General features: G+C 37.4%; 3 protein-coding genes and 1 long non-coding RNA gene across 4 annotated transcripts; 2 read left to right on the forward strand and 2 right to left on the reverse strand.

Annotated features, from left to right (window-relative positions):
• Positions 1–1582: 1582 nt before the first annotated feature.
• LOC134803941 (uncharacterized) lies at positions 1583–9765 on the forward strand. Its single transcript, XM_063776769.1, has 6 exons — positions 1583–1961; positions 6344–6493; positions 6697–7902; positions 8195–8360; positions 8751–8949; positions 9260–9765. Exons 1-6 carry the CDS (start codon positions 1833–1835, stop codon positions 9375–9377), a joined length of 1968 nt encoding a protein of 655 aa, XP_063632839.1. The 5' UTR covers positions 1583–1832; the 3' UTR covers positions 9378–9765.
• Positions 9766–15458: 5693 nt separating this feature from the next.
• On the forward strand, positions 15459–20927 carry LOC134804331 (uncharacterized). Its single transcript, XR_010146107.1, has 2 exons — positions 15459–16515; positions 16628–20927. It is a non-coding gene; the product is annotated as an uncharacterized LOC134804331 (long non-coding RNA).
• A 1969-nt stretch (positions 20928–22896) lies between these two features.
• Positions 22897–28413, reverse strand: LOC134803928 (uncharacterized). Its single transcript, XM_063776748.1, has 2 exons — positions 28153–28413; positions 22897–25864 (listed from the first exon to the last, which is right to left on the reverse strand). The coding sequence occupies exon 2, from the start codon at positions 25775–25777 to the stop codon at positions 22976–22978; it is 2802 nt and encodes a 933-aa protein (XP_063632818.1). The 5' UTR covers positions 25778–25864; positions 28153–28413; the 3' UTR covers positions 22897–22975.
• Positions 28414–56046: 27633 nt separating this feature from the next.
• On the reverse strand, positions 56047–59528 carry LOC134805121 (uncharacterized). The gene is made up of 3 exons (XM_063778420.1): positions 58133–59528; positions 56321–57700; positions 56047–56103 (listed from the first exon to the last, which is right to left on the reverse strand). The coding sequence occupies exons 1-3, from the start codon at positions 59444–59446 to the stop codon at positions 56047–56049; spliced, it is 2751 nt and encodes a 916-aa protein (XP_063634490.1). The 5' UTR covers positions 59447–59528.
• Between the last annotated feature and the right edge of the window lie 12561 nt (positions 59529–72089).

Consider the following 72089-nt stretch of genomic DNA (forward strand, 5'->3'; position numbering starts at 1 on the left):
CTATCCAACGACACCCCACACTATAAGGTTGAAACGATAAAAAAATTGTCACACACATTTTGTTTCTTTCGAAGCGATTATTTCCGAAAATATTCACTACATCAAAAAATGTTCTTCTTAAACCCCTATTCATTTTGAAATACCTTTCCAACAACATCCCACACCGTAGGGTTGTCACGAAAATAAAATCCTCACGTACATTTTGTTTCTTTCGAGGCGATTATGTCCTAAAATATTCACTTTATCAAAAAATGTCTTTTTAAAAGATTATTTTAAAACTCATATCAAATGACATCTTACAAAATAGGTATCAAACGCAAAAAAAGAAAAAAAATGTATGTGACAATTTTTTTTCGCTTCAACCCTAGAGTGTGACATGTCGTTGGATAGGTCTTTTAAAATAAATACGGTTTTTTTAAACATTTTTTGATAAAGTGAATATTTTAGGAAATAATCGCCTCGAAAGAAACAAAATGTACGTCAGGATTTTTTTTCCGTGTCAACCCTATGGTGTGGGATGTTGTTAGAAAGGTCTTTCAAAATGAATAGGGGTTTTAGAAGAATATTTTTTGATAAAGTGAATGTTTTCGGAAATAATCGCTTTGAAAAAACAAAATGTGTGTGACAATTTTTTTACCGTTTCAACCTTATAGTGTGGGGTGTCGTTGAGGCCGTCGTATAGGCCTTTCAAAATAAATAGGGGTCTTTAAACAACATTTCTTGATAAAGTGAATTATTTCGGAAATAATCGTTTAGAAAGAACAAAAAAGGTTTTTCCTTCTAGCTTTTGAACCATCTGTCCATAAAATATGGAAAAAATCATGAAAATAGTGCTTAAAAACTCAATCAAATAATATTAAAACAAACTTGATCAGTTAAGCAGTTTATGAGTTATTGCTAAAAGTCTTCCCTTCTTATTTTAATTAAAAGCCTGGCAACCCTTATTTGTGACCGGATTTTCGCAGGCAACCCTATACCATTGTATTTGCAATAAAATTACCATCATTTTGATGTATAATTCAGGCGTCAGACAGATGAGTGCAATTATCGATATATAATCACCTCTTTAAACACGGCAACCACATAATAGTGACCGGAAAAAAATAGGCAACCTAGTTGATGTATGTTGTACAAGTTGTATACTTTCCATATAAACTTATTTCGTTCGTCAGACAAATCGGTGAAATTTGCTGAAAAAAAATTTTCTTCAAAAATTTATTAAAAATAGGCTTGACCATATTTCTTTAGGCAACCCTATTTATTTATGTTCTGGAACATATTTTCATAGTTTCATCCTTCAGACAGATTGGTCGGCCATATATGTGGGATCTCCTACTATCAACTTTCTATATATATTTTGTCAAGCCATTTCTGTCATTAGAAAAAAAGCGCCAAATTTAACAAAAAATAGCGTGAAGAGTAATGGTCCCATACAAAATTTGAATTTCGCACCTTTTTCTACTGACAAAGTTGTTTGACCGGCTATATATTTCTTTTTCACTGAAAGTTACTCCGGGCTCGACAATGTAGAATATTCATAGATAAAAAAACTGGAAGCCGAATTCAAGATTATTAAAAAAAAAATGTTGTCTTGTCTTTGGTATGAGCAATGAACATTGAACAAGTAGAGAAATTAATAAAATTAAAGTAATGAAATGAAACGAGCACAGACTGATAACTGAATTTGGCAATGAGTAAGAAACGGGGAGGAAGGCATCTTCTTTCATTTTGTGTTGTTTAATTTACTATAAGTACAGTTTGATGTCTTTTATTTAATGTATAACACGGCCGATATATGTCCGCGAGAGGTGTAGAAGAGTAATGTTTGGGTGATGGAGTCACCGCCTTCGTTTTCAACACATTCCGAGGTGCCTCCTTTAAGTGAAGATAGTGGTCTACTCATCACCAGCGGATCATTCTCGAGCGATTCCGCTAGCGGCTGGCATCACGTTACATCCGAGGTCAGTTGTTTCGAAACTTGGCACTTCGCTTCCCGTATCTTCTTCCTCTCTTCATCCTCGCGTTATCCTGGCATTTTGCCACGGCTCATGGGAGCCTGAGGTCCGCTTGACAACTAATCCCATTATTGCATGTAGGCACTAGTTTTTACGAAAGCGACTGCCATCTGACCTTCCAACCCAGGGGGGAAACTAGGCCTCTTTGGGATTAGTCCGGTTTCCTCACGACGTTTTCCTTCACCCAAAAGCAACTGGTAAATATCTTCTGTCACTTCACTTCCCGTTTATCACTTGCTAAATATTTAAATTATAGTAATGTTGCATGGTAAACTAGTCTCTTCTCCCAGTTTTACTCTATGAGCATTGATAAAATGTAATTTTCATGTAAATTCATAACATCTTAAGTCTGTACTTCTGTAGTATTTCATAATTAAAATATTGTAATTAGACACATTATCTTGTGCTATGTATTTTGATGTCAACAAAGCATGGCATGTATTTGTATGTCTTGAGGAAAATTAGTTTAATTTTTACTTGACTAATAAGCAGTAGGTACCTGTGGTCTTTCTTTTATCTTTTATATTCCTACTCTTACAAACAACATGCTGTAATGTTAAAATTGTATTCAAAGGAAGTAAATAAATTGAAATATGTATGTCCAGTCAGCATCAGAAGTTGTTATTGGGCAAGGTGTTCAAAATTACCTTGACACACTCTTATTCTCTTAACAATAAACTTGCGTCAAGATCATTTTGAACACCTGGCCCGCTTAGAAACTTCTGCTGCTAACTGTACATAGTTAATGAATTCATATTTTTTTCTCATTTCTTGTCAGCGAATGTATATGTATAATGAATGGCATTGCTGGTACTATATAACCTGTCATATTCATTCTCCCGCTGCTGCTTCTTATCCCTTTAATGTTATATTTTTGTTATTGTAATATTCACTTGTTGATTTTTCTCTGTGTTGTGAATTATCTTACTGAAGAAATTCTCCTATTTATATTGGTTTCATTACAACAAAATTTACTGGAATTTATTGGGTGTTGATGAAATTATTCAGTCACAACCATGATTGCATTATTCCTTCATGTGACAAAATCAGTGGGCATGTCTATTTTAAATATAGTTAATAGACAGTAAGTTTGAATCCCTACAAATGAAAAATGATGGATACCACCTGAACAGAATTCTGGTGTTCTCTAAATGCTTGTTATTTAGATTTATTTTGTTAATCTATTTAAATTTGCCCTATGTCTGTCTAAAATTTTCCTGTTTACCTTGTAAAGTGTGAATAATTGCACCCATAGTCGGGACTTGTGTTGTGAAAATGTATGTCTTTGCTAATAACCTGAGTATGTGTTCCAACATCACCATACTATTATCAGTCAATATGTTAGGACTATATATATAAACTATTTTTTTGTACTGGGATTTTTTGCCTTTTTTTGCCCCGAGATAGAGCTTATTCTTAAACTATATCAGCTAAAAATGTGTTAATCCGTGGAGCGCCCTAGTATCACACGTGTGATACTAACTCCATATTACTGTGATACTGGGGTGCTCCATAGGTTAAGCTTGTATCCACTGTATCCTTTGTATGTGTGCCCTAAATCTTATGCAAGTTCCTTCCCTGTCCCCCCTTCTAGGCTCTGTCAAATGTTCATGTTATGAATTTGTTGATGGCCTTTTTAAGTTAAAAAGTAACAAAAATATCATATTTTTGGCATTAGCTACATCTTCTGTTTGCATGTAAAATAATACTGTTTACATGTCTGCATGAACATTTGTGCAGGTCATTATGCAACTGCTGCGAGTCAAACCATCCTCTAGTAGAGAGTGTAGCAACTTTATAAATATTTGTAATAATAAATATCCACTCCTATGATAATGGAGACATGTAATATTAGCAGGGCCGTCTTAAACTATGCCGGGGCCCTTGGCCACATAAGAATTTGGGGCCCTTTTGTAAAGTAAAGAAAGCTAATTAAGCTAACATTTTCCTACTATGATCTATTTATTATTGGTAATCAAATATACTGTTACCGTCTGTCCTTCAGGGCCTCCTGAGTATGGGGGACCTGGGCACGGGCCCCGTGTGCCGTTATGGTGAAGACAGTACTGAATAATAATATAATATAAATAGTACCTGGGAGACTGAGCTTTGCACGGGAAACACATAAAAACTTAAACAAGCGCGCTTTCCCAGAGATAAAACCTAGCTAAATTGATTTTTCGCCCCCGATAATCTCCATATAGCAAAGTTCATCGAAATTGTTAGAGCCACCTCCGAGATCCCTGAAATATACGTATAAATATACAGACAAGAATTGCTTGTTTAAGGTATAAGATTTTGTAACTTTTGCTACTGACAATTGATGCTTATAGTTTCTGATCTGACTTATAGTTTTTCTATATTGGCGTGTTTTTGCTTAGTTAGATATACATGTCATGTACTTATTATAATGGTTCTTGCAATGGCGACTGATTTTTTTTTAAAATGCTTTATACTAAATCGCTACTAATATTATGAATTTATGAATGCGAAATTAACTGTCTGCCTGTCTGTCTGTTACCTCTTCATGCTTAAACTGCTGACCCCATATAGATGAAATTTGATATAGATTAAGGCCTGAGGATGGACATAGGATAGCTTTTATCAATCATCATCATCATGCCATGCAGTTGAAGTTGCAGGCAGACACTAGTTATACATATGAATTTGCAGTATGCAACATATTTTAGGATAATGAAATGTAGAAACGCTTACAGCATATTATCATCATCATATTCATCATCATACATAGCTTGGTTAGCCTGTTTATGTCTTAGTTGGCGGATAATTACCAGCTAAATAGTAATGTATGATTATTACAAGTATGACAACCAACTGGACATTCAATAAAATTTACTTTATACATACTTATACCAAAGAGAATAGATTGTATAGAGGGGTCCTGTCATAGTAAATTTTGTAGTCACAGTAAATTTACTGCCATCTATCGACACACGACTAAAACTCAAAATGAAATCGTATAAAACTATCAAAATGATGTATATATATGGATAAATGATTTTATTATTTTTATATCATTTTGACCCATGTTCATTCGCTGATACCTATGTGTTAAAATTGTTAAATATGAAACGGTGTCGTCAACCCGACCATAGGCCAAGGTGTGTGCGCCATCTATCCGAGAATGACTTTTTCTTGATTTCCGAGGCACGTTTTTTCCTTAGACTTTATTCATCTTATACGGAGTTACATATGTCTTTGCTTATACCTACATATCAGCAGGCAAGCCCAATCATACAATTATGGAAATCAAATTTCTACGAAATCTTCGTCACTACAGCCACAGAATAATTGTGCCTAATATTGATGATTGCTAATCAAGTTGGCCGTCGCTATTACGCTTGCATTAGAATAGTCAATAAGCCACGGATATAAAATACGTAAAAATAAAAAAAGCCGACACTTCATTACTTTGTCAGGGAAATTAGAATTTTTATATACCTATATAAAGGCTTTTTATACCTTGTAGAAGTACAACAAAGTGGTGTAGTCACAGCCACCAACATTTACCCATGCATAAGTGCGTAATATAATAACTTATTATTCCCAGAGCTAAGGATTTTCTTATCTTGTTATTATATGTTATAAAGTTATGAATAACAAGCCAATTGAGATAAAGCAGTTGGTTAGTGTTTTACAAATGTATGTAACTAGTTAACAGCGATAATGCCCTAGTTATAACTAGGTCATGTATAGAAGTATAGAATAACTTAGTGTGAAAAATGCTAACATTTGATGTTTTCGTGTTATGTGTATATGTCTGTGACATTATTCTTTAATGGATAAACCAATTTTGATTTAGGTAGTTTTTTAAAGGAGTAAATTGTTCGAAACATAGTTAGTTAGTGCTTCTGGGCATTTTCCGTAAATCGACAACCATTGTGCCTATTTTGCGTGAAACGAGGTAGCGCTACTCTAACCACCCCAGCTGCTCCATGAAGCCTAGCAATGCTTTTAGGTTGCTGACTGCCTCTGAAACGTGATTTCCTTTGTAGCCCTTTCAATATTTCAACTGTAAGCATCTATTTTTTAGGGTTCCGTACCCAAAGGGTAAAACGGGACCCTATTACTAAGACTCCGCTGTCCGTCCGTCCGTCCGTCCGTCCGTCCGTCCGTCCGTCTGTCACCAGGCTGTATCTCACGAACCGTGATAGTTGGATGTATTTCTGTTGCCGCTATAACAACAAATAATAAAAAGTACGGAACCCTCGGTGGGCGAGTCCGACTCGCACTTGTCCGGTTTTTTTTAAATTACTTTCCTACTATTATACTTGAATAATATCTATATGTATGTTGTTCTTGTGCAGTTACAAGAGAGTGACTTTGATGAGAAATCTCTGTCACTATGCGAGTCGACGGAGACATCGGAGCGAATGTGTGGCGATTTTTTTAACACTGTCAAGAAAGGCCCTGGAAAAGTATTATTAACGACTATTGACCCACCGCCTGAATTTCAGGTACAGAATACGGTTAATTAATAATTCAATTCATACAATTTATGACGAATTGTAAATGCACATTCAAAATGCCAAAGTTCATACAAAATAGCATAATGGTGGACAAAATGGAATAGATCTAATCATCATGAATTTTGATATATGTTGATTATGTTGACGCATTTTGCAGCTAAACTATTGACTAATGTGAATTAAATTTCCAGGATAACCCAGTGCCCCTTAATATTGTGGAAGTCGCAACTTTATTTGTACCTCCAACCGTTGTGTATAACAATGACTCTGTAAAGTCGAAATCATCGGTTCTTGAAATTCCTATGACAACGAGACATTTGTCTCCATTATACGCGAAGAAATTGAAACCGGAATCTTTGTACGAGCGGCGGCAGTGCCTGAACCACCGGTTCGCGAGCCCGCGGCTGCTGCACCTGAGCCCGTGCCGCGGCGCGCGCCCCTCCTCGCGGAACTCCCTCACCTCCCGTCTCTCCAGCAGTCATAACTCCCTCATCACACAGTTCCAGGACGATTCCAGCTTCATCACCCAAGCCATCTCTCACGACACGCTCTCCGCCAACACCTGCGACATCACTGACATGTACAATGTGCCCTTCGACAGCGACATCTATGCTGTCCCCGTCGACATGGTTCGCCCCGGTCAAAGCAATATGAGAAAAGGCAAAAAACCACCCAGGACCAACAAGAAACGCGGCAAAACCGCATCCCAAAATTTGACTACGAATCACGTGCAGACCGACAGAAATCACAAGCCAAAGGAAACGACGAACCGACATAAAGATTCCAAAAATAAAAGGCACAGCTTGCCAAGTTCGTCTTGTAGGAAGAACATATCTGACTCAGAGGCGGACTCGCTCCACCTGACGTTGCGCGAAATGCGTAAATATTTGCACACTCTGTACTCTAGCTCGAGCGACTCCGAGTGCCGGAACACGCTGAACAAGAAGAATAATATAACGAACGTGGAGATACACGTGCGGCCATCGAAAGACGCCAAGACTAATAAGGATAATGAGATATGCAGTGCGTTAGAAACGAATAACAATCATAAAAAGTCTCATAAAAACTCTTTTGGTATGAATATTAAGAATAAGAAGCATAAAGAGGTTCCTAAGGACGATACGGCCGATAAGAGTGTTAAGACGCCGCGTCAGAGTCAAAAGAAGATGTCGCCGGTGCGGATTTTATCGTTGAACTTGAAGCAGAGTTTTTGTAATCTGTTTCGGTGGCGGCGGGCGGGGGGGTTGGAGCGGGAGCGGGGGGAGGAGGTGGTGGTCGAGCCGCCGGCGGCGGTGCGGCGCGCGCTGCCGCCGCTGCCGTCCGCGCCGCACTCCTCACGCCGAGAGGGAGACGACGCCGTCATGGACTTCGCTACCTCCATACAGAGGGTCAAAGACGTAAGTGCCTCATTCTTATTCATTATCATAACGGGCCCTTTTAATCCTTATAGCAATGCTTGTTAGCAAAGCAAGTGTCGGGATATGTCACTGTTCCTTTAAGTAGGTGGTGTTCAAAGTAAAGCCGTGGGGCTGCTAGGTGACATAGTGGCGTATATTTCTACCGGCTTAAACATGTACATGCTCTACAAAACACGTTTCACTGATTTGTGATCGACTACTTTGAGTCAGTCTAATCTGTACCTACTACTTAATGCCAGCGATGTTAATGATTAAACTTTTTACGTTTCAGTATGGCTGGTATTGGGGTCCTATATCGGTGGAGGCGGCCGAGAAGATCCTCTCTAACGAGCCGGACGGGTCGTTCATAGTGCGCGACAGTAGCGACGACCATTACATATTCACATTAACTTTTAAGCTAAATGGAATGAGACATGTAAGGATTGAACATGATCAGGGTAAGTTCTGTTTCACATTTATTACTTAAATGTTTAAGTACGCTTGGCTCGTTGCCTCACTCAGGGTAATAATTAATATTATTTCATACAGAATTATTGTAATAGTATTGCAATCAGCAATGTTTTGCCGCCAGAGTGCAGCACTTATCGAAAACAATAGAGTAACTTATATATACTGTGTCTTGAACAGTTTATTAAAAAGTTATGTGACATTGATGCATCAAGGCATTACAGAGGCATTGCTTGCTGTGAAACCCGAAATTCGAAATTTCATTATCTGCCACTCTTAACGCTCGAATATGCAAGAGTGATAGAGAGGCAGATAAGGAAACTTAGACTTTCGTCCTTCTGCCCTACAATGTGAAAACACTAACTCAATAATGTTTTCAGGTAATTTCTGTTTCGGCGGATGCACAATGTTCAAAGCGCAGACAATAGTGGAGTTCATAGAGAACGCGGTGGAGACGTCGCGCAGCGGACGCTACCTGTTCTTCCTGAACCTGCGGCCCGTGCTCGGGCCCGTGCGCGTGCAGCTGCTGTACCCCGTCTCGCGGTTCAAGCGCGTGCAGAGCCTGCAGCACATGTGCAGGTGTGTGTGTGTGTGTACGATAAATACAGGCCATTACAACATGTTCTTTCAGAGATTTAGACGCTTTAAAATAGTCCAAAATATCCTCACGTCATGGTCCTAAGTCCTAATGTTAGTACTAGTTAACTTAACTGTACATATTTAAATTAATTTTCTACTGGAACAGAGTTGTAGAGTTCGATTCGGAAGCGAAACAAATTGAACCCTATTTTATAACATTATTGTTTCCAATGTCACTGCCAATTTTTCTTGTACGGTGAGCCGCTTGGTACAAGTTATGAGATAATAACGATTTTTAATGTGATTTCAGGTTTGTGATATTAAAATACGTAAGACGGGACCTGATAAGCAGCCTGCCGTTGCCGAGACGTCTCCTGGACTACCTAAACGCCACGCACTACTACTCTGAACTCCTTGCCGAAATATAGGACCTGTTTGTTGGTTAGTTCTATTTGTGTAACGCGCGATAGCCCGTCGACATCGATTGACAACCGACAGAAGGAACCAAATGTGATCATTGACTTGTACTGAGATTTAAGATTTTTTAGCGACTGCCACGATTGTATTTATCGATGTTGGGATGTGGTAGATACGAATGGCGAATGATTTTATTATTTTGGGAAAGTCACATCCGTATATAGCCATGCGATACATATGTAATCATTTTGCATTCCATTAATTCAAAATAATTTATCACGCAATATTTAGATATTCAACGTATTTTCTTTATTGTACCTGATAGTATTGCTATTATTAGTAGACTTGTTGGTTTATACACGATGCAGCGTTCAAACTAAGCCTGATGATGGCGGACCTTAAAGGGGCCCACTGATTAACAGTCCGCCGGACGGTATCGGCCTGTCAGTTGTTCGGAACTGTCAAAATTTTATTCTAACTGACAGGCCGATACCGTCCGGCGGACTGTTAATCAGTGGGCCCCTTAACAGGTACCGATGTAACCCCCTTGATATTCAGCAAAAAATAATAGTTTCGGAGTTATCACCGAAATTAGGCTCGTAAATTGAACACCCTCAGATCTGTTCCGAATTCAATCTGGTCTTCTGACAAAATTACAAAAGTTAGGTTAGCATGGTTTGCAACTAATAATATACAGGGTGGAAAGGCACGACGATCCTTTCCGGAAATGGGAGATAGTTTAGCCTAAGCTCTATATTTTCTCCATAGAAACTATGTTAATATGGGCAACCGTTTCTAAATTATGACCTTTTAAACATCCACGCAAAAAACTACTTTGTTCTAACCCTAACAGGTGACAGGGTCAATGAACTTACTTGTAAACAATCAGTATTCGACAGGAAATTATGCTAATTTGTTGCCATCTAACCATTTTTAGGTCTGCTTACAGCACGGTAAGAATCATTGCAGGATTTTCGCTTTCTTAGTGGTTCCACTTGTTCAATACTTGAATGAAATAGTTATGTTATTCCTTAATATTAATAATACTAACCACAACATTGTTTACAACGACAGTTCAAATGGTGACATTGACAACCACTCAAAAGTACGCAATCGTCTTATAAATATCTCTGGTTTCCTTGACTGATAAAAAGGTTTTAGTTTCTTAACACGTTTCACAAAATTATTTTCGAATAATTGGAAACTATCTAAAATAATTAAAAATAACAAGTAGGTTGTGTAAGTAGCACCAAATGAACTTGCAAAAATTAAATACTAAGAATAAATCAAGAATAAATACTTCTTCAATACCAAACTAACAAACCTTCTTGCGTGGTAGGAAATAGACAAGACGTCTGATGTTTGAAATTAAATTTTCATTGAACTATACTTATTGAATGTCATATTCTTCAAATAAAAATGTTAGATGCTCGTGGCTATTTAAATTTGTGGGGCTGTGTAAAAGATATGGTGTACCAAACCAAACGGAATGTGAAACTGCGGACGAAATGAGACAAAGGCTAATTGGTGCTTTCTGCGGAGGATAAATGACGAAGAGCATACACTATATCGCATGTGCATCGACATACTCGGGTACGGGCTGCGGCGGCGTTGTAATACACGGAGGTACATTTGAACACCGTATGTGAAAAGAAGATAGTATTAAATATTGGAAAAAAGTAATTATCTAAGAAAGTAATAAAATTGTTTGTAATATTTTTGCATGCATTTGATTTATTTGACATTTATGCGTCATTCATACATCATTGCGATACTGTCAACGATCGGAAAAAAGTGTAAAGTCCCGAGCTTTCCCGACGGAGATTCTTAATCTAGCCGTCATGTGCACATGCTATAGGGTTATCACCACAGTTAAAAAGTAGTATTTTTGCAATTTTTATTTTTTACTCAATTAACGATTCTTACCATTACCAATAGTCTCTGTATCACTTAAACGACCTAATACTTCCGGGAAGGATCGTCGTGCCTTTCCACCCTGTATATTTTGATGATTTCTCCGAAATCACTAATTTTCGCTGGACATACAGTCAGTAGCAGAAGTTGCTAAGCGGGCGAGGTGTTCAAAATGATCTAGAAGCGACTTTATTGTGAGAATAAGAGCGTGTTAAGGTAATTTTGAACACCTCGTCCGCTTAGCAACTTCTGCTGCTGACTGTACATGGGGCAAATCGGTAGCTAGGTCCTCTAGCATTGGTCTACGCTGGATTCATACTGAACGCGACACAGTGCATATATTTATCTCTGAAAATACTTTATGTACGTTTTGTTATCGTAGACTTGTGCTATTCTTGTCCGTGTCGTTTCCGTAGTCGACAATATTGCGTCCGTATCGTGCTCGTGCGTTTCATTGTGAACGTGCACTATATGTTAATAAGTATTACTTTAAGACGGATGTTAATGGTTACCGTCTACTGCGCACATCGCGTTTGTTAGATAAAGCTCGGTTTTCCTAGGATAGCGGTGCCGTATATAGCGGCCGTCTCCATACTAAATAATACGGCTAAATATGGATGTTGTAGTATTTGTATGGCGACGGCCGCTATATGACGGCACCGCTATCCTAGGAAACCAGAGCATGAGTAGCTTTCTGTTCACTGGAAGCTACGTGATGCCAACATACGCTTTTACAAGATCTAGCTAAGTACACGACTGAAGTTTCGCATAATAAAGCAATGCGTTTGTCATGGTACAAACTCAGTACATATTATATACAGAGTAGATACTTAAGTCTTTTATATTTTGTGTGGCGATGTACCTATTACGATATACCATAGACGTATGTTATCAGCCAAAATGTCCCGGGCGTTTGGGACGCGTATCATGTTCCAGCAATACTTAATGTTAAGTTTTAAACGACACAGAATGTATATGTATTTATTGTTAATCGTAATGATCTGGAAAATGTGTCAATTGGGAAGTTAGTATAACCGTGTTTAAGTACGGTGGCATGGTTGATAGGTTTTCTAGAGATGTGAAGCTATTTATTTCCCCTCCGGTTAGTAGGGTTACTGCCTTAATCGATAATACAATGTTCTATACTTTCTATAGTAACGTCGCCTGTGAAATCGTATTACTAAGCTAATTTAAATATTAATTATAATGCAATAATAAATATGTTTTATGAGTCAACTTAAATCTTTGTTCTAGTTGTTATATATGTATACAGTTTCGAGTTATGCGCTTTAAACCTTAAAGTGCATAGCCTCATGTTCAAATTTATTAACGGTTGTATATATAAATCATACAATGTAATGTTATTGTATTATTAAATTTTTATTATAAAATGATTTGACTTGTAGATGATGTGTGGTTTGCTCAGCGAGGTGCTCGCCGGACTGACATCGAAGTATCGAGTAATCGTAATATTCGTAATATAACTTGTTGTGAGAGTTAGTTGTGAACGACTAAAAAAAATTATATTTCATGGAGCATTGTTCAAAATTTTCGCGTCCTACATAAAGTGTCATGGCCTATTAAAAGTTTCACTTGTATTGATCGGTTCGGTCCATGATGTCTAATTCCCTAAATGTCTAGTCGAGTTACGTCAATTCCCCGAATGTCTAGTCGTCATACGTCCATTTACTGAAACGACTAGTGTCCACAAGCCTAATTCCCCGAATGTCTAGTCGTCATACGTCAATTACTTTTTAGTCGTTCGCTATTAGTCTACATCGCAAACGGGCTAGAACGCAAAATGACCGCATTATTTTTTCCGTTTTATCTTAACTTTTTAGCGATGTCGACGGAGCCCCGCTTACGCGGGGCTCCTATTCTGTGCTGTTTGGCCTTCGGCCATTTGAAGAAACCTAACGAACTTAACCTAACTATATCAAATGTGGTGATAAAAAAGTGGTCATTTGGCATTGGAACTAGACATTCGGGGAAATAGACACACGTGGAACTAGACGATCAGGAAAATAGACATACGTGGAAATAGACAATCAGGGAAATAGACATTTAGGGAATTAGACATCATGGACCGAACCGGTATTGATTGCATTAATAAAATTGTAGTTTCAAATACTCATTCGCTCAATCTCAATATTCGTTCATTTTATAAACTGGAACTCAATAAGGAATTTTACGCAAAGGGGTGACTTAACTCTGCAGCTTACTGTACATGCGTTTTAATAGTGCTTTGTACGCAAGGCCCGTAAGAAAACAATAACAGCGGAGGGCGTTATACTAAATTTGAGATGCTGAAAGTGACCTGATATTTGGCAAATTTACTGATGGGTCTAATTATTTTTTAAATTTATTTAATTAAATTAACGATAAGATTTAAATAGAAAATTTATTGGATCTTGTTTTCTGTTATTTCATTAGCTTACTAACTAGTTTTCTTTTATAACCTTATGTTTGCTGTTGATTTCATCTATTTTAAAATTATATATCATAAATGAATCTCAAAGTACTTATATTAAACTGTACTAGCTGTTGCCCGCGACTTCGTCCGCGTGGACTTCTTTTCCGCGTTACTTTTCTTGCATTCTAATAATATGCTCTTATACAACGATTCAAATCCCGCACTTAAAAAAATGTTTGACCTTCATACAAACTTTCATCCCCTTTTTCACCACCTTAAGGGATGAATTTAGACAAACGCTGAAATTAGTTATCTTCTCTTTTAATGAAATAAGTTTTTACGAAATTAAATATTCCTAGCTTAAAATAAAACTTGACCCTATACACATTTTCAATCCCCTTTTAACCCTTTTAAGGAATGAATTTTTAAAAACCCTGAAATTACTTTTCTTGTATTCTAATAATATGCCCTTATACAAAGATTCAAGTTCGGCACTCACAAAATATTAGATCTCCATACAAACTTTCAACCCCTTTCTCACCACCTTGGGGGATGAATTTTAATAAATGCTAAATTCGTTTTCATGTTTTATAATTTAATACCTTTTTGCATAGTTTCAAGTTCCTAGCTTAAAATAAAATTTGCATCCCAAGACGAACTTTTATCCCCTTTTTAACTCCCTTAGGGGTTGAATTTCCAAAAACCTTGCAATTACTTTTTTCGTAATCGGCTATTATGCCTTTCTAAGAAGTTTCAAAGCATTTGTAATGGATTCAAACTTTAAACCCCCTTTTAGGGGATACATTTTACAAAACGCTGCAATTACTTTTCTTGCCTTCTAATATATTCCCCAAATACAAAGATTCAAGTCCCGCGCTCGAAAAAATGTTTGAAATCCATACAAACTTTCAACCCCCTTTTCACCACCTTAGGGGATGAATTTTCAAAAAAGCTGGAATTAGTTTTCTTATATTTTAAATTAATACCTTTTTACAAAGTTTCAAGTTCCTAGCTTAAAATAAAATTTGCACCCCATGTCGAAATTTCATCCCCTTTTTAACCCCCTTAGGGGTTGAATTTCCAAAAACCTGGCAATTACTTTTTTTTGTAATCGGCTATTATGCCTTTCTAAGAAGTTTGAAAGCATTTGTAATGGATTCAAACTTTCAACCCCTTTTTAACCCTGTTAGGAGATGAATTTTACAAAACGCTGAAATTACTTTTCCTGCCTTTTAATAATATCCCCAAATACAAAGATTCAAGTCCCGCGTTCGAAAATTATTTGATATCCATACAAACTTTCAACCCCTTTTTCACCACCTTAGGGGATGAATTGTCAAAAACGCTGAAATTAGTTTTCGTGTATTTTAATAATATATCTTTTTACGAAGTTTCAAATTCCTAGCTTAAAATAAAACTTGAACCCCATACAAACTTTCATCCCCTTTTTAACCCCCTTAGGGGTTGAATTTCTCAAAATCGCTTCTTATCTCTTGTACACTTTATAAATGTAATCTGGTGTGGAAATTTCAACTTTCTATCTTTTGTAGTTTCGGCTCTGCGTTGATGAATCAGTCAGTCAGTCAGTCAAAACACTTGCATTTATATATATATATATATATATATATATATATATATATATATATATATATATATATATATATATATATATATATATAGATAGATTAATTCCTTTTAAAATACGCATATTGAAAAATCGGTAAAAAAATAGCGAAAGACTATTTTTAATGTAGTACTTACACATTTTTTAATGATGGCGTATTTTGTAAGTGACAATGACATGAGTGCTGAATGTTAGAAACAACAGTAGCGTGAAATTAAAAATTCCTATCACAGATCTTTTTACATTTCAACTTTAGTATGACGACTTATAAATCCCTTTAGGGCCCATGTCACACACGTTATAGAATTGCAAAGATTTAAAAAAACCTAATAAATGAGACTGTATCATCATGTCTATTTACTATATGAAGGGTTATAATAGGTATAATTGTCAATGCCCAAGAAAGTTTTACTGATCTGTAACTCAACGATAAAACAATTTTGCCCCGCTAAGCTAAAAAGCAGGATTTAAAATGAAAAATTGAATGCAAACATCCTTAAAATCTTGATCTGAAAGTGCAATTTCAAGTTCATTTGTTTTTGAGATACAGCCTTTTAGCTTAGGAGGCCACATGACCAATCACATTCGATTACAATTCCTGATTTGTTAGAGCCACACGCAACATATGCTCGATAATGTATTATTTTAAAGATGATTTTAATTATAATAATATTAATGAAATGTATCTATTTATAATTATTTAAGAGTTTTAAGACATTGAAATGTAATCTGTCACCGCATTAAAATGTATTTAAGTTTTATTTTTTACTAATAAGGGATATTAGTACATATTATTTCTTTCACCAAAGACAATCATTCATACGGCAGTAACATATTTATCATGATCATCTCTACATTTATCTACTTAGGGTCTGATTTCATCGCTCATTCCTCATATTTCTTCCATTGTCTATGGTTTTCGAACCCGAAGACAATAAACTATAGGATAAAAGCTAAAGTAAGCACAGATTAAATACTAGCGTCGAAGCTGGGCCAAAAGGAAAGGTATAGTTGGTCAAGCAAATCTTGTCAGTAAAAAAAGGCGGCAAATTTGAAAAATGTAGCCGCGAAAGGATATCGTCCCATAGAAAATTTGAATTTCGCGCCTTTTTCTACTGACAAGATTTGTTTGACCATCTATATAGGTATATATTATTATGGTATTTTAATGTGTACGGATCGGTAGTCAACGAGTGTTGTCGAACGCGTAGCTTAGGGTGGTATTCCACCTATCCAATATCTTTGTCCAATCTGTATTGCGTCTCACATTTTGCATTAATGAGAGAGTGAGACGCACTGACATTGGACAGGTGTAATACCACCCTAAGTTACCTTTCGCGCTGCTGAAATGCTTCAAAAATAGAGATGAAGTTCGCACAAAATGTACAAGTTATAAGGAACTAATAGGAGATACTTGTGAACCGTCACTTGAGAATGAAAATATGTAATACAGTTGCGTCGCGTCGAATGGTTATCAATAGGGAATATTAGGCAAAGCTCTGCGTATAAGGCACCACTGGCACATACAGTAAACAAACCTCATTGACATCATCAATGACACATCATGCGTCACTAGGTCAATCACATGGCCTACCGTGAAACAGGACAATCGAAAGTTCGTTTTCTGCCTCTATATCACTCTTGCTTATTCGATCGATTTATTTATTTAGTTATTTATTATACAATAAGTTACAACTTTTTTGTTAAGGACAATGCTCCACAAAACTACATTTTGTTTGACTGTGGAGTCTTACTATACTATACTTAATAAAATTTGAATATTATAATAGGTTAACATTGGGAGTTAAAATACTTAGGTAAGTATGTCATGAATACTCTGTAGGGTAACACTATAGAGAGGCAGATAAAGAAATTTCGATATTCGCGTTTCGCGGTAGGCCATCTGTAAACAAACCGCCTTGGTGCATCAGTGTCATAGTGAAAACTTATCAAAAAACTGTTTAAGGCCTAGTATGTATAAGTTACTCTATGGTTTACTAAACAAATTAGTGCTGCACTCTGGCGGCATAACATTGCAGTAATACTCCCAATTGTAAAATAAAGTGTAATGATGTAATAAAACTTTGACTGACTATTGTTACGTAGAGTAAGGTTTACATGCCATTCTATTTTAACGACGCGATCTCGTAAGATTCTTGTAAATAGATTAAATACCAATGAGTTGTATTTAATTAGTCGATTCAAGTCGCTGATCGGTGCTTATATTTTGAAACTGTTCAAGCACCTACTGCTGATTTCAAGGCCGCATGTAAGAAAAGTAATGAATATATCTGAACAAATGTAATATAGTATCTTTTTGTATGTCTTTCCCATCACGGAACAATGGTGTTCCGGACCTTTGGGAGGCGTGCGCGGAGCCGAAACCAACACGTAGAGGCCCTTTTGACACTTTAATGAAATGTAAGGGGTACACCGAGCGGAGGCTGCCCTTGCCAGTGTCATGGGACGCACGCAGAGGCAGCACCCGCCAGGGTGTAAGGACTATTGAGAGTTGATGGAATCTAAAATGAACTAGGTTATTCGGTGAAAGCGATGGACTAAGAACTGAGCTATGGGGTAAAAAACCGGACGCCTGCCTAATAAAACGGTATGCAATTTTATTTCCGGCAGACGGTGACTCGCCCTCACAAGATGGGCCCCCACAAAAAGCGACATCTAGGATGGCTCAAGGGCAACACCGGTGTGAGCGGCTCAGGGGTGTCGAGAGGTGTGCGCCGCTTTCTACCCAGTGGCTGTTAACAGCCACTGTGCCAACTCGCGTCTTATGCATATTTCACTTCCACCCCTGGAGCTTATAGCTCTAACGACTCCACTCTGGCCGGCCGGCTAAGGCAAGCCAGAGGCAGAGAATCCTGTCCCACCCACCCTCCTTGCGGGTAACAGAACTCTCCAGGAGCACTCGGGTACGTGAGGCCGCTAATCCCCAACAGCTCGCCACAAGCTGCCCTGCGTTGACTGATTGCACTGGTAAAACCAGCGGGCGATGGGGTCGTCACATCCCTACGCCTATATCTTAATTATTAACTATGAGATTCAAGCGTTCGCTAATACTCGTTGATAACGAAAATACGCTTGCGGTTTAGCGTATTAGCTTATTTTCACGACCTTCAAAATATTTCATAATACATACGCCAGCAAGAATATTTGACTATAAACAAGATCAATTCGAGTTAAAATAATTGTGAGCAGTGCCCTGTTTATCAAAAGCTTGTAACTTGTAATACAAGTGGAAGTCCCTTTCTAACAAAAGCTGTCAAAAAGGGACTTCCACTTGTATTACAAGTTACAAGCTTTTGATAAACAGGGCACAGGTCGCTCCGATACTTTTGAAGGCGACTGTACTAAAAGTATGAATTGCTAAAGGTTTTTGATCAATCACCATATAATGGCCTATATATTACGTCTCGTTTCATAAAAAATAATACGTAGCTCCGTGAAATTAAATTTAATAGTAAAGCTAATTTGCTAGATGGCTTGTGTTTAAAGGGAGCTATACTATTTAGCGATACTGAAAAAAAAAAAACTAGAACCGATCTAAGCTTATGCGAGGCACAGTTACATTTGTCCAATATTAAGAGAATTCCTTAACAAACGTTGTTTGCGCTACATACCCGAAATAAGGCCCTGAATGAGAGAGAACTGGTAACTTGTATGTGTACGTACCTACATTATGGCAAATCAAAATCTGTCTAGCCCGGAAGTAAATCAAAGGTTACAAAAATTTGTTTCTCGTTATTAATGCTTCTATAGCTCCTATGATGTAAAACAAAGTCCTGGATTCCACATGCCACGGTAATGAAACGCAAGTTATCCCTTAAATCCATAGAGGCAACATACTTGCCATCATACTTAAAACAAAAACGCATCTCTACAATAAGAATTACGGTTCGAAATTGAATAATTAGAAAATGATGTCAAATGGTTTAAGGGTTAAACTTGTAAAATACGGACTTTTGTACAATATCCGATGAAAAGCATCCCCGAGGTTGAATCTAAAAGACACGTGCATCCCTATATTTGCCTATTGTTATCTCTTTCCATCACTAGATTTTGAGAAGAAACAGATTAGATGAAACCCAAAATGCGGTAACGCCGTGATTAAGTATGTCTTCCGCAGATGCTTTCCTACGTGTTCTATAGCGAATCTCTTATGACTGTGGTACAAATGGATGTGTGCTTTGCAATAGGTAACAATAGGGCTACAGTCAAGGAAATTTATGTCGGGCAAAATATTCAATTTGGTCATTATTATGTATAGTTTATTCCATGTGGATCTTTTATTAAAAGAAATTAAAATAAACATGGTGATCAGTCATTCGTGCAAAGTTTTGTACCCTAAGGCAGAATGGCCTAGTCACGTGGTTTCTTTGTTTACTTTTTTTTATGATCCATGTAGAATAGATTATAGCTGAAAACATGCAGACAACTATTTTATATATGATGTACTCTAGAATGAGGGTTTCTTGGAAACATAGGTGCTTTAACAGGTGCCTAAATTTGACGCTTCAGTGCTGCCACCTATACTGAAAATGTTATTTCTATCGATTCACAGCTTCAATAATATGAGTGCGAAAACGATCGTAACTTAGACGACGTTGAATGCTGCCTCCTAGTATCTTATAGAATAGAGATAAACCATTTTTTAAATTGCGTTCCTCTGTCCAGAAAACCTACACCTACTCGTATATCTAAAGTAATCTTAGTCTAAAGACTCTAAAGGGAGGGACGATATCAGAATCAGATATCAGTTGTTCGGAACTGTCACCTTTTGGGTTTTACTGACAGGCTGATATCGTCCAGCGAACTGGTAATCTGTGGGCCCCTTTATACATACTTAAGATCGGTTTTCCTAGGATAGCGGTGCCGTCATATAGCGGCCGTCTCCATACTAAATAATACGGCAAAATACATTAAAGATAGTAAAGTAGTAGTATGTTTGACGACCGGTCTGGCCTAGTGGGTAGTGACCCTGCCTATGAAGCCGATGGTCCCGGGTTCGAATCCTGGTAAGGGCATTTATTTTGTATGATGATACAGATACTTGTTCCTGAGTCATGGTTGTTTTCTATGTATTTAAGTATTTATATATTATATAATTATATATATCGTTGTCTGAGTACCCACAACACAAGCCTTCTTGAGCTTACCGTGGGGCTTAGTCAATTTGTGTAAAAATGTCCTATAATATTTATTTATTTATTATTATTTATTATGTTTGTTTGTATTATTATTACTTTAGATGGCGTACGTGCCGTGGAGGGGCGCCGTTTAAAATAGTTTAACTCTATTCACATTTTTATGATATTGTTGTCTGACAAAAATGACCTTGATTATATGTATGTACTTACCGCTACCGTTAACCAATAGAATAAGAAACGACTGACACGGCTGCGGTCTCTGTTCTGTTTGCTTGCATCTCTATCTTCGCTTGAAGCCTTACAGCGACAGTGGCGCTTAGTATATAAGATACGAGTAATACCGTAACATATCACCAATTAATAAGTATAAAATGTGAATTTATCTGACTTGCACTATAAATACGGAAATGTAATCATAATACTGTGTACTTTATTATATGGATTTACTAATTTTGTTGTTTTAGTGATCCTTTTTTTTAACTGTCACACTAGAAGTTATAGACCTAACCTACCTGTAGGTTGTTAAGAGTCCATCAACGTGCACACTAGCGCCACTGCTAAATCATCATGATTATCTAAATTTAATGATAGGTATTTAAAAAAGGGGGCTGCTACGTACTGTATTTTGTATATAAGTTCCTTTTGAATACATCAAACTGGTTTTTATGTTGCCGGATTTGTCAATCTATGCGTCAAAGTTAAAACGGCCGTTTTTGTTTTGAGTTCATCTACGTGCAAGTGGGGCTTTTTATTTTTATTTATTTTTCATCACATTTTCTCGAAAAAGATCTTATTTTATGCAGGTATCCTCTATGTAGTATGTATGGATGTATGTATGTATGTATTTATGTGTATGGTGTGTATTCGGTAATATTCTAGGTAATAAAAAAATCTTCGTAAAATACGCTAAAGTTAGACCAAGATAAGTCTGCAACGATTTTGATAGCACACGCAGTGCAAGTGTTATTTTAAACGTCAAACTTCTATGATACTATGTTGTATAAATAACACTTGCATTGCGTGTGCTATCAAAATTGTTGCAGATTTATCTTGCCTATCTTGGTCTAACCTCTAACTCTAACCGAATGGTTATTCGGCAGAAAAATGCGACAATTCCAACATGACGTCATATCATTTCGTGGCTTATATTATATAGTTTGTGCGGAAAGAGAAGAGTCGTGGAATGTATGGGACCCAATACATTTCACGACTCTTCTCTTTCCGAACAGACTCTAGTTCTATGTTATCTGATGTTATGTTACGTGTTGTTTTCTTCTGTTATTTTGCCTCGAATAAACGCTCTCTATTCTATTCTACTCTATATCTGCGGGCTCAGCACGGTTCCATTTTTATCGACTATCACTATGCGCGTCCCTTTCGCACTTACATACTTGTTAGAACGTGACAGGCATGGTGACAAGGGATAAAAACGCGACCGTGCTAAGACGCCTGGAGTCTTAAGATAACAAGGAGGCGACTGCCTGAATTAAAAGGATCTTGTAACAATTATAGTCAATTTGATTAAGAGGATACATTAGTGGTTAGTTTTCCGTACAAACGATCTCGACATTTTCCTGTCTGAATTTTGGCCCTAGACACAGAATAAATAATAGTACTAGGTACAGAAGACTCACTCTCTAACAAAACGCGTCTGTTACGATCAGCACAGATATGGTCGCTAGGTGGCGACAGCGCCACGCGCGGCTTATGGCTTTCCCCAAAATTGGTGTAGAACGGATGTACTTTTAGCTACCTGTAGCAAAGCGACGAAATCGCGGAGTGAGCCACGCCTGCCCTAGTTGAGTAATTTTTTATATGAGTTCATTTTTTTTAACCAATAGCTGTGTCTGTATGATTTGCTTTTTTTGATATTTTTGTTTATTTAAGAACTAGGTTACTTCAAAGTACGCTAAAACGGCCATATCTAATCTAATAATATCTTTAAACGAGCAATTCTTATATATGTATATATATATATATATCGATTTCGATGAAATTTGGTATATGGGAGTTTTCGGGGGCGATAAATCGATCTAGCTAGGTCTTATCTCTGGGAAAACGCGCATTTTTGAATTTTTATACATTTTCCGGGCAAAGCTCGGTCTCCCAGATATTAAATATAAATGCGCCGTAAATAGACGCCTAGCATACGTATACATTAATCGGCAACAATAAACGCAAAAATCAAAACGGTCAGTAAAAAGAAACCTCGATTTCTGAGATTTTTACGCAGGATTTTTCGCCTAAGCTGCAGTTGTCCTTATCGCACAAATTTTAGGAGCCGTCCCTGTCAGCGCGACGGAGATATTTACCTAAAATTCTCAGATCGGAGAAAGGGCTCAGCTAATGTATCCTCTTAACATCCATACCTAATTACCAGATTAAGAGGATCGAGGAACTCGAAAATAAACCAGTCGGGATACAAGTTTTTTAAACATTTTACTTGAAAGAAAGCACATTTTAAAATATGACAAAATTACTTCATTGTTTAACAAATATTTAATAAAGCATCCTGTAAAATTCAACACTACATTCGCACTCTGATCCAATGTTAATTCCCTGCCGCCTAGTCATTCGCTCAGAGTCGATATTTTGGAAATATTGCATACCAGCATATCCTGATTGTTGTATGGGTTGCTGGACGTCACCGCTAGCTATAGGTTGATCGCCTGTGGCGGTTGTCTGTTTACCTCCTTTTTTAGATTTGCGTGACTCCTTAGCTGCTGCCGCCGTAGTTTCTCCTTTCTGTTTCTTGCCGGCCTTTGGGCCTGACGTTCCCTTTTCTTGGTACACAGTGGCCCCTGGTGTTTTTTCAGGTGCTGATTTTGGCGACTGAGTTGCCGCATCCGAAGGCGAACTAGTTTTTTCTTCTGCAGCTGGTCGTTTGCAACAAACCTTTAGTACACAATTTTTGAATTTCATAAAGTTGCTAAGCTTTGCTGGGGGTGGAGGTGGATATTTTCGTTCATAGCACTCCTTTGGACTGCATACTTTAGGAGTACAAACACCGGGTTCGCATTCATATGGTTTTAAAGGTCGGGTCTTTTTCCCAGTTGCTTTCGTTTCTGTTTTTACTTCTTCTTTAGTATCTTTCTTTTTCTCAGTGACTTTCTTCCCCTTTTTTTTCTTTCCTTTCGTTTCTTCCTTTTCTTCCTTTTCTTCTTTTCCTTTCTTATCTTTCTTATCTTTCTTTTCTTTCTTTTCTTTCTTTTCTATCTTTTCTTTCTTTTCTTTCTTTTCTATCTTTTCTATCTTTTCTATCTTTTCTTTCTTTTCTTTCTTCTCTTTCTTTTCTTTCTTTTCTTTCTCTTCTTTCATTTCTTTCATTTCTTTCTTTTCTTTCTTTCCTTTCTTATCTTTCTTATCTTTCTTATCTTTCGTTTCTTTCTTTTCTTCCTTTTCTTTCGGTTCTTTCTTTTCTTTTCTTCCTTTTTTTCCAGTTGACGTTTTTGCATCCACTGTAGTTGGTTCGCCTTTATTATCTTTCCCAGTCGTTTTTTTGTCTTTTTTTGGAACTTTTGATTTACCTGACTGGATAGATGCATTAGAACCCATTGGCTTAGTTTCATCTTTGACGGATATGTCAGTGCCAATAACTCCGGGTTTAAGTTCTATATGCTTATCTTTCTTCCAAAATTGTAATTTTTTACAACAGTTTTTCATGGCTTTCACAATGTCAAACTTTTTTGGCGGCGGGAGAGGTTTTTTCTCTACACTTTCTTTATATTTTGAAATGCTCGATGAACCTTTTTCTTTAAGTATTGTTCCTTCTTTTTCTTTTTTTTTGTGTGTTTGTGATGCCTGACTGGAAGAAGCATCGCTGTCACTTTGTTTCTTTTTACTTCCATACTTTTCTTGAAGTCGTTTAAAACATTCACTTGGAGTGCATTTGCCTGGTACACATACGCCGGAATCACATGGCCTATTTTTTAATTTTTTGTCATTTGTTGGAAATGATGTGGTACAAAGACATCGATGCAGCGCCTTCTTACCTGCTTTCTTTTTGCCTTTCTCTGGTTCAGAGCTGGATACCGACGATACAGTACTCGCAGTTTTCCCTTTATCATTAAATTCTATACTAAAACTACAACCTGATTCAATTTTGATCGTTCGTCGTTTGGACGAAGTACTCGAGCTATCATTTCCACCACTAACAGATCCGCTGCCAATTCCTTGCGATTTCTGTTTAAATTGTTGTGAAGTACCCTTTTCTTTCTTTTCCGTAGCCGCTTGCTCCTTAACATTATACACGATTTGTGTTTGCGCATACGGTCCAAAAACGCCTTTCAGATTGGAAAATGGTGATTGTTTGTGTGTATACGATGATGCGAAATTACTCAGGTTTTTATTTCCGGTTATCTGATTTTTTGGTTTCTCACTGTTTTGTTTAACGGATAAATGAAACCAATCATTAAAATTATATTTTTTATATGAATGAATAGATCGCTCTGTATCATTCTGCACCCAAGTGATTCTTGAAGAAAGATTAGTTGTGATTGAATTAGTGTCATTATTTTGTTTTTCTTTTGTTATAGTTTTTTGTAGTAAACTGGATTGAACTAGAAAAGATCTAAAATTGGGTTTTGATTTATTTGTGTTTATTTTATTGTACTCTGAATATTCCATTACAGATGATAATCCCATATTTGATGTGGTTTTCAAATACACATTATTCTTTGGCATTGATATATTTGTTGACATGTTCACTAAATATATTCCAGATGGACATAATTGAGAGACAACACTACGGCTAGATACTAAAACAAAGTACTGGCTTAAGTTTCTTTTTGCTTTTTTAAATGGTAAGTTTGCTGTCGGGTGTAAGTTTCCTTCTGCCGTTTCAAATGAGTTAAAAGTCGGATGTGTTATTATTTGTAAATACATTTTGTCCAATCCTTGTCCGTCCATCTTGTTTTGTGTGCTTTCGGTTTGTAATCTGTTCATGTCTCTTAAGTACATTTGGATGTAAGGATCCGATCCTTTTTGTTTTATTTCGTACCATGGTTGGTTGTTTCCCTGGAGCCGGTCTGTGCGTTTATACCGTAGTAGACCTGGGTAGTTGCAGTCCTTTATCTTCGTGAAATTTTCAGGAGACCATTTTATTTTTCGCATTCCTGCAATGTGTTTAACCGTATTAACCGGAGTTAAAGTTCTTAATTCATTTTCTTCCTCTCTTGTTTCAGGAAACTCGTTGATATTTTTTTCGAAGCATAGTTCCATATTGCATGGACATATCCAACCTCCGTCAAGGTTAGCTTGCCGGCAACATTTTGTTTGTACTACTCCTTTTAGCAGAGACATCACATTTTCTTAATTATGAGAACCTTGATCCACTCGTGCGTCTTCAGACAAAAGAAATGTAACGCCACATCTCATGACAAGGCGCAGCTAGAAGAAAAAAAAATAGTGATAGTGGGTACTTAAAAAATGCAAAAAAAAAATGAAAATGGTTTGACTGTTGCAGTTTCAGAGTAACGCGCGCGTGCCTTGTACAGTCGCCCACACTGTTAACTGTACATCGGTGGACCTTATGCCTTTTGTAATAAGGTCCTCTGATGTATAGTCAGGAGTGTTGCTGTGTTCTACTTAATTAATGTTCTACTATTATTGAGTTCTAGTCAGTATGTACAGTCAGCATGGAATAAATAGTGACGGCCAAAGTGTTTTTATACGTATGATATAGGAGGCAAACGAGAAGACTAATCTCCTGATGGTAAGCGATTACCATCGCCCGCGACACCAGAGAGGCTGTAAGTGCGGTGTCGCTCTTTTCTTGAAGGCGTGCCCCGTGCCACAGATGAGTGGTTGTTTTGAGGCACCATGTATATGATTTTGACTGTACAGAATTGCTGTAATATAATATAGTGAAGGATACAACTCAGTAGTGCTGCTTGGAGCGTAGTATTTTAAAGGTAAAATTACGCCTATGTGGGGTGACCTCGGCTCTTTGAAAATTCTTTATAATGCAGTCAAGAGAATAGTGGACATTCATTTCTCCATATAAACGTAGTGTCCATTTTCCTCCCTGGATATTGAGATACAGGAAAATATATTTTCACCACACCTGCTCGGAAAGGCTTACTTTGCACTTGAAAAACTAATAGCAAAGTTGCATTTTATTCACATGTGAGGCAAAGTAATCAAATGCAAATTTTGAGTTGTTTTCTTATGTTTGCTGGTAGAATTGACTTTTAAATGATGATTTTGGATAAAAATATTTAATAACATTCATTTGGATTTGATTTTGTTTGATATTTTACATTTAATATGTGAAAAATTTTGTATTTCTTTCGGGGGCAAATTTTGTTTAACCCTCGTGCTTTGAAACCCTCGCAACGCTCAAGATTCCATTTTTCGAACCACTCCCTATCCTCCCCAATTTTGGAATCTTTCGCTTGCTCGGGTACCTATCAATATTAGCACGAGCGGTTAAACAACAACTTTGCCCCCTTGTAAAACAAATAACTATTACACAATTATGCCCCTGCCTGATGCGTTTAACTTTTTTAATTGATAGACAAAAAGATTACATACATATTTTTAAAAGCTCCCAACTACATATATTTACCTACATCATGTTGCGTAAAACATGTTTTATAATGTTTATATCCAGAGAGGAGAATAGGGAATACGTTAGGTTACTATTTTCACCAAACTAATATCAACCACCACACAATCTACACATGAAACATACACAATAGGAAGCTACATATAGAAAACTAGTTTCGGCCTGGACATCGTCGGCGTGGGATGATGATGATGATGACTGATAAAAACAATCCTGATATGTCCTTCCTCGGGCCTTAAACTATATATCTACAAACCAAGTATTACCTATCTAAATCTGTTCATAGATTTAAGCGTGAAGTGGTAACAGACAGACAGAGTTCCTTTTTCTTATAATACCTATAAACTCTGTATCTTTAGATATTTAAATAAAAGTAAACAAACAATTTGTACATTTTCGGGTAGTTATAGCATTTATTGGCTAACCGACCAATTACAAAACCGCCTGGATCAGTCACTGAACGACCAGACTTTAACCTAAATTATTTGATCGTGTAATGTTTTCATCTACCCTCAACTGGCATAGGAGCCATTTGAGGGTAGATTTTATTTACCTATATTTAAATACCTAAAGATACAGAGTATACAAGTGAAAGTGTTTAATATTCGTCAATTTAGTTTAGACATTTATTATTACAATGTACTCATGGTGGTCTCTAAAACTATCACCGATTGTAATCCCACACCAAAGCCCCGAGAAGATAGCCCGGCGCAAGAAACTCGGTGGGACAATTTTTTTCAAATATATTATTGTATAGTCCGTCCGTTTATCTAAGATCAAGTACGCCATATATAGTATGTATGGCGAACTTGATTTTAGAAATCGGATAGGCTATACATGAAATCTTGAAATAGTAGGGATGTCAAGAATATACACAATAGCATTATCGAGACCAAAATGAGGGTAGGTAGTTTCTAGCCTCTGCCGTCGCCGGCGCCCGCGCCGTATTCGCGGAGAGCTGCAGCCCGGTCTGCGCCGTCTGCCAACGCGAGCTCTTGATGACACTTTTCGGTACGGAGTAAACATGTCGAGCGATTTACGACTTAAAAAACGTGAGTGACCCGATTTAATATGTCAAGAATAGTCAAGATCAATCTATGAACCTCACCTTGTGGCTCACTGTAAAATGCGGCGTTATACCATGCTCTAGCACTAGAATGGAAAAACAGTACGTTTCATTTTACGTAGACCACGCTTCACGATCCATGACTGCTAACTATGCCGCATATTTGTAAGTATTAACTTTGATTTGACTGTTGATATGTAGTTGGATAAGCTATGTTTTCAGTTATTATTACGTACTGCACCTTACAAACGGATTGGAGAGGCGGAGGAATAATGTTGTGACAGTAATTTTAAAATTATGAATGAAGTTAGTCAACGTCAGTCAACGTGAGTCAACGATAATTATGATGACTCTTGCTAACTTTTTAAGTTTTTATTAATACTTTTCTATCTCGAAGGGTAGGATGACACAGGATGACACCTGTCATCTCCATATAATTTATAACCTAAAAACGCCAATATGGGGTATTACTGCAATGTTCTGCCGCCAGAGTGCAGCACTAAGCTAGCTAGTAAACCATAGAGTAACTTATACAGTTATACATACTGGGCCTTAAACTGTTTTTTGACAAGTTTTCACAGACATAAAAATATGGAATTGATGCATAAAGGCGGTTTCTTAACAAGGGCTTACTGGGAAACGAGAAAATAGAAATTTAGTTATCTGCCTCTTTATCGCTCGAATATGCAAGAGTGATAGAGAGGTTAGATAACGAAATTTTGATTTTCTTGTTTCGCGGTAGACCCCCAGATTGTGATGGATTGTGGTAGTAGCGCCCCCTACGCAGAGTTTCGCGTAATATTCCCTATTCCCGCAAAATTGTATTGAAAGGTGTCATCCTACCCTCCGAGTTTGGAAAATATTATAATTATGCTCACGCATTATTACGCAAAACTCTGCGCAGAGGGCGTCACTAGCACAAACATAGGGCTACATAGGGCCTACCGCGAGACACGAAAAGTTCGATTTCTGCCTCTCTATCACTCTTGCATATTCGATAGATAGAGAAATTTCAATTTTCGCCTTAGAGGATATAACCACTTAATTACTCCGAGATTTTCGCGTTTCAATTTTCGTTCAATTGTCCTATATATTATACTACTCTTTGGCGGTAGGTCACCTGTAAACAAACCGCCTTGATGCATCAATGTCATAGTAAATACTTGTCAAAAAACTGTTTAAGGCATAAGTAGAGTACCTATGTATAAGTTACACTATGGTTTAGTATGTGCACTAGTGCTGCACTCTGGCGGTAGAACATTACAGTAATACTCCTTATTGACTATTTTTATCTATGGCCACAATTGGACTATAAATTGACCTCTATACTTACACTCTTTGCCTTGATCTACCCTCCATATTTGACGTCTTTTTCAATTGACAAGGTATTATATGAAAGCTTTAGGGAATATTACTCAAAACTCTGCGTAGGGGGCGCCACTACCAGTATTCATCACAATCTGAGGTCTACCGCGAAACAAGAAAATTTTGTTATCTAACCTATCACTCTTGCATATTCGAACGATAAAGAGGTTTCGCGTTTCCCGGTAGGCCCTTGTTAACAAACCGCCTTGGTGCATCAATGTCATATTTTATTGTCTGTGAAAACGTGTCAAAAGACAGTTTAATTAAGGCACAGTATGTATAAGTTACTCTATGGTTTACTAATTAGCATAGTGTTGCACTCTGGCGGCAGAACAATGCAGTAATACCCCCTATAAAGGGTTATACATATCATATCTTTTACCAAGTAAGTCAACAGGCCTTGCTGTAGACTTGTAGAGTCTGAACTGTAACCATCTTTCTCTGTCACTCTAATTACGCCTTCATTGGAGTAAAAGAAAAAGATCCCCGCAATTTGCGAATTTAGGTTTTCGCGGTAGAGAAGTGATGAAGTGAAGAGTGAGCGGAAAGAGAAGAGTCATAGAATGTATTGGTTCCCTTTATATATCTCAGGGCTCGGAACCGGTATTTTTAAAAAACCCCGAAATAGCCCAATATTTTGAATTACTTTATGCTCTTTACGTAGGACTGAATCAAGTATTTAGGTAACGAGTTTGTATTATTAGATTGTCCCATTAAAAGTGAAATAATAAACCAAAGAACGAAAAAGAACGAAATAATACCGTTATTTTTGTATAGAGCAAATACCGGTTTCCGACCCCTGATATATCTTATATTCCACGACTCTTCTCTTTCCGCACAGATCGACTCTATAGTTCGTTTTTTTAGCATTAGAAAGAACTTGAAAGAAGGTAAGCGATCTTGATTTGTCTTTTAATTGAAAAACACTTTTTAAATATCAATAACTATTACTTATGAAAGCAGAATAATATAAATGATCGTATTAGATTCATAATTGTTACATATTTGCCGTAACTTATTTTTAAAATGTGTTGTTCAATTAAAAGGCACATCAAGATTGTTTACCTTATTTCTAATGCTAAAAAAAAAAGAACTATAGAGAATGTGCGGAAAGAGAAGAGTCGTGGAATGTATGGGGCTCAATACTTACATATCACGACGATTCTCTTTACGAACAGACTCTACCTGAAAGTTTTAACCATTATTTTGACAAATAGGTAAGTAGGTAGGTATGGTAGTTAGCAAAATACCTCAGAAATCTCTGAATATAAAGCCTGACCAGTAATATATGTCAAGCCTCATAGTCAAGAGGGCGCTGTTTTTCTCATGTATAGGGTGACAGGTCAGAATATTATGAACAAATTAGTTCCAGTATAATTCCGCAACATGGCGCGTGATCATATATTACTGGTCAGGTATTACATCTTTCTTACTTAATTCAGAATCCTAAATCTTAAAGGGCCCTTTACACTCGTGCGCGAACAGATCTAATAAGAGACATTGAAATGTAAAAAAATAGTTATTTACGATACAAGTGCGGAAAAGAGTGTATCGTACAACGTTTTACAGTACATATGGCCCTTTAAACTTTTGACATACGCACGAAAAGTGCTATTTTACGCACTAGTACGGGAAAATAGGCCCATATGTACTGTAAAAGTAATTTTAATGCTCATGCCAAGTTTCATGTCCTTTCAGCATGTTTCAAAACGTAACTATCTACTTTAATTCGATTGCATGACGGCGGCTAACTTCTTTTGATTCTAAAATTCAGGGTTATAATACTACTATAGGTGAACAAAACATTTCAACAGCAACTTTTGGGGAAAATTTCACTTACAGATTTTCAGGCTGTTACGAAAATTTGGAAAACCCAAATCAGAGTAGTAGGACGTGCAAATGCAAATTTATATCAAATGATAACACACTGTCCATCAAGTAACTCGACCGTCAAAGTCCACACTTTGTCACGGCAAAGTAGGTGTCGAGACTGTCGAGTTAGTTGATGGACTCGCGTAAAGGCGCGGCCTGTCAGTTGTTCGGAACTGTCAAAATTATGTTCTAACTGACAGGCCGATACCGTCCGGCGGACTGTTAATCAGTGGACCCCTTAAAGGAGTAAAAAAGTAAAAAACATTTCTCTAATAACGATACACAACTTTATATCAAAACAACTCACATAATACATTTACAATAACATTATAGATAAATATATAGATGACATAATTGATACGTTTGAATGTAAAAATTCCTAGAATCACGTACGGATTGATTCCCTTATATGAAATTAGACAACAGTTTAAGCTTTGACCTAACTGTTCATTACTTATATGTTATATGTATCGCTCTTTAAATAATTAGGTACATATTATACCTTTCAAACCGATACATTTATCAACCGGTTTATTTTTCAATTAAAAAAAAATGCTTTAATTTTTATATTTTAGTTTAGAGTTATCGTGCCGTTATAAGAGGTTTTAAAATTTTACTTTTTTTAATTGTTTAAAATAATAATTTTAATAAGCCTTCATCTAACAAATTTTGAGGCATGTTGCATTGGTATTAATTTTTATATAACAGATTTTGGGGCGTTGTATTGGTATAAATTTTTATCTAGCAAATTTTGGGGCATGTTGCGTGGGTATTAATTATTTTAAGTCAAGTTGTTGCATATTTCATAGAACTTATTGTAGATTTTGAAGATTGAGTTTCATTGTCACTATTATCTGATTTCTTGTAATCGCATTTGAAACAGCAGTCTGACGCAATTTGACAAGGTTTACAATCTTCATCTGACGTACGAGACATTCGAGATGACGGCAGAATAGAACTACTGAGGGTATCAATATCTTGTTCATACCATTTAGGAATTATTTTACCTCTTCCTCGCCGTCTTCTTCGTCGTCTTCTAGGATGATCGCGACTCCTAGCTAATAATAATCGCGCTTGAGAAATAATACTGTTAGTTAATTTTTTATCCCCAGGCCTGGTCTCTTTCAACTGTTCTCTAAGGTTGGACATGAGATATAAATAACGACTATCTCTTCTAAGTTTTCCTCTAAAACAGATGCTTGGTTTATGCAGAAGGTCGTAGAAAAAGTCTTTCGCTTCTCTCTCATCTTTCTTAATGTGGCTTACTTGTCTTACCTGTTTAATGTTATCTAGAATGTAAGTGAACCAAGGGCTATATCGTTGTTTTCGTAAACGACATTCAATTGGATCGCATGCAATTGATACTACGGGCTTTTTAGTTCGTTTTCTTACTTTTCCTATAATCAATCTGAATAAATTCAGTTTCTTCACGGAACCAGAGAAGTCTTCAATACGAGGAAAACTTTCCTCGTAGCTTTTTTCATGTTTAGGCGTAGCATTACGCATATTATAATCAAAACTAAAACTTGATTCCACGCGAAATGGCTGATCAGATTTTTCCGCCGGTTGACATTTACTGTTGCATTTCCCTGGACACACAATCTGTGGGACCTCGATCTTTGGTATATTGAGTGATCCTAATTCTGCTTTTTCTTTTACTATTTGTTTTTCTGGATTTTGATCTCCTTTGATTAACCTCAAGAAGTTCTTTTTTGACACTAATTCTAATAACTCTAAAAAGCATTCCTTTGCTGTTTTATTGTTGTCGCGTTTGATATGTATTGGATCTGAATAATCGACTCGTTTGGTGACTCGACTCGACGTGTTTAGACTATCGTAGTTGTTCCTATCAGGTACACATTCTGCCGATGATGCCGCATCGCATTTCGTTGTTCGTACTTGCTTACTTGATTTTATGCAAGGCTCTTGAGCCACTAGGCTTGTAGGCTTAGGTGGAGATATACTTTTGGAAAAATTGAAATCATAACTAACTTTAGATCCTATATGTAACGGTCGTCGTTCACATGTTTTGTCGTGAAGATTTTTACATTGACATTCATCGTCACAAACATGGGTACTGGTAATGGCATCACTTTTACCAGTTTCGCCGCCCTTTTGTTCGTTCCCTTGTTGTAATGACCGCCAATGTCCAATTAATTTGGAGTAAAATGGATTTTTATTTAGGTTTTCGTCTATTTTATCACCGCATGGTTTTGACTTATCTGGATTTTCAGTATTTCTGTCTTTGGAAATTTCAAAGCTAAAGCTACAATCTGAACCAAAACGAATCGCTTTGCGGTCATTCGCTGCACATTGCATTGGTTGATTAGACACATTATAATTTCCTTCCACTTTGTTTTTATTATTCTTCGGAACACACGATGTTTGTGCTTCTTTATAAAATGTTTCTCTTCCTGCTCTTAAGTGTCGGCTTCTACACTTGCGCGCCTGAGTTGCCGCATTAGTATTATAAAAATTAATATGTGAGTCGGTCTTTAAAGAAGCCCCAAGTTTTGTACCTGTTTGTCGTAGTGGAACCTCATTCCATTTTTGTTTTGCCCCTTTGAAATCACTATGAGGTTTTGGTTCGCCGTAGGCATGACGATCTTTGTACCAACCTAAACTAAACTTGCAGTTTGTACCAATGCCAATTGCTTTATTAGTATCGGGTAGAATTTCTAAACAGGTAGGTAAGTCTTCAATAACTTCCTCATAGTCTTCCTTTTCTATATTTGGTGGTCTAAACTTTGGGGCTCCGGACGTGCCTCTATTTTTATAAAATATTTCTCTTCCTGCTCTTTGTTGGCGTCCTCCATAACTTCGAGACTGAGTCATCACTTCTGCCCCGGTAATATATGGTTTTACTTTATTTTTACAGCCTTTAGGATCTAGGAGACCCTGATAAAGCTTTTTGATAGCACTATCTTCATCACGATCGCCATCTACATTACAAAGTGCACCTCTACTTTTATGACACGGTGAAGCTGTGTGGTTTATATTTTTTGGTTCTATTAATAATTCACAAAACTTTTTGAGAACGCCACCTTCATTATCATCAGACATCTGACAAATTGTACCTCTGTTTTTGCAACATTTTTTTGATACAGGGAATAAATTCGTGGGTTGTAACATCATGTTACAAAATACTGTAAAAATACCTTTTTCCTTATTTATGTCATCTAAGTGATAATTGGTAGACTTTTGAGCCAACTTCCGCGCACATTGGGATGTATGTTTTAAAGATGTATCTTTAGAACATTTCGTGATGTATCTATCATTACAACCAATACGTCGATCTACCGTAACAGGCTTATAACTACCGTAAAATGCATCTCCGCTGGGTTCATAACTTACTTCTTTTCTAGGATTTTCTGCTATTGTCCCTTTGAAATCACTATAATGTTTTGGTTCACCGTAGACATGAAGATCTTTGAACCAACCTAAACTAAATTTGCAGTTTGTACCAATGCCAAATTCTTTATTAGTATCGGGTTGGTTTTTTAAACAGGTAGGTAACTCTTCAATAACTTCCTCATATCCTTTCCTTTCTACATTTGGATGTCTAAAGTTAGGGGCTCCGAACGTGCCTCTATTTTTACAAAATATTTCTCTTCCTGCTCTTTGTTGGCGTCCTCCATAACTTCGAGACTGAGTCATCACTTCTGCCCCGGTAATATATGGTTTTACTTTATTTTTACAGCCTTTAGGATCTAGGAGACCCTGATAAAGCTTTTTGATAGCACTATCTTCATCACGATCGCCATCTACATTACAAAGTGCACCTCTACTTTTATGGCACGGTGAAGCTGTGTGGTTTATATTTTTTGGTTCTATTAATAATTCACAAAACTTTTTGAGAACGCCACCTTCATTATCATCAGACATCTGACAAATTGTACCTCTGTTTTTGCAACATTTTTTTGATAGAGGAAATACATTCGTGGGTTGTAACATCATGTTACAAAATACTGTAAAAACACCTTTTTTCTTATTTATGTCATCTAAGTGACAATTGGTAGATGTTTGAGCCAACCTCCGCGTACTTTGGGATGTATATTTGAAAGATGTATCCTTAGAACATTTCGTGATGTATCCACCATTACAAACAATAACGCTGGGTTCATTATTTACTTCTTCTCTAGGTTTTTCTTGTAGTTCCGAATATTTTTGTTTATTTGGTGTTCCAGATGTCATTATTTCCCTATAAAATGATTGTCTACCTGCTCTCTGATAGCTTCCTTCATAGCACGGAGACTGAGTATGTGCTTCGACATAGGTACCTGAAGTTCTAGGTGCTTTTATTAGTCTGCGAAAAAGGCGTTTAAAAGACTCTTGTTCGTTTTTAATACAATCTGCTCGACAACGAGTTGATGTTTGGGCTATATTTTCCCGAGGGTCATTGAAACTGGAAATAATTCCTTCTGCGGCAAGTGTATACTGGGGTTTAAATTCATTTGAGCGAGGAATGAATTGTTTCAGTTTGTTTGCAACACATTTGCATTTGCACTGAACGGCCCGAGTTTCTGCTTCAACACGTGCACTTTGGGGTGTGGGTTCATATGAATGAGGAATTAATTGTTTCAGTTTATTTGCGATACATTTGCACTCAACTGATTCTGCGAACGCATTAACAAGTTGTTTCAAACGTTTGTTTTCATCCTTCAAACCTGTCAAATTATCGACTCGACTAAAAGACTCTTGTTCGTTTTTAATACAATCTGCTCGACAACGAGTTGATGTTTGGGCTATATTTTCCCGAGGGTCATTGAAACCGGAAATATTTCTTTCTGCGGCAAGTGCATACTGGGGTTTAAATTCATTTGAGCGAGGAATGAATTGTTTCAGTTTGTTTGCAACACATTTGCATTTGCACTGAACGGCCCGTGTTTCTGCTTCAACACGTGCACTTTGGGGTGTGGGTTCATGTGAATGAGGAATTAATTGTTTCAGTTTATTTGCGATACATTTGCACTCAACTGATTCTGCGAACGCATTAACTCGTTGTTTCAAACGTTTGTTTTCATCGTTCAAACCAGTCAAATTATCGACTTGACTAAAAGCTGTGGACTTATTTACGCTTTCTTGGGCAATTTGAGGTTCCTTTTCGCGATGAAAAGGTTTATCGAATACGTAATATAATTGAAAATTTTTACAATATATACATTTTTTACTTTGACATTTATAATATCCGATATTTTTGATGCAAGGCCGCTTGTATCCACGGATAAAATTTTCTTTATCACAGTAAGTGCTTTTTGTCGCAATGCTGGGCTTACATATTTCGTTTTGATTTGAATAAAGAGATGAATCGCTATTCGAAAAGCGTGGAACGATTACAGATTTGGCACTTTTACATTGTCTTTTAGTTTGATTAAACTGGTTCCAACAATTGTTAAACTGCATAGAATTTTCATTGACCAAATGTTTACTTTTTGGTGCACTTAAAGATGCGTAGTAACTATTCCCGGTTAAGGTGGGTCCATCTTCTGATATATGCATGCTACTAATAGGCTCGGACCATCAGGAGGGCTTGTCACATGATGAGATTTACCTGAAACAACTTTTTTGGTCAATAATTTTATTTTTGATATAAGTTTTTGTCGCGGACTGTGCTTTTCTTTCCACAGGCAACTCATCGAGACAATTATAACAAACCCAAAAAAAATATGTGCACCTCCTGTCGTCATCATCAGATCAACTTAGGGGAAGGTCGGGTAAGCAAACACCCCAGGCAAAGCGAATTCGGGCACCCAATACTAAACTATTCGACTTTGTCGCACCACGTGCCTAAGGATGTTCAGGATCCTTCGCTCTATGAGCGGCAAGCGTCACAGGGAGCGGTTGCTGCGAGCGTCGTCGGTGACGAGTCAAAACGTGATTTTAGGGCAAAATATTCGATTTTGAAAGGTAAGTATGTTGTTTGCTATCTTGTCACAGTAATTATCACGAATTTTTATTATATATGCTTCTATTGCTTATTAAAATAGGTATCTTCCTTTTACAACGCATTTCATTTAAAACAATCCAACGGTTATTTTTTTTAAATTCTTAGGTTCATAAACTGACTGATTGGGCAAAGTGGATCGGGCAAAGCGGATAGCGTGTTCACTTTGAATTTATTAGGTATTTTTTTATTATAATATTTTTTTACAGATGGTAAGTATATAAATATCAAACAAAGACCGATCATGGCTCCTGGCTAACAGACGTCATGGAAATGGCTATCATAACGTGGATTTGCTGTGTTAAAATGTCTTCAGAGATGCCATGAAGACTTATGCTTAAAAAATCAGAGAAAATATATCAAAAGTTACTTGTGATAGCTTTTTCTAATTTATATTATTCAAATGTTCTTATGATGCTTAATTTTCACTTAGTTATTAAATTTACTAAGATTTTATGACTGATATTTGCTTTGCCCGGGGGCCTGTTCCACTTTGCCCGGCACCCTGGGCAAAGCGAATAAAATATATTTTTTTACGTTTTGTTAAAAATTACAGTAATTATTAAACATCGGAGGCTAGTGTTATTTTAAATTAAAAGATTATTAAATAAAGACTAATTATATACACTTATTTCATTTCTTCCTTGTACATTTTTTCTGTTATGTTAAGTCAAAGGTAAAGGTGTTCACTATGCCCGGACTTCCCTACATATGTATGCAAATTTTCAGGTTCTTCGGAAACCTAGGAGTGGGTCAAACTTAACATGCAGGATTTGATTACAGACACACACAGACAACGGGACAGCTTGTGAAAATATAATATTCCTACATGTTCTGTTACATTCAATGTTCAAATAAAGGTTTCGTGCCATTTCGCCGAAATTTTATTGACCGAATTGCACTTGCTAATCAACTTTTCGCACATGATTTACGTTGATAACCAAGATAAAGTTATACCAACACAAAATAAAGTTGCTAACTGCTAGGTTGGGAGACCAAAAGAATTATTGTGATGACTTTATCATTCGGCAATATAACATTATGCAAATAATTGGTTGCGAAATGGCAATGATTTAGAAAATATCAAATTAATTAGTACTAGTAGTAAACACTTTATTGCACAAAACAAGTACCTACATAAATCAGCGAGAATACAGTAACATTAAACTAGTTTATTATGGCTTTACTGCTGTTAAATTGAATGTTCTATTGTTAAATAAGTATCAAGGCAATCAAAAAAACTAAATCTATCAAATACAATGCCTTTGTTAAAAACAGCAGTCGAGTCACATTTTTGCTTAGGCTTTTAGAGTAGGTAACTTAACTTGTTGCTATTGGAAACTGAAAAAAGACGTCAAACACGAACGAATAGGTAATTGACCATGGCCTCCAGTGCCCAGTACGGATATGATGGTCGTTCTTGTCTACGTGACAGCGTGATAAAACGGCGTCCGTCACTTTCTATCCCACGGTGTTAAAAAGTGACAGTTATTTTGTCACGTGGATATTTATTATTTGTCCATCTTTATGGATAAAGCCATCCATAAAACGCCGGCTGGGCTGGGATCAAACCAGCGTCTTCGGGCTAGCTCTTAGGTCACTGGAGGCATTGGAACTTTCCTTTCGTATATGACACCTAATTCAGTTTATAATTTAAATCATAGAGTGACTTCTTAATAATTACTGTGCTCTCTAATTGTTGCTACCTCTTCTTCTTCCTCGCGTTACCCCGGCATTTGCCACGGCTCATGGGATGGGGATGGAAAAGGATGACGTAGGCACCAGTTTTTACGAAAGCACCTGCCATCTGACCTTCCACCCCAGAGGGGAAACTAGGCCTTAATGGATTAGTCCGGTTTCCTCACGATGTTTTCCTTCACCGGAAAGAGACTGGTAAATTGGTCTGTTTGGGGTCTGAATTGTTGCTGCCTATTGAGTTTTATACTACCTAGTACTAAACTATTTACCGCGGCGAATCAGCTTTTTTTTTTCTTTTTTTTTTTTAATAGGGGACATTTTACACAGATCAACCTAGCCCCAAACTAAGCAAAGCTTGTACTATGGGTGCTAGGCGACGATATACATACTTATATAGATAAATACATATTTATATACATAGAAAACACCCATGACTCAGGAACAAATATTAGTGTTCATCACACAAATAAATGCCCTTACTGGGATTCGAACCCAGGACCGTCGGCTTCGCAGGCAGGGTCACTATCCACGAGGCCAGACCGGTCGTCTATTTTAGACCGACACTAATCCGTCCAGTGCGAAAGGGAGGAAATTCGTAACGAGTTGGTTGGCCTTATGCCTTTTGGAATAAGGTCCACCGATGTACAGTTAGGATTGTTGCTGTTTGTACAACGTATTATATTAGGTACATACATTATTGGTCCTTTAAACTTTCGACATAGGCACGTAAACTGTTAATTATCGCACTAGTGCGGTAAAGCAGCATCATACGTACCTACTGTAAATTACTTGTATATCAATCTTATACCTTTAAACGAGCAATTTTTGTACATATTTATTTATTTCGGGGATCTCGGAAACGGCTCTAACGATTTAGATGAAATTTGCTATATGGGGGTTTTCGGGGGCGAAAAATCGATCTAACTAGGTCTTATCTCTGGGAAAACGCGCATTATTGAGTTTTTATACATTTTCTGCGCAAAGTTCGGTTTCCCAGATATTGTATGTTATACGTTAAAAAGAGATTTGCTCAATGATAGACCAAAAATTATAATAAATATTCACTTGGGACTATGAATACTGTCCTGGGTAACTCCACGAATGATATTTTTGGTAACACCAGAGACGTGAAAAGAGTCGGTCTAAAAGTTGATTCGTCCACCTGCCTACCTAAGATAAGTATATGGACTTACTTAATAAAAAAGCTTTTGCTCGGAAAACATAAAAACTCAAAAATTCGTGATTTCCCAGAGATAAGACTTAGCTAGATCGATTTTTCGGGCCCGAAAACCTCTATTTAGCAAATTTCTCGAAATCCTTAGAGCCGTTTCCGAGATCCCCGAAATATATAATTATATAAATCAATATACAGGGTGATTCAGGAGACGTGAGCAGGACTAATACTGCGCATTTCGTAAATTATAAGCAACTGTTTCGTATCAGTATTAGTGAGGTTAACGTTAATTTTTTTTTCGTGTTGAAAAAAAAAGTTATTAATTTATTTACGACATGCATGGTCACCCTACAATTAGAATACTAAACTACCGATATTCTGTGTCAAATTAAATGTAATCACTGTCATCACGGTCTGGTTACTTTTGAAAACTCGTATCTCACTCAAGTTTGACAGTTTCTTTCTTCGTAATCAAAATGCTGTCATTACGGTTAAAGAGGTTTTATGTTTATTAATTAGGTCTTGTAGGGTGACTATGATTGTAGATAATTAAATTTGCCCTCACCAAAAAGTTAAAAACAGGAAAAAGTATGGTTGTTTCACCTAAATACGACGGTGATCGATCAATTATCAGTTACTGAGTGTGCAGGATTAGTCCTGCTCACGTCTCATGAATCATCCTGTATATAATAAAAGCAAGTGTACAATGTGCGTGCCGTTAAAACTCAGAAATGAGTCCCGATACGATCAAGGAAGCTATATGGAGTGGTAGCCCTCTATCTCCCGTCCATGAAGAAGTTTTCCGTTTTTACCTGAAGGGTGTGCTTTTGAAGATATAAGGGCTGAAAGTTTCGCCCTCTGAGACCCAGAAGCAGTAGTTTTTGTTTTTGAATTTTGAACCTTAACTTAATAAAGGAAAGTTCCGAATAGTGCGTGAAATATATACCTACCTACAAAAATTTGTACCTGGTGACATGTGTCGGCTCTCGGAGGCTAGATATTTCCAGAACATTCGAGAGTATTCGAGAGAATTCCACAGCATATCAGAACATTCTGGAATGTTGGCGAATATCGAGAACAACCTAGATCATTGTGAACATTCCAGAACACTTTCGAATATTGTGGAATATTCTGAAACATTCGATGCTGTCTCGGAGGCTAGACATTTCTGGAACAGTCCAGACCATTTGAGAGTATTCGAGAGCATTCCACAGCATATCAGAACATTCTGGAATATTGGCGAATATTCGAGAATATTCTAGATCAATGTGAACATTCCAGAACACCTTCACATGTTGTGGTATATTCTGGAACATTCGAAGCTGTCTCGGAGGCTAGACATTTCTAGAACATTCCAGACCATTCGAGAGTATTCGAAAGCATTCCACAGCATTCTGGAATGTTGTCGAATATTCGAGAATATTCTAGATCATTGTGGAATATTCCAGGACACTCTCGAATGTTGTGGAATATTCTGGAACATTGTGGCCCATTCGAAGCCTTTTTTGTATGGGTGGAGCTACAGAACATTCTGGAATGTTGTCGAGTATACGAGAACATTCTAAATCATTGTGGAACATTTCGGACCCCTTTCGAAGCCTTTTTTATAGGGTTGGAGCTACCTATTGGTAGGGGTATATATTTAAAGCAAGACAGTTGTGTAATTCTAATGTTCGAGAACATTCCGGAATATTCAGGAATGTTATCAAATATTCGTAAATATAGCCTACAATCCAGGATCCCAGATCATTGTGGTGTTTTCCAGAACACACTCAAATGTTGTGGAATATTCTAGAACATTGTGGACTATTCGAAGCCTTCATACTCTCAGGAGATTTTCGACGAACACTTCCAGTTGTCCCTATTCCATATGCTTTTCTCACGGTATACGTAGGTTGCTCTCGAGTTGGAAATAAAAAAAATGTACATAGAAGTAGGTATATGTATTGTTGTTAGAAAAAAAATACCTAAATATATTTTAAAGTTAATCCTTTTATTACAACCACCACACAATCTCATGTCAGCTCCCTGAGCGAAGCCGGGTACCTCAGCTAGTAAATATATATACAAGAATTGCTCGTTAAAGGTATAACAAGCATTGCTGACATTTCAAAAATGACAATGCATTGTCAGTCTTACTCATCGAAACTAGACCACATGTTTGAAGTGCCGTATGTGGGAAACATATATCCCTTAGCCTGGTAAAGGGTTAAAGGTATTAGATAAGATAAGATAAAATAAAATAATCTTACCGGGGAATTTTCTTCGGTCATACCACCGGACTGGTGCGAACAAACCCCAACACTGTACAATATCAATATTACTATCAGTCATTGATATCAGCGATAGCTTATAAAATGTTATAAATAGGTACTAGTTTTATTATACCCTAACTTGATTACTTTGAATACAGGGCATTATTACATATATTTTTTTAAATGATTTGTTTCTTTAGGTCTAAACACAAATATTTAGAATGGCTTTAAATTGAAATAAAAATAACACTATTTCCTATTTCAACGTGACTTTTGCGAAATATAGGAAGGTATGCGAGAAGTATGTATAGGATGGTAAAAAGAGTTCCACAGACATACTACAGACCTTGCGATTTTTATCCACTGTCAACCATGGTCTTGGTCTAATAAAACATGGTCTTCTCTTCCCAGAGTGACTCAGGCCTACGTCACAATAACATTGCCACTTTATTTCAACATAACATGTTACATGGGTACATTATACCTATGGTTAATAAGTTAAAATATTTCTTTAAAATATTATAACTTTAATTTATATGTATTTTATCTTAAATTTTACAATAACACGTCAATTTTAATTATTCGTTAGCAATATCTTCCGATTCACGAAAGCAATTTCAGACGTTCGGGTAATTCTGTTTACACTACTGGCAACACAGGATAGCGCTGTCACATTTGACAATTCGAATCTAGATAACTTCATGCCCTGACCGTCATCCTTGTCGAACGCGTGTTAATTGTTATTTCCTCCTCGCTCAGTGTCAGCAGTCGCAGTGTATTTCAAACTTTTCACGTCGTAAGCTTGGTAATTAATGTGTAACTGTGAATTAGTTTTTCAAACGTTTGTCTTGTATACATAAATAAAGTTTAATTTAATACATTAGATTTGTTTTATATTACTATGTTTCTACATGAATAACTTAAAATTAATGCCGTTAAAATAATTTTCACCGTTGGTTAAATTAAAATTCTCCCACATTTTAAAGTTTGAGAACCTGTAAACAGCATGATGACGTAGGCCTGTGTCAGTTAGGACATTCGCGAATCTCGGAAGAGAGTACCAGGCGGAGTATATTATTATACCATGACTGTAAACTATATAATAGACCGACAAGAAATTGTAGAAATTAAAAAGTGGCAACATCGTAGTGTCGACCCTTTCAAATCAATCTAAGAAAACGGGACGACACTACGATGTTGCCACTCCTGAATTTCTACAATTTCTTGTCGGTCTATAACAGTCTAGAGTCTGTGTGGAACTGTGTGGAAAGAGAAGAGTCGTGGGATTTGAGGGCGCGCCAGTGCTATTTTATGGTTTTTGCTATGCTGACAACACTGGTCACGTGATTATAGTACGACACTAAACGTCATGATACTTGAATCCCTTTTGTTCCGGTTTTTTACCACGGCTTACTAAACGGAGCCTGGTGGTGGTGTCGGCTCGTCAACTCAATCCTCTGATTTATCGCAGGCACTAGTTTTCTTTTTTATGTCTCAGATACTAAAAAGTGACAGAGCGATTGACAAAACTGCTAAAACTAGTTAAGAATCTGCCCAATACAGCTGTAATTTTAGTACCAAACAAGATAGAGTCTCATTTATGTACTGCCTAAGCTGTGCAGTCCAACAAATATTTTAATACAAAACCGGGTAGATCGGGTAGAAATTGGGCAATAGAACAGTAATTTTACTATCTGGGATATATATCACCCATTGTAAACTTGACTTGTAATGTATGTGTACATTATTAATAATAAATATGAATATGAATAAAAATAGTGCATAAGTAGGTAAGCCTTATTGGGATATGTCCGGTTCTCTCATCTCACGATATTTTACTTCGCCGAAAAGTCGCTGCTAAAAATGAAATATAATTTCGTAACTAACAGAACCTAGTAAACGAACTTACAAATAAAGAAATATTTTATTAGAAAAAGTTTTATTCTTTGTAATCGAAGTCTGTATTAAAATATTCAATGTCACTTATGTTTGAGCTAGCTTCAGAACAACCAGGGACACTCATAGAACTATCTTCATCTGAACGGGATGTGCTTAAATCCGGCAGGTAGATTACGAATTCTTGCATATCAGGTACTTTTACGCAATCCTGAAAAAAAAAATACATATGATGCATAAAATAGCAAGTATCAAGACTATTTGTCAGTTATTTTAAAGATCATGAATGACCTGCATATTTATGAAAATTAATATATTTTGAATGAATATACTTACCGATTATGTACCGGAAACAAGTTACTTAGGGGGCTTATTAAATAGGTAATTATTTAATATTAAATACAACATCAATACCCGTGAATAGCGGAAACACGTTCCGTGACTTTTTGTAAGTCGATAGTCGGCTTTTAGCCGTTTTCTTCCCGCTGACTGAATTTTCCTTGTGGTTTTATGTACGGTTTTATCGTGTTTTGAAAATATTTTATACATAAAACTTGCGGTTTTTGTTAATAAAAATATACAATGACAGAAGTTTGTTTACTTTTTACAAGACAGGTGTCAAAGGTTTGATTGCCATATAAAATTTAAAATGTTAGTTCCTGTTTCTGCCACGACTCTTCTCTTTCCGCACAGACTCTATAAGTGGAGTCACACCAAGACAAGTCTGCAACGATTTTGTTACTGTACAAGTGTTATTTATAGGTACGTCATAATTTTCATAAGTTTGATGTTTTTTCGCACTCCGTGTGCTATCAAATTCGTTGCAGACTTGTCTTGGTCTAATTCTAGGTGCAACCATTACATAATCAACCTACATTGTTGTAGGCCGTAGGTTGCAGCAAAGAGTAGTATAAAGCCCCCTCCAGACTATGCGCGTGAATCGCGGGCGAAGCCGCGAACGCGAGTGTGGAGTCGACTTCGCTGTCTGCGAAAATCGACTCCACACTCGCGTTCGCGGCTTCGCGCCGCGATTCGCGCACGAGTGTGGAGGAGGCTTAATAAATAGGACAGTTGCAGGCCAAGTAGTTATAGACTATAGACCGACCGCATAACTGAGTCCTCGCCTGCGCGGTACGAGGGCGACGGGGCGGGACGACTAAGGGTGGCGGGGAAGGTGCGGGCGGCAGGCGTACGGCGCCCGCTAGAGCTTGGTCGTTTTGAGTTTTCCGTGAAACGAAACGTAACAGTTTTTTTAAATCACGTAACTGTTTTCAAAAACAGTTTCTAAAATAAATCGCATTGAAGTAATAAAACGTACAATACGCAATTCACATTTCAAAACAACCTAATTTGCATCGTCTCACAAATGTCTATTAGAACTTGACCCCTAACTTCAGTACTTTATAAAGATAAATCGATAGGTCACACATAAAATGGCCCCTCAATTCGTAATGCTAGCGAGTGTTCGATAAGCGTCGTTAATCATTTTTAATGTTGTTCAACTGGCGCTACTTTCGCTACTTGCTTTAATTTTACGTATTAAAAGATTCCTTAATTTAAACCCTAATGCTTAGAAAATAGAGTACTTATTTGTCTAACGAACATTGAAGTTTTTGAAAAGAATGGCCTGGTAAAAAGCGCGCCTAGAGTCTACGTGAACAAAGCTCAATCCGTTTCGTTTCGTTTTTATCTCTATCTCGCTCTTTCGTTAGCCGATGATCTATATCTGTCCCTACTCATCGGAAAACGAATAAAACAGTTTTTAGAGCTGCGTTTCGCTTTGCGATAGTTGCGTCCGTTATGCGCGACTATGTTATCGTAAGTCGCCGCCTCTTTGTAATCGTTTTTATAAATACTGTTTGTCGTTCCTACCACAAACTGTTATTTCGTTACAGCACAACAAACTGTTTTTAAAAACACTTACGGAAAAAAACGCTCAGCTCTAGCGCCCGCACCTTCCCCGCAGCAGCCGTACCGCGCAGGCGAGGACTCAGGTATAGTCTGTTCGGAGAGAGAAGAGTCGTGGAATGTACATATTGGACCCCATACATTTCCCCGACTCTTCACTTTCCGCACAGACTCTACGACGACGGATAAGGATACGTGGCCGGCAACCCCGTTTCTCGCCGAGATTTATATTACTGTAGTACTAGCTTACTTTACTCTTTGAAGAAAAGTCTGCAACGATTTTGATAGCACAATGTTTTTAGATTAGAAATTATTTCATTATCATTAATTCCTGTCTATGAACACATTGCTTGATATTATACTTATAAGACTGTTTGTTGCCTAAATCAATAAAAAAGGAAAGTATAACGTAGGTATACCGGGTGTGGTCTGTAACACGAGCAAATAAATTAAAACATAGATTATACTATTTATTCTCCTCAACCGGTGACACTTTAGTTCAACAACTTTTAAAAATTATGAAGTATTTAGACTCCCTATTTTTCATACAAAATAAATATTAATTTCAATGGACGCCATCGCCACGCCATATCATTGTGATTGACGTTGCTAGTCACCATCTAGAATAGTCACGCCTTAAGACGAAACAGGAGCTGAGTTTTAAATATTTTAGGTAAATATACCCGTCTCGCTAACGGAAGCTCCAAAACTTAACCAATCGTAACCAAATTTGGAAATCTAAATGATTATGAAATAATCTGTGTCGGACCGTTTTGCTTTTTTGGCTAATTGATATCAGTTTTGAATGCCACGCCTCTCATTGCGGCATAGTCAATTAGGCCATTTTGGCCATTTTTGAAGGACTCAGAGCGCCTTACAAAACAAAAATATCAAAAAAAGCAGAACGGTCCGACACAGATATTGACAATATTAATCTGTGTTGAAAAAATCATTGCTCTAGCTTCAAAAACCACGGAGGAAAACGAGGAGTACGTTTGTATGGAGAAATGACCACTCCCGTTGGCTCTTAAACATAACAAAATTTGCAATACATTGCGTCTTAGAATAAACTTTAAAGTGTATTAAAAATCAAACCACAAGTTATTTTTAAAAGTCGCGGAACAAATGTTGGTCAGTATGAGGAGTACAGCCTACAGTTTAATTTTTTGCTCATATTACAGGCCACACCCGGTATAATATAACATTTGCACTGCGTGTGTTATCAAAATCGTTGCATACTTATCTTGGTCTAACACTACGCACCGGGGGTAAGACAAGCGCAGAAAGCTGCCACACCGGCGGAAAGGCAAACCTGGCCAAATGCTTCCCGTAACGCAGCGAATGTGTTACTGGTTAGTCATTATTATTACTAGCGACCCGCCCCGGCTTCGCATGGGTTAACAAATTCTACACCTAAACCTTCCTCAAGAATCACTCTATTGATAGGTGAAAACCGCATGAAAATCCGTTCAGTAGTTATTGAGTTTATCGCGCACAAACACACAAACAGACAGACGCGGCAGGGGACTTTGTCTTATAAGGTGCTAAACCCGCTCCACACTCGTGCCCGAATCTCGGCGCGAAGCCGCGAACGCGAGTGTGGAGCGGGCTTTCGTGATTAAACTTTTGGACGCCAATGACCGATATATCCGCACCGCGGGTCCAACGCCAAAGACGGATCAATCGGTCACAGACCACAGAGCAACATAGACCTACGTGCATATGCATAAAGTTCAATTTCAGTTTTGAGACTTCGGTGACGTGGCGTCCGAGTGACAGCTTTTGTGTTTGACACGGCGTCGAAAAGGTTAAATTAAATACAACAGCAACACTATTAACTGTCCATCGGTCGACCTTATGCCTTTTGTAATAAGGTTTACGAACTGTCAGTTAACTGTGTGGGCGATGGTACAGTCACCGGCAATATTATACGTTACACAACGAAGGCCGCAAAAACATCTGACACGATCTTATTTGTAGAGCCATAAGAGCGTGTCACATATTTTTGGGGCCTTCGTTGTGTAACATATTATTGCAAGTGACTGTACGTACGACTTATCGTAAAATATTTTTTTTCGGAAATTCAAACGTAAACGGGCTAACTGCCGCACCAAAAGTGACTGCAGTCACCGTAGCTATGCAAGCATTATGCCCGCCTGGTGGTAAGCAATCACCGTAGCCTATGGTTTTTGACGTGATAATGAGAATAACAGCGCCCCCATGACAATGATCATATATTACTGGTCAGGCTTTACATGCAAGAGGATGCACTAACCCCCCTATTCATAAAACTTTACGGGCCTGACTTAGTTAAAATATGTTTTATCCCTTTCTTACAAATACATAAGTCAAAATGACAGATAAGGACAAACGATTATTAGCTAATTGAGGTTTGTAGCGCGTTTATGAATACGTACGTTTTTATCTATACTTGACTGTGAGGTCTGTGTGTACTTATTATTATTACTTACTATGTAGTATCTATGTAGATTCAAGCAAAATTACGGTTTACGTCACAGAATAAATAATATAGTACTAGGTAAAGAAGACTCACTCTCTAAGGCCCCATTCGCACGACAGCTTAAAAAGCGTTGCGTTAAAACCCGACGTTGGCGCTTTTTTACCGTTTCCAATATTTGTGTTCATATGAACGCTTAAAAATCACTTGCGAGTCGTACTGCCACGTACGCATCTCAGCAAAGCCATACTTTATTTGCTATTACGACGTATTATTTGAATATAGCTTGAATATTTCAGGAATTTGTAAGCAAAAGTTGACATTTTTAAGGTGAAACTAATAATAATCTTGACGATTGACACCAAAAATTGACACTTGACAGCCAACTGACAGCAGCGCCGGCGCTTTTTTAACGCTTGTGAGAACAGATACACGGAGTTCCGTATGCTCTATTCAATTTGACGCCAACGCTCAACGCCGAAAATCGAACAGTGCTCGATAAAAAAGCGCCGCGCTTAAAAACCGCCTTCGTGTGAATACATACATGGTTATCCATTTGCGTCATTCAAACGCTTTTTTAACGCGCGTTGAAAAAGCTGCCGTGCGAACGGGGCCTAACAAAACACGTCTGTTACGATCAGCACAGTTATGGCCGCTAGGTGGCGACAGCGCCACGCGCGGCTTATGGCTTTCCCCTAAATTGGTGTGGAACGGATGTACTTATAGCTACCTGTAGCACAGATTATATAATATAATTACGAACAGATACTTTTCTCTCAAAGAAAACGCAAATACTTATCTACCGTTTTGATACTTACACGAAAATAGAATGGAGTGACCTTCAGCGCACCGCTCCCCGCACGCGCACCGGCACAACGCTAGGGTTGCCGACGCTTAGAAATGATAAATAAATACCTACTTAAACAGCGGAGTGAAATAAAAGGAAAGCTAACTCTTAAATTATACCTAATATTCCGTTTATGCGTTAGTGTTTGTGAAATACTCAATTTAAAAGGTCATATGTCCCTGCAGTAACCGCAATGTTTGCGCCGTTTTAAAAACCACGCATTAATCCCAACAAGAATTCGTTTTAAAATTTCGTGTAATTTAAAACCAGATAGAGATTAATGTTACACAATAATGAAAAATAGTAGAGAATCCATGAATACAGGTAATTCATTATAAGTTAACCAGATCATAAATTAGTAGGTACTTTCCGGTGTAAAGTTAACTTACTGCCGCTAAAATAAATATTTACCAAAGTAAATTAAAAATTTGCTACCTATTTCAAATACTATCTATTTGAAATAGGTAGCAATATCTAACTATACATTGGTTGTAATAAACATTACATGTTTAATTAAAGAAATTCAATAGGACCTTCTATTTTATGCTCTGGTTTTTACTTAATAATTAAAATTCACCGGACAAGTGCGAGAAGGACTCGCCCACCGAGGGATAATAGTCCATGGGCCAGGCAAGATTTCGGTATAATTTGGGGGTACCAAGTTTCCTTTTCACAGCAGTTAGATAGGCTTATTATGATGTTAAAAAACCATGATTGCCATCTCAAAATGGTAGCTAACAAAAATGGCCGCCAATCCAAGATGGCGGATATTGAGTTTTAAGAAATCAACCATAATTCGAGAAATATACGTCCGATTTCGTTGCTGTTTTTTTTTAACCAAAGCTCTATAAGTGAGCTTAAAATTATGTTTATATATTATATCGATAAAGTCAACCATTAATTAGTAATTAAAGAAATATTGAAAATCTTCTCATTTTTTTGTGATACTTTTTTCTAAATTAAGTTTTTACAAAATATCTCAAACATTACAAAAAAGTTTTAAATGAGGTAATATAGTGTATTAAATTAACTTTAATTTGACGTACAATTTGTATGGGACTGATGACTGAAAACACATGGAAACATAAATTTCGTTTTACTTCCGTTGAAATTCACCGTTGACTAAATCACTGCATACAGAACAAAAAGCTTCGGATAGATGTTGTAGAGTACAAAAATCATGTTTTTAGTATATTTTAATAACTTTAGAAATTGATCATAATAATATTAGAACGATAGAATTATTAGTTTTATTTGTTACAAGTAAAAACTACTTTAAAATCTTGCGTTTTGTATACATAATTAATGTTACTAACAGATCTAACGCGATTAAATTTCATTATTCATTGAAACGTCGGAAAAAAGGTTAAAAATGAAATTTAATCGCGTTTGACCCGTTAGTAACATTAATTAGCTAAAAACTAGTTATTCAGTGAAAATCTTTTCAGCTACAAATCAAGATGATGCAAAGTGAACTAGATATTTGTATAATATGTAGCGAAATAAGACCATTTTGTAAAGTACCCCCCCAATTCCCCCAAAAGATGGACAGTAGGCAGTATTATTCAATTTTAATGCAGCATTAATAAGGAATTTTGAGTCTATTCTTATCTTATTGTTTTCGGGGGCCCTTGCTTGGATACACTTCGATCCATAGGGATCTTTTGCGCAATTACCCCCTAGAAAAGATCCGTCAACTACTCAAGAGCTTTTATCCCTGTGCCGGATGATAGAGCTCATGGTTAGCGTTTTAAAGTCCTTTGGTTCAAGATATCCTGCTCCAAAGTCCTTAATTATTTTTCTGGCCAGGGGGTGACATTCACAAATTAGGTGTTTTACTGTCTCTCTTCGCCACACATACGACAATCGGTGTTGTCAGAGTGTCCCATCTTGGCCAGAATTCCTTTGACCCCGTAATGTCCAGTAAACACCTTGTTATGATTTGGAGTTGTCTTTTGCTAAGTTTCCAAAGCTTTTTGCTCCAACCGGAGTCTACTCCTTGCATAAAGAGCTTTGCGTGCTTTAGACCCGTCAGACTGTCCCATTCTTCCTGATATTTGATCTTAGTATGGTCTTTAATAGCCGTTATGATGGTTCCCTGTGAGAGCCCCACGAATCGTTCCGGACCTATAAGGTTACCTAAAGATCCAGCTCTGGCAAGTTCATCTGCATTTTCATTGCCTATGAATCCCTCGTGCCCTGGGATACATACCAGTTGCACTCTGTTTTGCCTTCCAAGCTGGTTCAGAGCTTGGACGCCATTGTATACCAGTCTAGAGTCCACTAGAGTCTATTACTAAACGACGTGACATAGGTACCGGATAAAAACTCTTTACTTAAGTTATATTTAAGAAAAATTATTTGAAGAATCTGTTACGCTGACGACATCCTCTATTAAGTAAATAAATATAAATATTAGGGGACATCTTACACAGATCAAACCTAGCCCCAAACTAAGCAAAGCTTGTACTATGGGTACTAGGCGTATAAATACATACTTATATACATAGAAAACAACCATGACTCAGGAACAAATATTAGTGTTCATCACACAAATAAATGCCCTTACTGGGATTCGAACCCAGGACCATCAGCTTAGCAGACAGGGTCACTATCCACTAGGCCAGACCGGTCGTCTAAGTAAGAAATAAGTTTCGCAAGTAAATAGAGAATTTTGAGATTTTACTCTTGGGTTTATGATAACATGCTTCTGCAGTTACAATATCATTTCACTATAAAGATAAAGGCTCTCTTGATTGTTCCAAGCTGATAAGATAGTTGCATTTTATTCACATGTGAGGCAAAGTAATCAAATGCAAATTTTGATTTGTTTTCTTATGTTTGCTGGTAGAATTGGCTTTTAAATGATGATTTTGAATATTAACATTTAATAACATTCATTTTGAATCGATTCGCTTTGATTTTGTTTGATATTTTACAGTTAGTATTTTCCTCGTGTTGGTGTAGTGAAAACCTCGCTACGCTCAAGATTCCATTTTTCGAACCACGAGCGTAGGGAGTCTTTTTGTCTGTAATTTTATTAAAGACGTGATATTGGTGAAATGGACTCTATATTGGCAGTGATATTTCACAGTACCTATATACCTAAAAATTCATCCGGTATGTCACGTCGGTTACTAATAGCCTCAAAACTCCTTATTAATGCTGCATTAAATAACAATGCCCACGATTGTCCGTCTTTTAGGGCCTATCTCGCCACATATTATACACATATATAGTTCACTTTATTTGTAGCCGAACACATTTTCACTGAAGACATTTCTATTTATACCGAATACCAGTTTTTACTTGGATCAATTCGACATTTTCAATTTAATCGGTTAATTTAGTTCCACAAAAACGAAAGGCGAACGCATCTCAACGGTATCTCAATAGAACAGTTCTTTAACTGGTAACCGAAACGAAATCCTTTTCGTTCCCGGGTTTATGAACGAAACCGGTTTGAAAAATAAAACGGTTTCCGAGCCCTGCTACTATTATTATAAATTATTAAATTATACTATAAATATCATTTTTGTACTCTACAACTTCTATCTGACGCTTTTTGTTCTGTACGCAGTTCACTGAAGAAATTACTATTTCAATCGAATACTAGTTTTTACCTAATTAATGTCACTAACGGGTCTAACGCGATATAATTTCATTATTTTACCTTTTTTCCGACGTTTCAGCGAATAATTAAATTTAATCCCGTTTGACCCGTTAGTAACATTAATGAATTTAATTAAGTATACAAAACGCGAGAGTTTAAAGTAGTTTTTACTTGTAAAAAATAAAACCATTATTACTATAATTTTACTATTATTATAAATGATTGCTATTATTATTAAACTATACTAAAAACATGTTTTTTGTACTCTACAACTTCTATCTGAAGCTTTTTGTTCTGTACGCAGTTATTTAGTCAACGGTGAATTTCAACAGAAGTAAAATTTAATTCATGTTTCCATGTGTTTTCAGTCATCAGTTCCATACAAATAATACGTCAAATTAAAGCTAATTTAACACACTATTTTGTCTCATTTAAAACTTTTTTGTAATGTACGAGATACTTCGTAAAAACTGAATTAAAAAAAAAAGTATCACAAAAAAAAAAGAAAATTTACAATATTTCTTTAATTACTAATTCACGGTCGACTTTATCGATATAATATGTAAACATAATTTTAAGCTCACATATAGAGCTTTTGTTTAAAAAAAATTGCAATGAAATCGGACGAATACTTCTCGAGTTACGGTTGATTTTTTAAACTCAATATCCGCCATCTTGGATTGGCGGCCATTTTTGTTAGCTACCATTTTGAGATGGCAATCATGGTTTTTTAACATCATAATAAGCCTATCTAACTGCTGTGAAAAGGAAACTTGGTACCCCCAATTTATACCATTTTCAAAAATTTGACCAGCTGGCCCATGGACTATAAAGACTGTACATTATTTTTAAAACATTTGGTCACGTATACTATAAAATTATGAGTATTATTATGACTATATTTTTATTGATTTACCTAATTAAGTCTCTCCGCTTTTCTACATAGTGATTATATTTTTGTTTAGCTATAGTAAATCTATGACGAACTTTATTTTAGAAATCGGATATACTATACAAATGTAGTTTTCAAAATTTTCCGTTGTATTATAAGACGGTATAATAAGTATTATTACTGGCCTAATTTCAATATACTTTTGCAAAATTTCAGCTTAATTGGAAATCGGGAAGTAGGTCAAATTTAAGCTTCTAAGATATGGCTCACATAGTCACATACTAACAGGGCTATACTAATAACAGAGATATATATAACTCCGTACACTATATTCTCTCTGCTGATAAGTCGAAAAATAATCAGATTTATTGGACGTAAAACCTTTATGTTATAAAGTAATAAAGATGATAAAGATGCCAGAATGGCGGGTAGACCTAAATATTATTATTATAGCTAACTTTTAAGAAGAGCTACACAGTGAGATATACTGTTTTGAAGGTACATATACGTAGGTATACGTAGGTAGGTACGGGCTTATATGTAGATATAAGCCCGTACATTTTATCCTTAGTCCGACTCTACCTCTGTGTTTACAACAGACGCTTAATATGGCATTCACTCAAATTAAATAAAAGTATAAAGGGCACAACACATTTTAATTTACACAAAGCAATGCGAAGTTATTGCTACAATGTCAGCAGTAGTAGCCGCAGTTAAGGTAAGTATACAAAAGTTATAAATTAGAGGTAAATAAAACAGGTATTCAAAGTTCAAACAAACGGCACATTATAAGAAACTAACTAGTCCAGAAATTTATCCGAACTTCGGTGGTATTACAATAACAAAACCACACGTACATTTAACAGGTTAGCGACATAGTTGGAGATAGACCAAGCTAAGTTAGCAGCGATTTTGAGAGCTCAGACTGTACAAGTGTTATTTTAAATGTCGTCTGGGCTATCATATACGTTGTCTAACTCTAGCGACTTTAAAATAATCATACTGTAATCTGCAATAACAACAGTTTAAATATTGGAAATAAATCCACATAAGTAAATGTTTCCTATAATTTAGAACACTCATTTTTTACGCTTTTTAAAGAAGTTTAAATTAAATCCGCAACCTGAACCTATAATGACGGCTTGTTCTCTTATCTGGTATGGCTGGCATGGCTGGCATCCATTGAAATTATCTCCGTATCCCATATGAGGCCCTAATTGCATGTAATTATTATATAAAGGCGGCGGCATATTGCGGAAGGTAGATTTTGCTCTGGAAGAACCGAAATTTCCGCAACATTTGCATACAGCAGAACTTAAGGATTTTTCATATCTTGCTAATTGTTTCAGTAGTGGGTACCTGCGGGATTGAGTAGCGGCGTTGCAACATGGTACGGTACACTTCTGACTCGGTTGGGAGGTGGCGATACCTGCGTCTATAAGTTTCATTACTCCTGGGCAGTCGTTACGACAACATTTGTTTGAATTACCAACACGCATTGTCTGGCTCCGTCTTGCAATTGTACACGGGCAGCTGGTTTGTATAGGATTTCCTATTAATTTACAGCAACAGTTTTTCAATAATGACATAAAAGATTTTTTTTTCTTCAGTGTGTTCAGTTCAGGTTTCGTCAGTTGTGATGCCCGTATGGCGTTCAGTTCAGCTTCAGTTAGGGGCTTTTCTTTGTAAAGCTGAATATTAAAACTACAGGTTGATCCAATTCGAACTACATTTTTAATATTTTTATTTTGGCTTGTCATATCGTTAATATCCTTATTCTTGTCAATTGTAGTTTTTGATGTACCCTTATTTTTATTCACAGGGAATGCTTTTAATTGTTTACGTCGTTCTGCATTGTCCAACTTAGCGCTCGTAGACTTAGACCGACCGCTGCTTGAAGTTTTGATTTTACGGCGCTTTGGTTTTGAGGAAGTAGTTGCGTCCGCAACTTCATACTCAAAATCTGAAGATTTTGATGAATCACCTTGATCGCTAGATTGTTCACCACCTTGAATCACCTCAAAATCTGAAGATTTTGATGAATCACCTTGATCGCTAGATTGTTCACCACCTTGAATCACCTTGTTTCGTGTTTTTGTTTTTATGTCTCCTTGGTCCTGCGATATTGCCGATTTTCGTTTTTGTGTAGTTTCTTTTTTTGACTTTTGAGGCTTTTTTTCAGTTTTCGGCAAATATTCTGTAATTGCATCACCTTGTTCATTTTGCTTTAGATCATATATTGTTTTGGGCAATGATTTTTTAGTTTGCAAAGTTTTTCCTTTCGTTACCTTCCTTTTTACAGTGGCTGGTGGTGGTGAGGACTTTTTTGTCTTTTGTTTAGTTACATCCCATTGGTGTTTGTCCAGTTTCCTGGCCTTGTCCGGTTTCCTGGTCTTATCCGGTTTCCTGGTCTTATCCGGTTTCCTGGTCTTATCCGGTTTCCTGGTCTTATCCGGTTTCCTGGTCTTATCCGGTTTTCTAGTCTTATCCGGTTTCCTGGTCTTCTCCGGTTTTCTGGTCTTATCCGGTTTCTGGGTCATATCCGGTTTCCTGGCCTTATCCGGTTTCCTGGTCTTATCCGGTTTCCTGGTCTTATCCGGTTTCCTGGTCTTATCCGGTTTCCTGGTCTTGTCCTGTGCTGTTTTTTTCTTTTTTGTCTTGACCTTTTTTCTCGTATCAACCGCACTGACCGACTGACCTTCATCAGTTTCAGTACTTGACAGTTGTTCCGGGTACTGTCTACTTTGAATTTGTTCTGCATGTGGTTCGAAATGAGGCATGTCCTTTCCGGGTGCAGGGGGCAAGTTTTTATAAAAGTCAATTTTAAAACTACACTTGGACCCAATACGAACCGCTTGGCGATTTAACTTAGGCATTGGTGACTTTGTCATACTTGATGCACCTCTGTCTGTATAGAAAGTTGCATTACCAGCACTAAGCTGTGGTCTTTTGCTCTTACGCTTTTTTGTGAAGAATTGGCTGCCTCGCGATGTAGCGTATGAATTATCAGTATAAGAGCCCTCCGTACCGGGGACAATGTTTGTAGCTCTTATTCGTTGATAGCATTCCATGGAGTCACATTTTCCAGGAATACAGACCCCGGGGTGACATTGCAACATGTTTGATGTTCGGCGTTTTCTTTCGGTGGCTGCCTTGAACTGGTTTGTAGCTCTTATTCGTTGATAGCATTCCATGGAGTCACATTTTCCAGGAATACAGACCCCGGGGTGACATTGCAACATGTTTGATGTTCGGCGTTTTCTTTCGGTGGCTGCCTTGAACTGTACAGGTATATCACCCTGGTTATATCGTTCACTGTACTGCTGACCCCTGATTTGTTTTTGATTTGAACCTGTGTATAAATTATTCGGTAACTTTACCACCGGTTCGTAACTTTGTCCATTCATTCCAGGGCTCATATGAGGAATGGCTTTGTAAAATTCAATGTTAAAGCTGCAATTTGAACCAATGCGTACTGCTTGCTTATTTGGAAAATGTAGCATTTGCTTATGCCTTGGAATACTCGACGTACCGTTTTCTTTAAAGAAATTTTCTTTTCCTGCTCTCAGCTTTCGTCCTTTTAATTTGCTTGACTGAGTGGCAACTGGGTTGCTGCCAATTGAACTGCCAGCATATGATGTGTCAGTAACGATGCTCGTAGGAGTAGACTTAGGTCGTTTATAGTAATCACGTGGATCACATTTACCAGGGACACAAGGTGGAGATGGTGAATAAGTATCACCCTGGTGGTAACTGATTGGTAATAAATTGCGAGGCGGATCACGCGTCATTAAATCGTTTAGGGGCATGCTTCTGTAAAATTCAATGTTGAAACTGCATTTGGATGCAATGCGAACTGCTTGCCGTTGAGGTTTATACCGGTTTTTAGGTATAAGCTTACTAGACACGCCTATATGTCTGCGGTACGTTGAGTTTTTAGGGTGTGACTGTCGGTTTTTATTTTTGGGCAACTTACTGGATGCTTGGCTGCTCTGTGACATAACATTTGAACTTCCAGTAAGCGAGTTACCAGATAATCTGGTTTTAGCTTTTAATTTAAAAAAGCAGTCATTTGCATTACATTTCCCAGGAATACATACGCCAGGTTCACACTGCAATCTTGGCTGGTGTATTTTTCCACTGTTACTCTGATTATATTCATTCATCCCTAAGGTGTTGTGCGGCATACTCCTGTAAAACGCAACGTTAAAACTGCACTTTGATCCAATCCGAACTGCTTGCCGATTGGTTGGCTGCAGTGATTTCTTAAGACTTTGCATGTTTGACATTCCCTTGTCTTTGTATAATAAAGTATTTTTCTCAGCTTTAAGTGCTCGTTTCTTTTTTCGTGTGTCAGAGGATGCTTGGCTACTTTGCGATATACTACCTGTTAGAGAACTATCTACACCAGAAGATTTTTGTTTAGCTTTCAATATTTGGAAACAGTCATTTACATTACATTTACTAGGAATACATGCACCAGGCTCACATTGAAATCTTGGCTTGCGTCTTTTTCTATTATCATATTGGTTAGGCCTATTCATCATGTATCCATTTTGGGGCAAGCTTCTGTAAAACTGAATGTTAAAACTACACTTCGATCCAATCCGAACTGCTTGCCGATTGGTTGGCTGCAGTGATTTCTTAAGACTTTGCATGCTTGACAATCCCTTGTCTTTGTATAATAAAGTATTTTTCTCAGCTTTAAGTGCTCGTTTCTTTTTTCGTGTGTCAGTGGATACTTGGCTACTTTGCGATATACTACCTGTTAGAGAACTATCTACACCAGAAGATTTTTGTTTAGCTTTCAATATTTGGAAACAGTCATTTGCATTACATTTACTAGGAATACATGCACCAGGCTCACATTGAAATCTTGGCTCGCGTCTTTTTCTATTATCATATTGGTTAGGCCTATTCATCATGTATCTATTTTGGGGCAAGCTTCTGTAAAACTGAACGTTAAAACTACACTTCGATCCAATTCGAACTGCTTGCCGATTTAGTATGTGAAGTGGCATCTTCGACTTTGGCATTGATGAACCCTTATTTTTATAGAAAGATGCGTTCTCCATTTGTAATTTCTTTTTCTTAGTTGAAGCTTGGCTTCCCTGAGATGTTCCTTTTGAACTACCAGTAGAGGCTTGACTGTGTATATACTTTAATTGTTTAAAACATGTGTTTGCGTTACATTCACCAGGAACACAGACACTGGGTTCACATTGATAGTTTTTGATGGAACTGCGTTTTTTTTTAGAGCCTGCCTTTTCCCTACCAGAAGTATCACTCTGATCATTCGTCACAAAATTGTTTTGGGGCATGCTTCGGTAAAACTCAATGTTGAAACTACACTTTGAACCAATACGAACTGCTTGCCGATTAGGTATGTTTAATTGAATTTTAGATCTAGGCATACTTAGTGTGCCCTCCTCTTTATAAAACTTTTCTCTTCCTGTTCTTAGGTGACGTCCTTTAAGTTTTCTAGACTGAGTGCCGACATGTGCAGCTTTAAGCCGTTGATAGCAATCTCTCGACTTACAATTTCTAGGATCACAGATACCGGGAGGACATACAAATGTTGATAACGCCTTATGCTTTCGCCTTGCTCTATTATGTTTTTTGTTACGACTATCTCTATTTGACGCTCCATCGATAGAACGCGCACCTAGAGGAGATTCTTTATAAAAGTTTATATTAAAACTAGTTTTTGATTCTATACGAATTTTCTGGCGATGAGGCTGTCCCCGAGATGATAACGATTTATGATCATTGACACGTTTGGTTCCTCTTCCAACTCCAATATGTTTTCCATTTGATCCAATACGAACTGCTTGCCGATTAGGTATGTTTAATTGAATTTTAGATCTAGGCATACTTAGTTTGCTCTCCTCTTTATAAAACTTTTCTCTTCCTGTTCTTAGGTGACGTCCTTTAATTTTTCTAGACTGAGTGCCGACATGTGCGGCTTTAAGCCGTTGATAGCAATCTCTCGACTTACAATTTCTAGGATCACAGATACCGGGAGGACATACAAATGTTGTTAACGCCTTATGCTTTCGCCTTGCTCTATTATGTTTTTTGTTACGACTACCTCTATTTGACGCTCCATCGATAGGACGCGCACCTAGAGGAGATTGTTTATAAAAGTTTATATTAAAACCAGTTTTTGATTCTATACGAATTTTCTGGCGATGAGGCTGTCCCCGAGATGATAACGATTTATTATCATTGACACGTTTGGTTCCTCTTCTAACTCCAATATGTTTTCCATTTGATCTCTTTCTTAAAGTCCTTCTGTCACGAGATTTATATTTTCTCGCTTGAGATGAAACATGACTGCCGTAAGGTACAGATCTTTTTAATCGTTTATAGCATTTGTTTGGATTACATTTACTTGTTGTGCAGACACCAGGTGGACATTGATATTGGGGTAATTTGTGACCCGCTCCCTTTTTTTCTGCTTTAAGCGCTTTTAAGCGCGTGTGACCCTCTCCCTTTATAATGCCGTCTTTTTGACACAGATTAGGGTTTTTAGCACATTGAGCAGATAAGTCTTGAGTCGGGCTTCTTCCGAAGTCAATATTAACGTCCCAAGTTGACCCAATGCTAACTCCTTGACGACATTGTGAGGATAGGTCCAATACTTGGTTTATATAACTAATTTCAGCGAAATATGTGTGGTACGTTTTGTTAAAACTCTGTCTGTATGATTTACTTGTAAAATGTTCATGATGCCTTTTAAGTGTAACTCGTCGTAATGTTTTGATACCATTCATTTTAATGTCTAAGTTTAAACGACGGATTAAAACGTCATCGGATCTGCATGCACTATAGTTATTAATGTTATTTCTTACGCAAGGTTCGACATCGACAATTGGCATACCAATTCGTATTTGCGATTGGTGTCGAGATTCTTGTGAGTGACTAAAAGGTACAGTAGAAGAATCGGATGTTAAAATTATTGTTGAACTGTCGTTGAACTCATAAGAAGTTTCCGATTGTTCATCACTTTCTTCTATAATCTCAGATGAAATGCATCGATAAGGAAACATATAATTGAAAATAACTGGCTGTTGTTCGTAAGACATATGGTTACATTTTTTCAATTTGTTCGATGTTTCAGATTTGATAATAAAACTGGTAATATATGACTTTAAGAAGAGCTTTAACTTTAAAAACATGCTAATGGCTGTGTTTTTCCCCGATATTTGGCATCGTTTTCTACGATGAATTCTAATGAAATTCCTTATCGGTAAACGCAAATTGGAATCATTGCTTGTTTTATTTTTTGTGTTATTAGCTTCAGTGTTTTTCTTGCATATGGAAAGTTTTCCCCTTAAAGAAACTGGAATCAAACTCAATATAGTTTGCTTGTTCATTTTTCTTTGTGTGCTTTTTAAGAAACTTATTTTAGATGCCGTATTTTTGAGATTTGATGTAAAACATTTGACTGTCTGTAAACGTATATTTAGTATAGGTTTTTCATGTTGCAATTCGGTTATAAGGCCTAGTGCGACCTTCGATATGTTTTTGCTATGTTCTGATGGACTGGGATATATGTCTTCACGTTGTCGGTGAACTGCATTCCCTGTAGATATTTGGGACGCGTCGCAGCCACCTACGTCTCGTATGTTGTGATAAGTGTTATATTCAGCACTATCACAAATAAATGAGTCACCAAGTTCCATGATTCCATGTACATTCCTATCAGCTACCTTGACGATACTTGTATTTTTTTGTTCATGTGCTTCTGATTCTTCGGACATTCTTCACCTAAAAATGAGGATTTTCTATGTAGACTCTGATGATAATATATTAATTTCGCTTTTTACAAGCTTTTATTTAGTTTCACCTGACCGTTGTCTGTCTGTCTGTCTGTAATCAAATCTTGCAAGTTAAATTTGATCCACTTCCCGGTTTCCGATTAAGCTGAAATTTTGCATGCATGTATAAATCGGATGACAATGCATAAGCAAATATTAAATGTATAATATCAAACAAAATCAAACCAAATCAAAGTCAAATGAATGTTATTAAATAGTTATCATCCAAAATCAACATTTAAAAGTCAATTCTGCCAGAAAACATAAGAAAACAACTCAAAATTTTCATTTGATTACTTTGCCTCACATGTGAATTACTGATAGCAAAGTACAACTTTGCTATCAGTTTTTGAAGTGCAAAGTATGCCTTTCCGAGCTGGTGTGGTGAAAAATTAGGTAAGGGGTCGGGAAACTTTCGAAGAGGATCAACCAAGATATAAGAATATGTTCCGATATAGGTCGTCATGTCACTATTGCATGGTCACGGACATAAATTGTCGAGTCACTAAGGCTAATTTGTCATGTAAACTGTTAATCGCTCAATAATTAAAGTCTGTGACTGTCTCTCTCGTGGTAATACAATTAATTGAATAAGTACTTACTAGAAAGTTATTCAAAGACAGACAAAAATCATATTAGTCGTGCGTCCGGTCAGCATGTGAATCCGCATACCAAAGTTCACCTGTAAAAAAATAGTCAGGGTAAGACCACATAGCCTCGTGCCGCCCAAGAAAAAATAACGCAAGATCAGCTAAACGCCCAGTGTGCAATATATGAGCCATAATATTTTGAAGTCGTAACACTCGTAACTGCCCACGCACCTCAAACATTTTTTTTTGCAAAAAGCTCGAGCAGATTTTTTTTTCTGGGTATATGTGAATAAAAATGAATACAGTAAATTGAATTCCAGCTTCGTATCTTTTGTTCATTTAAATGCACATTGGGTTTTTGATTAATGTTATAAGTAATATTATATATTTTTTTAAATCAACTTTAAGGCACGTAATGGCGATAACGTAGCCTCTGACTATTATTATTCTGCTTAAATAGTTACATAATAAGCAACGTAAGTCAAAAATAATTAAAAATTTTTTTTAGTATTGGGCTACCTTTTTATGTATGTTAACATTCATATTTGACACTGAAATGCTTTATAACAAGGTGTGAAAAATAGTTAATAAACTTCCTTAACATAAAACTTAATATCCCTCGTAATTATATATAAGTTATTGTATGTTTGCTGTGTTTCAGTATCACTTTCTTCGAAACTTTATTTTTCACTAAGACTGTAAATACACTCGGCGTCACGGAAATCGCACACCCACGGATTTTTGTTTCAAGCCGTTATAAACCTTATGTTGTTGAAGGTAAAGTATGAGTGTGTGGGATCATTTTAAAGAGAATTTAACCCTTCATTTAAAAACAATGCAATAGTTACTAAAGAGTAAAAAAAAGGCACCCTTTTTTAATAAGAAATAAAAATCGTATATTCATGCAAAAAAATCAACAAATTAAAACACAATAAAATCAACAAATATCGGAATACAAATGCCTAAAACTAAACTTAAAACCTAGTGTTGCCTCCTCTGGCCTTAATGACTGCCTCCATGCGAGCCTTCATGGACCTCACGAGAGACACGACGTATTCTTGAGGAATAGCATCCCACTCTTCAATGACGGCATCTCGAAGCTGTTCCAGGGTCGCAGGTGCAGGATTACGTGACCGCACCTTCCGTTTTAGCTGATCCCAAAGGTGCTCTATGGGATTCAGGTCCGGACTCCTTGCTGGCCACTGCATGACGGTGATCCCAACCTGATCAAGGTAGTCCCGAACAATCAACGCTGTGTGGGAGCGGGCGTTATCCTGCATGAATGTGAATCCAGGACCGACAAATTCGGCGTATGGAACCACATGGTCCTCCAGGATCTCTGTGATGTACCGATGAGCAGTCATGGATCCCTGGCCTCGACCACCACCAATACGGGAAACACAAACGAGCTCGGTTTTGCCGGCGAGGGAAATGCCACCCCAGAACATGCAGGATCCTCCTCCGTATCCGACGGTTTCTTCAAGACAGGCCTGTGAATAACGTTCCCCTTGCCTCCTGTACACTTTTCTGCGCCTATCGTTGCAGAACAGGCACACCCTGGTCTCATCGGAGAAGAGGACAGCCTTCCATTGGTCGACCGTCCAATCCTTGTGTTCGCGAGCAAACTCACGTCTGACTCGCCGATGCTCTGCCGTCAATTTGGGACCCGTAGCCGCTCTATGGGGCATGATCTTCTTCTCCCGCAACCTTCTTCTTACTGTAGAGACACTCACCACCGTTCTCCGAACTGCTTGCAGCTGCTGCTGCAGCTGGACAGCGTTGGAGAAACGGTTCCGCAAAGACGTCGACACAATAAAGCGGTCGTCTCTTTCGGAAGTGCAGCGTTGTCCTCCGGATCCAGGCTTCCTGGTGAAGCTTCTAGTCCTCTGGAATCGATGAACTGCTCGGAGAACTCGGAAACGGCTTATGTTGAGTTGCCGAGCAACCGCAGACTGCGTCATTCCTGATTCCACCAGGGCTACTGCTTGAGCTGCTTCTGCTTCCGTGGTATCCATTTTCTTGGGGTGTTTTCTTTCTCCAGCTGTTCCGGTGTGACCTCTGTGAACTCTGGATACCGAATGACCCATATTCCACTTTTACCCCCCCTTTTAAACCTATCCAAGGTAACGCAACTAGCGACCCTTACAACGCGTATTGTAGGTGTTCTTTCAGAACGCCGTAATTTCGTGATTATTATTATTTTTCCCAAAAATGCTTTACTCATGTTTTAATGCTTATTAATTGTGCTTTTAAATGATGTATATATTGTGAGGGTATAATACATATGATAAGAGCTATATTCGCTTAAAACAAAAATCGGTGGGTGTGCGATTTCCGTGACGCCGAGTGTAGTTGGTTCATCACCAGAAAGTTGATATTCAGGATCACAAATTTTATTATGTGATGGCAAAAAGTCTTCCAGCTCGTATTCAACAAGTAAATCATCATGCAGACCTAAAAATAAACTATCAAAAAAGAACCTTCAGTTGTAGGTTATATTACGTATTTTTATAACAGTAGCGCCCAGTGTGCAATATGATGAACATAATTTTACGATTAAGAAAATAAAATATTTATTTTCACCACACCAGCCCGGAAAGGCTTACTTTGCACTTCAAAAGCTGATAGCAAAGTTGCATTTTATTCACATGTGAGGCAAAGTAATCAAATCCAAATTTCTTATGTTTGCTGGTAGAATTGACTTTTAAATGATGATTTTGGATGATAAATATTTAATAACATTCATTTGGATTTGATTTGGTTTGATTTTGTTTGATATTTAACATTTAATATTTGCTTCGGGTTGGTGTGGTGAAAAATTTTGTGTTTCAATCGGGGGCAAAATTTGTTTAACCCTCGTGCTTTGAAACCCTCGCAACGCTCAAGATTACATTTTTCGAACTTTGGAATCTTTCGCTTCCTCGGGTATCAATATTAGCACGAGCGGTTAAACAACAACTTTGCCCCCTTGTAAAACAAATAACTATTGTGCCTTTGTAAAAAAATAACAATATATTTCAATAAAACAAACATTTAGAATAATTTTTATGTCACTCTCTTTATATACCCATGTGTCGCGCGTGTTTGAATAATTGCGGAAGTACAACACTTGTCTATGAATATCTGTCAAACGTCAGCTGTCAAAATGGTCGCCACTCAACCGACCATTCACGACCTCTAGGTAAATTCCAATTATGCACGAAAATTTAAAACTGACATCTGATAAACTTTTACGTACAGCGTATTGCACACTGGGCGTTTAGCTCTGAATTTAATTTCTAAAGTCTGGGCAGTTATCGTTGCTTATCATGAATAGTGACACAAAACAAAATGAAATGCCATTCGACTTTAAATCTTACCTGTAAAAGATAGAATATTAAATGCAATAGCATTTCGTTTTTAGTTGTACCACTGTTCATGATAAGCGTCGTTATGCTGAGTGTCACTTTGTACAATGTATTGCACATTGGGCGGCACGAGGATAGCATACAAAGACAAAGTTGGGGTCGCTAATACAGTCAGCAGCAGAAGTTGCTAAGCGGGTCAGGTGTTCAAAATGATCTTGACGCGACTTTATTGTTAAGAGAATAAGAGCGTGTCAAGGTAATTTTGAACACTTCGCCCGCGTAGCAACTTTGCTGCTGACTGTACCTACTAAACTGTGATTTTATAACACGCCGATTTGTACTACTAGTGTTTACGCGCGAGTCGCGCGATTCGAGTGATACGACTGTGTGAGTATGTGTACAGTCGCCGTCGGATATACCGAACCGGACAAGGTGGTCACAAATATCTGAACATGCAGTCTATAACGCCTTGACAATAGCGGGGCGTTTTCAGAAATAAATATCGAAAACCCGATTCTCACAGATCCCGGTGTTTTTGGGTTCTTTCAACTCAGAATCACTAGCATATTCAATTCTGATGATAAAATAAAATGTCCCAAAAATTTGTATGAAAATTGTACATTCCACTACGTCACGCACATACAAGTGAAATTTTTTTTCATACTAAAACGTAACGTAATGGAATGGACATTTTGGGACATCTTTTTTTAATGGTGGGATGGAGAATGCTGTCGATTCTGAGTAGAATGAGCCCAAGAACGTCCAGATGTGAAAGAATCAGGTTTTCAATATTTATTTCTGAAAACGCCCAGAGACGTGTTCAGATATTTGTCCTTGTCCTTGGGCGCCCCGATATATCTGATGGCGACTGTACCTACGTAGGAAAGGAAATCATCCTGTCACGTAGTCGCAGAAGTCTAACGGCCCAATTCGAAAAATGTCGAGTTGACGTTTACTTTAGCGACTGCGTAATCTCGATCGTAGTAGGTACATCTCACTCGCACTGTTGTATTGCGATAGAGTGGGACTGCGACCACTATAGCGTAAATGTCAAATGCGAACTCGTCGTAGCCGTGCAGAAGGAGCGTTCCTTTCTGTGTCTGACGAAGTAAGTACTTAGCGCCACTTGCACGATTCTACTAACCCGGGGTTAACCGGTAAATACTGGTGTTACCATGGTTAGGGCTTGTGCACAAATCACGCGAGGTTCAATAGGGGGAGGAAAAAATTACGATAGATCACGTTGGGGGAAGGGGGGTATTTATAAGGACACCTCACGTGTATTTTTCTACAGTGAACGAAACTAAGAAAAAAAAAGAAACCTACCACATGAGTAGATACTTTTTGTCGGTTTCGTTAAGGCCAGCGCAAACCGGCGGAGCGCTTCGGTGCAGGCCGGGGAATGCCGCGGCATGTCGCCGCATGTACTTTATCACAAGGGATTAGTGACTAGTGTGCACGAGTTTTCCCCCGTCGTCCCGGCGCTACTCCGGCGCACTCGGTAGGCCTCGGCGCATGCCGGGGGATGCCGCGGCATGCCGGCGCCTACCGCCGCGGTTTCCTCTAACGTGCTCCTCGATGCCGCGGAGTAACAATCCTCCGTGATGCTTCGAGGTCGGTCTCAAAGCATTTAAATTTATACCTGAAGGTAATTGAAATAGGGAAGAAAATACATTGATAATTTTAAAGTGATTCTGCGCTGCGCTCCGCCGGTTTGCGCAGGCCTTCAAACATAAATCTTTACTCTGCACTTCAAAATAGCGAGTCTATTTACGAAAATAGTAAAATAAACAAGATTTTATATATACAATACCATTTAGTAAAATTTGACACTGGGTTAACGGTTTAACCGCTTAACCCCGGGTTATTGGGATGGAGCAAGTGAGCCTTAGATATATGTAAAAATACAGAATTCTTGTCCTATGATGTTCTTTCCAACCATACATTTTATATGACGGCCTTTCCCACACTTAACTTTATGCTGCGTATTTTCAAAAAGCTATCTAGGTATCTAATACCTTTAAACGAGCAATTATTGTTTATATATATATATATATATATATATATATATATATACCGCCGTATAAAAAAATGCCGCCGTCATATAAAATGTATATATATATATTTGGGGGATCTCTGAAACGGCTCTAACGATTTCGATGAAATTTGCTATATGGGGGTTTTCGGGGGCGATAAATCTATCTACTCGTAGCTATAGGTTTTATCTCTGAAAAAAACGCGCAGTTTTTAGTTTATAAATGCTTTCCGAGGAAAGCTCGGTCTCCCAGATATTTGTAAATATATGTCATGTATTTAACCATAGCGTAAGGTTTAATTTTATTATCTGGGAAACCGACCTTTTCAATATGCGCGTTTTCCCAGAGATAAGACCTAGCTAGATCGATTTTTCGCCCCCGAAAATATGGGGGACATAGCAAATTTCATCGAACTCGTTAGAGCCGTTTCCGAGATCCACAAAATACATAAATATAGGTACAAGAATTGCTCGTTTAAAAGGTATAAGATATTAAATAATCTTACCGGACAGCACAAGGAAACTCTATATTAAAGATCCATTTTGGCGAGAGGCAAACCGATATAGTATTAGGTGTAGTAGATTTACATGATCGCAGTATGGTAATTATTTTTAAACTGATGCGAAGACAAAGCGGAAAGAATTACATGTTAAATAATATATTTGATTTTTTTTTGTCATGCACGTTATTATATACCCGTTATTCCATTGATAAATTATTGATGATTTGAAAATGTAAGAACAGTATGTGTATGATGACGTTAATTTTAAACGTCAAACTAATTTGAAATTATGTTAAAAAGAGAGTTAAAGGTTTTTTTTAATAGTGACACCAGAAGAATACAACTTTGAATACAACACTCATCTCATCAGTGACCACTTAGGCCCCATTCGCAAGAGAGCTTTTTCAACGCGTGTTAAAACAGCGTTTGAATGCTTAGAGGCTTAGAGAATTAAATAACTGGAGTCGCCTTTAATAGCTTATCCCATTGCCGAAAAACTTGCACAATTGTTCATACTTTTGTATGGACTGACATGGCTTTGAACTTTAGTTACAAATCATGTAGAAATAGAGTTAGACCAAGAAAAGCCTGCAGCGATTTTGATAGCCCATGCAGAGCAAGTGTTATTTACACGTCAAAATGTCATAGAAGTTTGACATTTAAAATGACACTTGCTCCGACTCTACGAGGATTAAATTTGTGTCATTGAAACGCTTTGATAACGCGCGTTGTAAAAGCACTCATGCAAACGAGGCCTAAAACAAGAAGACAGCAAATCGGATTCTCAAATATTCAGATGCCAATGCCAGATAGGGGCCGTGCATGAACTATAGAGGGCAGAACAGGAGCCGTCAGTTTTTATGCTTTTGATTTAGACCACTAGATGGCAGATCCTCCAACACGCACGACCCCTATACCGTCAATAGTGCAGCAGGTCTCAGTACCATGTACATGGTACCATCCATTTGTTCGGCGCTTATACAGGATGCCCAGTAATTAATGGACAACCTTCTAACCATCGACAGGGCACCTTAGGCTAGTCCAGAAAATGCACTTGTAGGTCTAGTAAAAGTTTCGTGGTTTTCGAGATAATCGAAGTTTTCTGTATTTTTTACTAGTTAGCACCATACTTCACTTTAATCACCATCTAGGCCATATCTTTGTTTGTAAAAATGTAAATAGCATGTGTGATACCATTTTAGAATCAGTATTAGATAAACTATTTTTAAGTAAGTTGGCCACTCTGTTCTCCTTTAAATTTTTTTTCACCACAATCGATCAGACTTCTTGAAAATGTAGTGTACAATGTAATTTTTTGGATTAAGGTCTTCTAAAAATACACCTTGGCTATGGAAAAACTGTATTGCCTATCGGTGAGCAGGCCTATTTGAGATTTTTTTTCAAAAAACAGAAGGTAAAAATCTTTTCATTTGTGGCCTAAACGATCATTACAGTGAAACAAGGAACCAAAATTAGAAAAGGGCGATGATCTCGAAAACCACGAAACTTTTACTAGACCTATAAGTGCATTTTCTGGACCAGCCTAAGGTGCCCTGTCGATGGTTAGAAGGTTGTCCATTAATTACTGGGGACCCTGTAGATGTTCGGAAAGAGAAAAGTCGTGTAATGTATTGGGCTCCATACTCGGAGTAATTAACAATGGAGCCGCCATGTCTAAAATTTTCGGTACAAAATAGTCTGCCGTTTTTTGCGGGGGAGGGGCACATCAAATGTATAGGTACGTCATGTCAGATAAACGTCAGTCCATACATATGGTTGACATGTGGTTGACCATTGGCCGCCTTTTTTTGACAGAGGGGAACGCCTGTTAATGGCGGCTCCATTGTTAATTACTCCGAGGCTCCATACATTCCACGACTCGGTTCTTTCCGCACAGACTCTACTTTTGCTAGAGTTAGACCAAGAAAAGTCTGCAGCTATTTTGATAGTCCACGCAGTGCAATTGTTATTTATACGTCATAATTTCATACAAGTTTGACGTTTAAAACAACACGTGCACTGCGTGGGCTATCAAAATCGCTGCAGACCTTTCTCGGTCTAACTCTATCGGCTTTAGGTTCCGCAGGAATGCAGGGTGAGTTACTTAATACTCTGTAGCTGGTCTCAGTTCCATCCATTTTCTTCGGAGCTTAAATCCTTTAGCAAAGAGAATAGAGTGTATAGAGAACATATAAATGGTATCAGCGATGTCAGATCTGTGATAGAGAGCTATTGTCATAGTATATTTTGTAGTCACTGTCCCCCTTATTCATAAATGCGCTACAAACCTTAATTAGCTAATAATCATAATAATCGTTTGTCCTTATCTGTCATTTTGACTTATGTATTTGTAAGAAAGGGATAAAACATAATTTAACTAAATCAGGCCCGTAAAGTTTTATGAATAAGCAGAGGCGTATTTACAAATTTGGCGCCCCGGGCCATTTTGATTTGCCGCCCCCCTTCATCTGTGACGATAAAGTATTTTATTTAAGAAAAAAAAACCTGCAGCAAGTATCTTTGGGGTGTGAAATAAAAAAAAACTAAACATTTACCATTTACTCACATAGGCATTTACATTTTTTTCCTATGTACAAATTGGTTGTCAAAATCATCCATGACGCTGTCGTAATTTAAAACGTTTGTCAGCTCAGCTTCTATAGTAAGAAGAGCTAAGCTATTCAGGCGCTCTTCGCTGATAGTGGAACGTAGATATTTTTTTATTCTTTTGAGTGCAGAAAGGTGACGTCACTAATGTCATTATTCTAGATACAGATTTGTATGGGCCGTTTTTGTCACTCAATGACGATGCGACCTCGTTATATTTGCCTGATTTGATCGGTGACCGGTGGGTACTGGTGTTTTGGCCATTGAGAATCAAGGTGAGCTCTGGATATAGCTAAGGAGTTCGGTCGGGTCTGAAATCGAGTCTGCTCGAGGGACTATGTTATACAAATGGATCGCTAGCTTTTTTTCCGGTAGACGCATATGAGCCGTATAGTAGACGGAAGCTGCTCCGATAGTGTGGACATTACCGCGTTGCACTAGGTTCTGTGCTGTCATTGCTGCATATCAATGAGACGACAGTAGTAGAGATGCGTATTACACAGGCCGTGCCATTATCCCTCATTCTGTGGTGCTGGAAAGTCATGAAAAGTATTGTATTTGTATCTGATATCGAGAGCACTCTATCTATATAGGTACTGAGTTTCGGCATGGGATCGGAACAATTTAGTGAGATTCAATACCACGAAGACATAAGAACCGCCCAATGTAGTCAGATGGGTCACAAATAATGTAGGTACACTAGGTACGTAAGTGAAAACGCGAGCGTAGCGAGCGCGAAATTTTTTCGAGAAAATAGTAGGTAAATTTTTAGGGTTCCGTACTTCAAAAGCTCGGAACCCATATAGGATCACTTTGTTGTCCGTCCGGCCGTCTGTCTGTCTCACTCAATATAAAGGGTCTTGACATGACAGAGGGCGACAAAATCGACAAATAATGCTTGTTATTTAAATTTTACAAATAAATAGGGGAGCGACAAAATTCTGGTCGACCCTATCTGAACAGCAAATAAAATATTTTTTTGACCCAAATTTGCCGCCCTAGGCTTCAGCCTACTCAGCCTAGTGGTAAATCCGGCACTGCGCCGTACTAATACTTCTTGAACGAAAATGTTGCTTAATTTAGGTTCTTGTTGGTAGATATTTTAAGCAATAGGGAATATTAGGCAAAGCTCTGCGTAGGTGGCACCCTTGT

Source organism: Cydia splendana, chromosome Z, assembly GCF_910591565.1.
Source record: "Cydia splendana chromosome Z, ilCydSple1.2, whole genome shotgun sequence".
Classification (NCBI taxonomy): Eukaryota; Metazoa; Arthropoda; class Insecta; order Lepidoptera; family Tortricidae; genus Cydia; species Cydia splendana.

Excerpts from the sequence above, each read along its gene's own strand:
- LOC134803941 (XM_063776769.1), top strand. The coding sequence starts at position 1,833 with ATGGAGTCACCGCCTTCGTTTTCAACACATTCCGAGGTGCCTCCTTTA. Across the intron at positions 6,494-6,696 it reads ACCCACCGCCTGAATTTCAG|GATAACCCAGTGCCCCTTAA; the intron begins GTACAGAATACG and ends TTAAATTTCCAG. Across the intron at positions 7,903-8,194 it reads CCATACAGAGGGTCAAAGAC|TATGGCTGGTATTGGGGTCC; the intron begins GTAAGTGCCTCA and ends TTTACGTTTCAG.
- LOC134803928 (XM_063776748.1), bottom strand. The coding sequence starts at position 25,777 with ATGTCTCTGCTAAAAGGAGTAGTACAAACAAAATGTTGCCGGCAAGCT.
- LOC134805121 (XM_063778420.1), bottom strand. The coding sequence starts at position 59,446 with ATGCCTAGATCTAAAATTCAATTAAACATACCTAATCGGCAAGCAGTT. Across the intron at positions 57,701-58,132 it reads GATTGCAGTGTGAACCTGGC|TCTACTCCTACGAGCATCGT; the intron begins GTATGTATTCCT and ends AAACGACCTAAG. Across the intron at positions 56,104-56,320 it reads CAGCCACTGTAAAAAGGAAG|GTGGTGAACAATCTAGCGAT; the intron begins GTAACGAAAGGA and ends AGGTGATTCAAG.